The sequence below is a fragment of the Schistocerca americana genome, chromosome 6 (genome assembly GCF_021461395.2).
Source record: "Schistocerca americana isolate TAMUIC-IGC-003095 chromosome 6, iqSchAmer2.1, whole genome shotgun sequence".
Classification (NCBI taxonomy): Eukaryota; Metazoa; Arthropoda; class Insecta; order Orthoptera; family Acrididae; genus Schistocerca; species Schistocerca americana.
Window position 1 is genome coordinate 270099238 of NC_060124.1, and position 72089 is coordinate 270171326.

Below are 72089 nucleotides of genomic sequence, written 5' to 3' on the forward strand. Positions count from 1 at the left end.
TCATGTAATGACTAAATATCCTCCCATAGTCTGATGAGTCTGCTCTGTTCTTCCGTTTGACTCAGGACGAAATGGACTAGTTATTAATTTCTTCATTTTCAATAACCAGCATAATCCCTTCATCAGGTCTGGAACGAAGTACCTTACTTGATCAGTTGTTATTGACTCTGGCATGCCAAAGTTCAGTACCCATCCATCCACCAACACTTGCACGACTGCGATTGTCTTTTGGTCTGTCATCTCTACCCTCTCCATATAATCAGAAAAAAGGTCTGTGATTAGGACAAAACGATTTCCCGATGGAGTCTGGTTGAAAGTACTACCACATCCACCCTGATAAAACTATACGCTTCTATCGTTTGTAGCAGCCTCTGCCATATTACTTGCTTTCGACTAGAATCTCCACGCTGTGAACGCTGCACACAATTTCTGATGTCCCGGCTGACATCATTTTTCCTTCCCCTGCACCAGTACTTCTCCGCCAAACTCTCATTCGTGGTCCTGTATTCTCTGTGGCCAGATAAAACGGGATTATGCATTTCCTTTAATACCTCTTCCCTTAAATTCGCCGGTACAAACACTCGTACTTATAATCACAACATTCATCACACGTGCCAAACTGCTGCTGCCTACTGTACTGCTTACACTCTCGGTAAAGAGCGAGTTGGCGCAGGGGTCAGCACAATGGACTCACTTTCAGGAGGAGGACGGTCCAAACCTGCGTCCAAACATTCTGATTTAGGTTTCCGGTAATTTTCCTACATCGATTCAGACAAATGTTGCGTCTGTTCCTTTGAAAGGGCACAGCCGACTTCCTTCCCCATCCTTCTCTAATCCGATGAGTCTGATGACCTCGCTGTTTGGTCCCCTTCCCCAGTCAGCCAACCAACACTCTCCTACTGCACCAGGTCTTGGCCTTTTCTTGTCTCACCACTACTTTCCTGCTTAATGCATCTGCATTTTCTCCCTGATTTGTCATTGCTTCACATTCAAATTCACTGAGTTTTAGCGCCCATCTGGTCAGTCTACTGGACGGGTCCTTCAAACATAGCAACTATTTCAAAACACCATGATCAGTTACTGCTTTAAAGTTCCTTCCATACAGGTAACAGCGGAGGAGTGTTACTCCGTGCACCAGGCTAACAATGTCTCCCTCAGTGGTAGAATAATTCCTCCCAGTTACATTCGACTGTCTTGACGCAGAAGGAATAAGATGTCCCTCTACTTCAACTTTCTGTGTCAACATACATCTGAGAGCATGATTTGACACATCACATGATAATATAAATTCCTTCCGAAAATCTGGGGAAACCAGCAGTGCTCTCGATGTAAATATTTCTTTCAGCTCAACAAAAGCTTTCTGGCATTCCTCAGACCACACGAACTTGATGTCTTTCTTTAATAATTGTGTAAGTGATCATGCTGTGTCTACAAACCATTTCATAAATTTTCCACAATGTGAGACTGTAACGTTCCCTGGCAGCACACACACTGTTAATAAACTGAAATGACGTTTAGTTGTACTATGTACGCCGCTATGCAGCAATTCGTATGTACTGTAATTGTTTAACAAAAAATATTATTTAATTTTGTATAAAGGACGTTGGTTATTATTGTAATATTTTCTGTAATAATATTCTCGATGTATTTATGATTGTAATATTTTTGTACTCATAATGTAATTACGAAATATGTTAATATCTGCGATGAAAAAGTATAAAATATAGCCACAGAGGAAAATAATGTTGTAAGATTACAAAGAGATTTTAATAATCAGCAATAGTATAAATAGCACTACATAATGTGCATTCTTTGTCGTCTTCCTCGAGAGCTGAGAGAGAGAGGAACCTGTGAATGTTGCGTTATATGCGTGAGTAGACTTCTTTTGTCCGTATCTGTCTTTAGCCGCCATTAGAGGAGAAATTATAAAGGTGTGTAATTTTAATTATTGTTGTGGTCTAAATACATTATAATTTATCAAAATTGTGTATTACTAATGTAAATTAGCTTGCCCATGTCATCTATAATATTTCTTTAAAGAATTTTCAGCACTTTTAACGATTATCGTTGGTGTTGCTGGGCTGTGCCGCGACCGAACGATTTTCAGCGGCGGCACATTTAAAAAATTGTTCCGCTATAAAATTAACCAAACCCGTAAATCGGGAGCAAGTAAAATTAGCAGTGAATTACGAAATATTTTTCTTTTACAGCGATCCTGAGGCTGACTGAATTTATTACTGGTTTTACATTTCTGCATTCATAGGCGGATAATTAATGTTGAAGTTGTTAATCTGTTGGTTCTTTCAATTTCTAAAGCAAATAACTTAAAACTATAGTGAAATGTGTTTTGTCAATGATAATTAAACGTCTAGGTCGACTTGGCAATATTTAACCATTTTATGCTAACACAGACAGTCTTGTGTTCCATAGTTAACGCCGGGATAGAATTCAGTAAATATTTAAAAGCCCACAGCATTTATAAAATGTGTGCCAAGGCCGAAATACGTAAAAAATTTAATTTAAATAATTTTCAAAGTCATAAATGTTATTAATCAGTTAGTTTGAATTTATCAGCATGAGAGGGTTGTTAAAGTTCACGTAATTTTAAATATGCTTAATTCCGTCTCAATGAATTTTTATTACCACACGTAAAAAAAAGGGTTCTACAACAAAGTTCGTTCTGAAAGAGTAAATAACAAAAATATTTAAAGCCATTTCTTCCCCAATTTTATCCATTCATTTTACATAATATATATATATATATATATATATATATATATATATATATATTTCATTAAAAGACCTAGAAAAGACTTTAACATTTTACTTGTTCTTGGTAACGGAAAATCTGCACCGCTCGTTTCACTCTTGGATCAGTCCTCATGCCATCCTTAATAATAGCGTGACCCAAGTAATACCTCTTCTACGGCAAAGTGGCATTTTTCAGTACTCAGAAGTAAATGAGATGCCTGTAACCTCTTGAATACTACCCCAAATCTCTGCCTATGTTCCTGCGTATATTAGACATTGTCGAGACTTCATTCGTTTCAAAAAACGTTGGAATCTTGCTGGAGCGTTCTTTAAGCGAAACGGCATTCCTCTGTACTGATAATGTCACAAAGGCGCTGAAAACGCAGTCTTCTGTCTATCGTCTGGAGCCACTCTTAAGGTCCACTGTTCAGAAGAAACGGCACTGCCCGAAATTATCAATCGTTTCCTAGATGTTTGGAATCTTATAGGGATTTATCGTAGTCTTACTGTTCAATAGTGGTGGTAGCAACAGAATCGGTACTTCCACGAAACGTCCGTTGACTTCTTTATTATAATTCCCCTCCGTCCCAGGGGCTACTACTATCTTCTACGAGGGCTATGCAGACAGTAACAGTCGTTTTTGTCTATGGCGGCGGTGGGCGGGACTACGGCGGCCATCAATATGCCAAGACTCAGGACGCAATCAGTGGTCGTAGTGTGTGGTCTGTGTCTCTCCTACTTGCAGTAGAAAAACCCGCCACTTGTTAGGTGTGTTCTGTGATTAGGTTTTTGTTGACAATAAACTGCAAAGCAATCTAAATTTATAGCAAGGTTTGTAATGTGTACGGCAAAGGAATAATGAGTGAAAGCCGAGTGAGGCAATGGTGCATTAAAAATGTAAATGTCGTGTGAGTAGGGCCTCCCGTCGGGTAGACCTTTCGCCGGGTGCAAGTCTTTCGATTTGACGCCACTTCGGGGACTTGCGCGTCGATAGGGACGAAATGATGGCGATTAGGACAACACAACACACAGCCCCTGAGCGGAGAAAATCTCCGACCCACCCGGCCGGGGTGGCCGAGCGGTTCTAGGCGCTTCAGTTTGGAACCGTGCGACCGCTACAGTCGCAGGTTCGAATCCTGCCTCGGGCATGGATGTGTGTGTCGTCTTTAGGTTTCTTAGGTTTAAGTAGTTCTAAGCTCTAGGGGACTGATGTCCTCAGATGTTAAGTCCCATAGTGCTCAGAGCTATTTTTTTTTTCTCCGATCCATCCGGGTATCGAACCCGGGCCCTTAAGACTGATATTCTGTCGCGCTGACCAATCAGTTACCGGGGGCGGACAATGGTACATTGACGGCCGTATGATGAGGATTGCAGTGCTAGACCTAGCCTTGCGCCGGACGAACTGAAACAGCGACAACAATCGTGAAGATCGTCGTTTCACGATTACGAAACTTTCGCAACATTTTAACTGAGTTTGGTGCATGAAATTGTGGCGAATAAGCTTGGTTACAACAAATTTTGTGCTTGTTGTCTTCCCAAAACCCTAAAAGAAGAGCACAAAAAACGGAAACTGGCTGCAGCACTCACCTTCCTCGAAGATTACGAGAAAAATGGTAAGGGTTACCGAACGTATCCCAACTGGGGACAAGATATGGATGAAGCATGTGAGTTATGGAACAACCAAAGAAGTGTTTGCAACCACTGTCAGCAAGAAAGATCATGGCTACTGTGTTTTGGGACTCTACGGCAGTGTTTACCATTGATTTCCTTGAATACGACTCAAGAGGTAGTTGATAGAGATATTGCCAAACACTGACAAAGCTAAGGCGGGCGACACGAAACAAATGTCGGGGAAAAATTTGCACACACGGTCAGTTGTATCCGGGGGATCCTAAGGGGTTTCGGATGGGAGGTGTCTGACCATCCACCATACAGCCCGGATTTGGCGCAGAGCGACTACCACCTCTTCCCAGTAATGAAGACGTAGCTCGCTACACAACGTTTTGATACTCTCGCTGAACAGCATGCCCACATAAACCAGTGGTTGCAATTGCACGCGGCTGATTCTTGCATAGGTGGTATTGAGAAAGTTGTGCCACAGTGTGGGAAGTGCCTCAGTTTGAATGGCGATTACGTGGAAAAATAGCTTAAGAGTGTACCTTTAAAATGTATATTATAAAATTGCGTATTGTGAATTTTTTTATTTCAAAAGTCTGTTCCTTTTTCGATAGCCGTTATATTATACCGCGGGCAAACTGCTGATAAATCTTCTAAAATCGGCTGCAGGGACCGTGGTATTCTCTACTGTCTCTGGCACACCGGGGCTTCCTTCCCTGTCGGCATCCTGGTTTGATTTACAAGTATTGCAGGCAATCACCTTCGTGCAAAGAACAGGTCCTGAAATTCTAACAACAGTTCCTCCATCTGCCCTCTCTGTTCCCTTCAAATGCTTAACTTTGTCACATAACGCAGTCCCAACAGAACGCTGGTCCTTCCACAGTCCGGCCACTCTGTGGAGCAGTCTCTCTCTTCCGCAATTTCGAACGTTGCAAACAATGTTCCCTCTAACAACTTAAGCTTCTTGGCGCCAAAGTTATCCACTAGAAATCTACTCTGTAGGAGTCAGCATGGGTTTCGAAAAAGACGATCGTGTGAAAACCAGCTCGGGCTATTCGTCCACGAGATTCAGAGGGCCATAGACACGGGTTCCCAGGTAGATGCCGTGTTTCTTGACTTCAGCAAGGCGTTTGATACAGTTCCTCACAGTCGTTTAAGGAACAAAGTAAGAGCGTATGGACTATCAGACCAGTTGTGTGATTGGATTGAAGAGTTCCTAGACAACAGAACGCAGCATGTCATTCTCAATGGCGAGATGTCTTCCGAAGTAAGAGTGATTTCAGGTGTGCCGCAAGGTAGTGTCGTAGGACCGTTGCTATTCGAAATACACTCCTGGAAATTGAAATGAGAACACCGTGAATTCATTGTCCCAGGAAGGGGAAACTTTATTGACACATTCCTGGGGTCAGATACATCACATGATCACACTGACAGAACCACAGGCACATAGACACAGGCAACAGAGCATGCACAATGTCGGCACTAGTACAGTGTATATCCACCTTTCGCAGCAATGCAGGCTGCTATTCTCCCATGGAGACGATCGTAGAGATGCTGGATGTAGTCCTGTGGAACGGCTTGCCATGCCATTTCCACCTGGCGCCTCAGTTGGACCAGCGTTCGTGCTGGACGTGCAGACCGCGTGAGACGACGCTTCATCCAGTCCCAAACATGCTCAATGGGGGACAGATCCGGAGATCTTGCCGGCCAGGGTAGTTGACTTACACCTTCTAGAGCACGTTGGGTGGCACGGGATACATGCGGACGTGCATTGTCCTGTTGGAACAGCAAGTTCCCTTGCCGGTCTAGGAATGGTAGAACGATGGGTTCGATGACGGTTTGGATGTACCGTGCACTATTCAGTGTCCCCTCGACGATCACCAGTGGTGTACGGCCAGTGTAGGAGATCGCTCCCCACACCATGATGCCGGGTGTTGGCCCTGTGTGCCTCGGTCGTATGCAGTCCTGATTGTGGCGCTCACCTGCACGGCGCCAAACACGCATACGACCATCATTGGCACCAAGGCAGAAGCGACTCTCATCGCTGAAGACGACACGTCTCCATTCGTCCCTCCATTCACGCCTGTCGCGACACCACTGGAGGCGGGCTGCACGATGTTGGGGCGTGAGCGGAAGACGGCCTAACGGTGTGCGGGACCGTAGCCCAGCTTCATGGAGACGGTTGCGAATGGTCCTCGCCGATACCCCAGGAGCAACAGTGTCCCTAATTTGCTGGGAAGTGGCGGTGCGGTCCCCTACGGCACTGCGTAGGATCCTACGGTCTTGGCGTGCATCCGTGCGTCGCTGCGGTCCGGTCCCAGGTCGTCGGGCACGTGCACCTTCCGCCGACCACTGGCGACAACATCGATGTACTGTGGAGACCTCACGCCCCACGTGTTGAGCAATTCGGCTGTACGTCCACCCGGCCTCCCGCATGCCCACTATACGCCCTCGCTCAAAGTCCGTCAACTGCACATACGGTTCACGTCCACGCTGTCGCGGCATGCTACCAGTGTTAAAGACTGCGATGGAGCTCCGTATGCCACGGCAAACTGGCTGACACTGACGGCGGCGGTGCACAAATGCTGCGCAGCTAGCGCCATTCGACGGCCAACACCGCGGTTCCTGGTGTGTCCGCTGTGCCGTGCGTGTGATCATTGCTTGTACAGCCCTCTCGCAGTGTCCGGAGCAAGTATGGTGGGTCTGACACACCGGTGTCAATGTGTTCTTTTTTCCATTTCCAGGAGTGTATATATAAATGACCTTGTGGATAACATCGGAAGTTCATTGAGGCTTTTTGCGGATTATGCTGTAGTATATCGAGAGGTTGCAACAATGGAAAGTAGTACTGAAATGCAGGAGGATCTGCAACGAATTGACACATGGTGCAGGGAATGGGAATTGAATCTCAATGTAGACAAATGTAATATGCTGCGAATACATAGAAAGAAAGATCGTTTATCATTTAGCTACAATATAGGAGGTCATCAACTGGAAGCAGTTAATTTCGTAAATTATCTGGGAGTAGGCATTAGGAGTGATTTAAAATGGAATGACCATATAAAATTAATCGTCGGTAAAGCAGGTTCCTGACTGAGATTCATTGGAAGAATTCTAAGGAAATGCAATCTGAAGCCCGCATCTCGTGGTCGTGCGGTAGCGTTCTCGCTTCCCACGCCCGGGTTCCCGGGTTCGATTCCCGGCGGGGTCAGGGATTTTCTCTGCCTCGTGATGGCTGGGTGTTGTGTGCTGTCCTTAGGTTAGTTAGGTTTAAGTAGTTCTAAGTTCTAGGGGACTGATGACCATAGATGTTAAGTCCCATAGTGCTCAGAGCCATTTGAACCATTTTTTTGCAATCTGAAAACGAAGTAGGTAGGTTGCAGTACACTTGTTCGCCCACTGCTTGAATACTGCTCACCAGTGTGGGATCCGTACCAGATAGGGTTGATAGAAGAGATAGAGAAGATCCAACGGAGAGCAGCGCGCTTCGTTACAGGATCATTTAGTAATCGCGAAAGTGTTACGGAGATGATACACTCCTGGAAATGGAAAAAAGAACACATTGACACCGGTGTGTCAGACCCACCATACTTGCTCCGGACACTGCGAGAGGGCTGTACAAGCAATGATCACACGCACGCCACAGCGGACACACCAGGAACCGCGGTGTTGGCCGTCGAATGGCACTAGCTGCGCAGCATTTGTGCACCGCCGCCGTCCGTGTCAGCCAGTTTGCCGTGGCATACGGAGCTCCATCGCAGTCTTTAACACTGGTAGCATGCCGCGACAGCGTGGACGTGAACCGTATGTGCAGTTGACGGACTTTGAGCGAGGGCGTATAGTGGGCATGCGGGAGGCCGGGTGGACGTACAGCCGAATTGCTCAACACGTGGGGCGTGAGGTCTCCACAGTACATCGATGTTGTCGCCAGTGGTCGGCGGAAGGTGCACGTGCCCGTCGACCTGGGACCGGACCGCAGTGACGCACGGATGCACGCCAAGACCGTAGGATCCTACGCAGTGCCGTAGGGGACCGCACCGCCACTTCCCAGCAAATTAGGGACACTGTTGCTCCTGGGGTATCGGCGAGGACCATTCGCAACCGTCTCCATGAAGATGGGCTACGGACCCGCACACCGTTAGGCCGTCTTCCGCTCACGCCCCAACATCGTGCAGCCCGCCTCCAGTGGTGTCGCGACAGGCGTGAATGGAGGGACGAATGGAGACGTGTCGTCTTCAGCGATGAGAGTCGCTTCTGCCTTGGTGCCAATGATGGTCGTATGCGTGTTTGGCGCCGTGCAGGTGAGCGCCACAATCAGGACTGCATACGACCGAGGCACACAGGGCCAACACCCGGCATCATGGTGTGGGGAGCGATCTCCTACACTGGCCGTACACCACTGGTGATCGTCGAGGGGACACTGAATAGTGCACGGTACATCCAAACCGTCATCGAACCCATCGTTCTACCATTCCTAGACCGGCAAGGGAACTTGCTGTTCCAACAGGACAATGCACGTCCGCATGTATCCCGTGCCACCCAACGTGCTCTAGAAGGTGTAAGTCAACTACCCTGGCCAGCAAGATCTCCGGATCTGTCCCCCATTGAGCATGTTTGGGACTGGATGAAGCGTCATCCCACGCGGTCTGCACGTCCAGCACGAACGCTGGTCCAACTGAGGCGCCAGGTGGAAATGGCATGGCAAGCCGTTCCACAGGACTACATCCAGCATCTCTACGATCGTCTCCATGGGAGAATAGCAGCCTGCATTGCTGCGAAAGGTGGATATACACTGTACTAGTGCCGACATTGTGCATGCTCTGTTGCCTGTGTCTATGTGCCTGTGGTTCTGTCAGTGTGATCATGTGATGTATCTGACCCCAGGAATGTGTCAATAAAGTTTCCCCTTCCTGGGACAATGAATTCACGGTGTTCTTATTTCAATTTCCAGGAGTGTAGATAAACTCCAGTGGAAGACTCTGCAGGAGAGACGCTCAGTAGCTCGGTACGGGCTTTTGTTGAAGTTTCGAGAACATACCTTCACCGAGGAGTCAAGCAGTATGTTGCTCCGTCCTACGTATATCTCGCGAAGAGACCATGAGGATAAAATCAGAGAGATTAGAGCCCACACAGAGGCATACCGACAATCTTTCTTTCCACGAATAATACGAGACTGGAATAGAAGAGAGAACCGATAGAGGTACTCAAGGTATCCTCCGCCACACACCGTCAGGAGGCTTGCGTAGTATGGATGTAGATGTAGATTACCTTACATCTGTCGCTTTCATGTACGCAAACAATACTTTGTCCTAAAGGACACACAGCATAATTACTGTTGTTACGCTCCACATTTACCCACAGTAACTTCCCGGTGTCACTCGGCACACAAACCTTTGAATTAAGCGAAAATGTCATTGTTCGCGGTTTAACTGGATTGACTTGTACAACAGATGCTCCTCACGACATACCAACGTTGGCGACAACTTCCTCTAGCCAGAATATTCTCCCACTAATCACCACATGTCATCGATGGTCAGTTACAGAGTGATACTGACACAAAAGTCTAACGATAGGGTCATGCTGTACGCCTCACTTACAAGTCACCACCTCCACACATTGTCTAAATTTGGTTGCCACCAACTGAAAATTCATCGTTATCGATCCCAGTGGTCGTACATCATTAACTACGTCCCACGCAAATTGTAAAGTGGTGGGTCCTACTGCCTTTTACTCACTATATCTCTCAACGTCACCGACGCACGTGTCACTATGTCCAACAAAAACTTGTAGTCATTACCACCTACTACACCCACTGTGGCACATTCCACCTCTGCATTTGGTTTCACTACATTTAATTTTATTAAGAAATCATTCCTGTGGGTCTGGGTTTCGCTGTTAAATTTAACTGGTGCTTATTACGACTCAGACCACCCCTCCTCTTATTCCTACAAAACTGTTGCTGGTCCATAGCACCCCTACTGTTACTGCCGCCAAACCGCTGATAGTTCACTTCCCCCTGTTGTTGTGTGGTTGGCGGGACTGCCTCTGCTGATACCCTGTCATTCCACAACTAAACTCACCTCAAGTATCTCTTTCCCGTACCGCAACATTAATCTCCACGAATTACAACGCCAACCTAACCGTTACACAGAGATCCCTGGGTGTACAGTCCATCCCACTGCGTACCTGCCTAGACATTTCTGTTGCGAAACCTCTCAGGAAAGCTTTAAGTGCGATTTGCTCTGATTCCTGTAGCAACACGTTCTTTGCCTCCTCACTTTTAGTCAACAATTCTTAGCACATTAAGCACTTTCTCACTACAAACTGTTCTATGGTTTTATCGTGCCTTCTAAAAATACCATTCAAGTGTTCACGAAAAAACCCGAACTATTTTGCTTCCTGTATCTCTGTACCAATCCCTAGCCGAGCTGCTCAAAACTTTCAGCCTTGTCCGGTGCGTCTGTGCAACGCACAACTCACTTCGCTTCCCCCTGTTGTTGTGTGGTTGCTACTTGCAACATCTGCTAGGCCAACCAACCCCCTACGTCACCCAGTGACAAGAGATCCTCAAAAATGGCAACATCCTCAGACGACCTACCAAAAAAGGAAGTAACAAAGTTTGCTACAGCTGAATCCATCCCTAGACTGTGATTTCAACAACCCCACATCTCCATCTTTCTCCGCTAGCTTCTTACTCATGAACGTTTTCTCCACTGCACTACCTAATTAACCACTGATTGTACAGGTTCACCGCAAGTGACACTTTGTGTTCCTGATTTCGCCACGTCATCATCCTTATTCATTTTTATGCCCAAAGCCATAACAACTCAACATTAATACCCTTTAGCTACTCACATTACCACATTTGCCTCTTCTGTCTGATCATGAGCCACCTATACATTCTACACAACCTAGCCAAATAGCTAAAATGATAATACCCCGAATAAATAACTGCCACAGATTTGGTACAAGGGGCAATATTACATGCTCCGTATCAGACATTACGCTGCAGAGGGTAGTATATCCTCCGCTGTCCACTGGCAGCGAATTAAGGTCTCCTGATACCAGTCTATAGATTGCAAACTCTACTCCGTATATTATGTAAATTTAAGATGGAGGGGGAGAAAGGAAAGGGAAGGAGCTATTGATATCAGTTCCATCAGGACTTTATGCGGAATCAGCGGCGACGAGTGAAAATGTGTGCCAGGCCAAGATTTGAACCCGGGATCTCCCGCTTACTAGGCATTTGTGTTAACCACTTGCCACCCAGACACAGAGTGTATTGCAGTTGCGTGGACTGTCTCAGCACATCTCCCAGCCAACCCACATTCCCCTCTGGCACCATATATCTGAAGTCCCATTCATGTCCTCCATACTCGCTACTTCGAGATTCTCGCAGGAGGCCGAACATAATTGTGTATCTGCACTGAAGATGGTGCACTTATTGCACATTGAGGTCAATCAGTTGTAGGGATGCATGATGTCTGTTCTTTTTGCATTTCCACTGAAGGTGGTGGAATCATTGCCCACTGAGGCAAATCAGTGGTATGAATGCGTGATGTCTTTTCTTTCGGACGTGATTCGTCTCGACGGGAAATGAATTCACTACTTTCAGTGCGGAAGCACAATTCTTTTCGGCCTCCTGCGGGAATCTCAAAGTAGCAAGAACGGAGGACATGAAGGGGGAGTATGGATATGTGGCGCTAGATGGGAATGTGGTTTGGTTGGGAGGCAAGCTGCGATAGTCCGTGCACTTGCTATAAACATTGTGTCCAGGTGGCGCAGTCGGTAACGCAGCTGCCAAGTAAGCAGGAGATCCCGGTTTCTTATCCCGGTCTGGCACACATTTTACTTCTCGCCGCTGATTCCGCATAAAGTCCTGATGCAGCTGACATCAGTAGTCATGTTCAAAGGAACAGACACAATACGCGCACGTGAAATGTGCACAGTATGGTGAGTAGTGCTGGTTGCAGGCCTGTAAGGCCCTGTTACTGAGATGAGTATTTTATTAACTTCAGATACACATCACGTCATCAGCAACACGAGGCAGACATGCCCCAGTCTAGAGACCCTGGCTGGCAAAGGCTGGCAGGCGACTACTTCCGCCCTGGTCGGGAGCTGTTCGCGTATGCACCCTTGATGCTGACATACCCTCTGATGCTGACATCAAGCTGAGATACAGCTGACTCAACAGTGAGACACGGCTGTAACGTCAGCAGTGCACTCTGTGTTTCGCTGCAGCTGCGTTCTGCAATGCCAGGCACCCACAACTAGGTGGCTTGCGCCCACTGCAGTGCCGAGGGAAGACCGCCGTGCGTGGGACACAACTCACTGCACGTGCTGGTCAGGGAAGTGCAGACGACAGGTCAGCGGGCTGTGGCACCGAGTCCCACAAGGAGGCTCAGTGCAGGTAGTGGCTGGCCTGGTCCAGTGTCGGACACGTGGCTGCAGCTGGTGGTGCCCAGTAGTCCCGTCCTCTGGCGTGGACCTGCCATCGTGGTGGTGCTGCTGGACTCTGCCTTAAAATCCACAGCTGCTGTATGGCTGTGAGGCATATTTGTTGCGCTTAAACTCAGTCACGCAGCTCACAACAAGAGTTTTGCCCTGGTGTGGGGACCTCGCCCTGCCCTCTACGGCTGTTATCGCGGTGTGATGCAGTTTTCTGCCAAGTACAACTAGCCCTTCTCGCAATACTTTTGAGTACACATTATTCTGACACCCATGTTGCCACACTGCACTTACAGACCAGTTGTTCTTACTGCAATACTTCGTGGTGGCTTCTTATAAATTACTACAATTTCTACTAAACCTAGATGCTGACACTAAAGTACGTAGATGTATTCTGTCAAATGTGGTTAAGGGGGGTAGGACGTGAAACTGGCCGACTTGGAGCAGGAGAGGCACCACAAGACATTTTAATTTCCAGTGTCTATACTTTTACAAATAAATTCATAAAACTTTGTTAGCATGACCAGGAAAGGTTCAGGATTCACGCTCATAGCTGTGGAAGTTCAAAAATATAACAAAATATATTTTTTTGATGTGAAATGTCATCATTTTTCGCTTACTATTGGCTGAATTCGTTGCTATAGGTGGACTTTTCTTCACAAGTAAGAGAGATTCTTCGATGAATTTTGCACAGCATACAAACCACACTTACAGGTGTATGAAACTCTAGAATTTATTTAATTTATGAAAAAATGAATGAGCTGTTACATTTTAAATTTCATGTTTAGAAAAAACTCAAACTTTATGGTTTATTATCTCAATTTTTAGCACAGTTTTTAATAGATTCGGAAAATTCTAGAGTTTCATGGGGAGCATGGAGAGCTGCATCAAGCCAGTCTCAGGACTGAAGACCACAACAACAACAACTGTAACAATTATTCTAAGCAGCTGTGTTAAAGATGTTTACTTTACCAGTTTGGTCAGTTGTTTTTAAAGGGATTTTGTGCATTCTGCTGAGATTGCCCTGTATGTAACCATACTGTGCTTGTCTGGGTGGCATGAGGTTTTATTGATTGTGGCATCTGCCTATGTTGGCTTTCTGTATATTTGAAACATACACTGCCGGAACAAAATGGCAGCGTGTGCGACATGGATGATAGAAGATTTAGTGATAACGGTTTGAACTTCTTTTGCCTACAGATAGCACAATGGCATAACTACCAGAGCACCATCTGTGCCTGACCTTTAATAGGGAATGCTCACAGCCAGAAGGCTCAGTGTGGTGCAAACGTGTGAAGCGAGCAGGGAACCATGCCACGGAGACGCACTCATGCTTCCTACAGCCAACTGAGCGAGTTCTGAGTGGCTGAATGGTCCTTTCGAAGAAATGGCACCCAAGTTGGAAGTGCTGCTTCTGTTGTGCAACAGTGCTGGTATCACAGGTCACGTGAACATTTTCACACTTGTAGACGAGGTTTTGGACATCTGCGTAGCTCAGACGCCGGCTGGGATCGTTGTATTGGAAGGACAGCACTGGCAGATCGTACAGCTACCACAGCATAGATAAGAGGGCTGGTGAGACCAGACACGAACTGTTGCGAACCGATTATTATCAGTGGGACTATGGAAACGCACACATTTAGGCCATCCACCATTCACGCCACAACATTGACGTGCAAGGCTCGACTGGTGGCGTCAGAGCATCACCTGGAAGATGGAATGGCACGCCATGGTCTTCCACGATGAAAGATAATTATGCCTGTACGCAAGTGATAGTCGTTTGCGCGTCCAACGTGCATCTGGTAAACGCTTTCTCGTAGACTGCATTCGTCCGAGACATGCTAACCCAAGCCCAGACCTTATGGTCTGGGGCCTCTCGTTCACCTCTAGTGTTTTTGGAGGGAACTAACTAGAACTTGATTCGTACTGAATGTTAACACACCCGTTGTTTTGCCGTTCTTGCAACAAGAATGTGATGTTTCAACAGGATAATACTCGCCCATGCACTGGCCGTGAAACTCAACGTTCTCTGCAAGACATACAGCAACTTCCCTGGCCACCACTTGTCTCCAGTCGACCACATGTGGATGTGATGGGACGAGAAGTCGCTCATTCGACTCGTCAACCGGCAACTCTTGCAGAACTACGTACAGAGGTTGTGGGGCAGTGGGTAGAAAATAAATTTAGAATTTGCCGTTTCAACATAGGCTCTCTATCTACAATGTTGGCAACCAGGAAGTTATTAGCAAAAATGTAATGCCTGTAATTAGAGTTCGCTGTGCCCACTGTGTTGGAGAATAAAAGTTGTTGATTGTTGAAGTTCATTACACTGAGGATTTTGGACTATGTCTGGGATTCATAGAAAATGCAGTTTACTATAACAATTTTCACTATATTCTGAAAACGATAAAGCGTAAAATTCCAGACAAATGATTATCCATATCAGCAATTGCACTATCAGAGCTGTTCAGAATCTATTGCGCAGATCCTGTTATCCCTAGATAACGAAAAAAACGGTTTAAATGGCTCTGAGCACTATGGGACTCAACATCTATGGTCATAAGTCCGCTATTAACTCTTTACCCCAATGCGAACTCAATGTTAAGTGCCTGGTTACGTGCCGAGTTGCGTAATACGGCATCCAAGGCTGTTCCTTACAACTGCCCAAACGCGACACGCCCTTCCGACCCGGAGTGCGCGCTGATACGCAACTACACTCCTGGAAATGGAAAAAAGAACACATTGACCCCGGTGTGTCAGACCCAACATACTTGCTCCGGACACTGCGAGAGGGCTGTACAAGCAATGATCACACGCACGGCACAGCGGACACACCAGGAACCGCGGTGTTGGCCGTCGAATGGCGCTAGCTGCGCAGCATTTGTGCACCGCCGCCGTCAGTGTCAGCCAGTTTGCCGTGGCATACGGAGCTCCATCGCAGTCTTTAACACTGGTAGCATGCCGCGACAGCGTGGACGTGAACCGTATGTGCAGTTGACGGACTTTGAGCGAGGGCGTATAGTGGGCATGCGGGAGGCCGGGTGGACGTACCGCCGAATTGCTCAACACGTGGGGCGTGAGGTCTCCACAGTACATCGATGTTGTCGCCAGTGGTCGGCGGAAGGTGCACGTGCCCGTCGACCTGGGACCGGACCGCAGCGACGCACGGATGCACGCCAAGACCATAGGATCCTACGCAGTGCCGTAGGGGACCGCACCGCCACTTCCCAGCAAATTAGGGACACTGTTGCTCCTGGGGTATCGGCGAGGACCATTCGCAAACGTCTCCATGAAGCTGGGCTACGGTCACGCACACCGTTAGGCCGTCTTCCGCTCACGCCCCAACATCGTGCAGCCCGCCTCCAGTGGTGTCGCGACAGGCGTGAATGGAGGGACGAATGGAGACGTGTCGTCTCCAGCGATGAGAGTCGCTTCTGCCTTGGTGCCAATGATGGTCGTATGCGTGTTTGGTGCCGTGCAGGTGAGCGCCACAATCAAGACTGCATACGACCGAGGCACACAGGGCCAACACCCGGCATCATGGTGTGGGGAGCGATCTCCTACACTGGCCGTACACCACTGGTGATCGTCGAGGGGACACAGAATAGTGCACGGTACATCCAAACCGTCATCGAACCCATCGTTCTACCATTCCTAGACCGGCAAGGGAACTTGCTGTTCCAACAGGACAATGCACGTCTGCATGTATCCAGTGCCACCCAACGTGCTCTAGAAGATGTAAGTCAACTACCCTGGCCAGCAAGATCTCCGGATCTGTCCCCCATTGAGCATGTTTGGGACTGGATGAAGCGTCGTCTCACGCGGTCTGCACGTCCAGCACGAACGCTGGTCCAACTGAGGCGCCAGGTGGAAATGGCATGGCAAGCCGTTCCACAGAACTACATCCAGCATCTCTACGATCGTCTCCATGGGAGAATAGCAGCCTGCATTGCTGCGAAAGGTGGATATACACTGTACTAGTGCCGACATTGTGCATGCTCTGTTGCCTGTGTCTATGTGCCTGTGGTTCTGTCAGTGTGATCATGTGATGTATCTGACCCCAGGAATGTGTCAATAAAGTTTCCCCTTCCTGGGACAATGAATTCACGGTGTTCTTATTTCAATTTCCAGGAGTGTAGAAGAGAACTGGGGCCTTTCTCTAGCTCACACGCTATTATTCATACAGCCGCGGTGCGGACCGCCGAAGGCGCAGCCGACAACATTTGTCTTACTGACTAGCCGCTGGGGCTAGCAGAACACCACTTCTATTTGCTAAATAATTAATTGCTTCATTCGCTGAAGGCCAATGAAGCTCTCGATTAAATTGTGGAATCAGCACACAGGTAAGTATCTATAACAAAATTCTAATGTTGCTTTGTTAAATACTTTTGGCGAGAGAATTGTTTTAGTTGTACGGCACGCAGTAGATGATCTCTGAACTTGCCGTTTGGAGAGACGCTACAGCTGTAGTTTTTTAGCTACCTTTTAGAAACTTCTCACATCTTTGTTATTATAGCGTATCTCCATTCTACCTAAATCTACACATCCTAGCTTTATCTAATCACTTACGTAATCTATCTTGCTTCCGAACTTTTAGGACACAAAAACAGAAAATCATGAATTTTAACCAAAATATTACTTTCTGAGATCCAGTATGCTGTTTCCATTAAATTAAAATGAGAAAGGAATCTGAATATAAATTTTGAACTTTCTAGCTCCTTCCTGTTGCTCCGATGAGTTTTACGTAAAACGTCAATTTCGAAAACTGTCGAAGCTACTAAACTGAAACTTAACACATTATCATTTTAGCATCATTCCTGACATGCTGTCAGGTTTTCAGATTATTTACTTTACTTTTAAGGTATTGCGCAGATTAGGCTGGCACACAATGCAAAACAAATGACTTTTATATGGAGTGAGTAGGCTGCTTCCCTACAAGGTCTAGCAGGTGTACTGTCAAAAGAAGGGGTTAAACTTGGGTAAGAGGTGCGGTGACGATCTTCCCATTGTGTGATACGTCCACGGTGGTGTTGGACAGAATTATGGTGAAGTGTGGTACCAATGTGACATCACCAATCCACCAAACACGTGACGTGAGCTTTCGACCTGTGGCCTTTTTCCCCAACGTGCCAACTCTTTGCTGCTTGAAGATTTGTCGAGCCCGAGGATGACGTCGCAGGGCGCCACGATTTTGCACCACTTCAGAGGAGGGCTGTACGCACCTTTCAGCCAAATTTCAAACTTAAATGTCTCAAAGGGTGGGAATTAGGTGATTTTGAAAACGTGGTCCCTTAATTCTGCTATGCAGAGTAGAATACACCAAAACGTGGTCCCTTAATTCTGTTATGCAGAGTAGAATACACCGTAGGGATCGCGAAGTTTGTCCAAAGTAGAAAGCTGCTTCGCTGACGTCGCAGTCTACGCAACCGCCTCTCAGTAGTCCGCCAGAGCCATAAAATACTGTGCTATCACAGCGTTTCTGAGTGAATACAACGTCGTTTACCTGGTCGTGAGTGCTTATTGAAGACTGACTGTTAAGTGCAAAGTTATGCTACGATTGTGTTACTGATATTACGCTTTGAATTCTTTTCAGTTTGGATTGCTGTGCGATCGCTTGTTGTACAGCGGACAAAGATAAAAGTTAAGAATTTTCTTATATATTCTGGAACAAAGAGACGAGACAAAAATGGAGAAGTGCTTGTAAACGTGCCGATTCATTTTCAGTTACTAATGCTTGTGTGTGTCCAATACATTTTGCTGATTCGGATTGTGAACGGGATTTGAAAAGTAAACTGTTCTATCTTCCGCCGAAACACAAGTTGATGCGTGATGCCGTTCCAACTCAGATTCTCCCATCCTCCAGAACTGATTCGAGAGATAGCCATGAGTCCTATAACAAAAAATAATTCCACCACAAAAACTAAGACCGTAATCAGGTATAAGAGATTTTGCAGGTAAATATACAGTACCTGACAAAAGCAGATGAAACCTCCAGAAGGGAGGAACGAAATGGAGTGAAATTTCACGCGCTGTAAGTATATGTGATGTTATTGCAGTGATTACAATATTTACAATGAACTTGGCAGTATTTGCCCACTGGCCTGAATGGATGCACTGATTCGGTTCGTAATGGAGTCATTGTAAACTCTCCTGTGGCAATCTCGCACAGATATGTTGTAACTGATCCTTCACATCTTGGACAGAGTTAACGATCGACATGATCCTAGACACGTGTTGCTGGGGAGAGCTAAGGTAATTTTCCTGCCAATGAGAGTACCTCAACATTCTGCAGACAGGCAGACAGTTCATGGCGACTGCCATGTGTGGATGGGCACGGTGTACCACGATACCGTCGCTTGGAAGGTAACACATGACGGCGCAGGATGTCCGTCCCGTTCGGTTGTGCTTTGAGGGTTCACTCAATCACAACCAGCCGTGACCTGAACTCATACCCGATGGCTCCCTACAGTATGACACTAGGAATTGGACTTCTCCTCAAATCGCCCCAATACTCGCCAATGATGGTTATCTGGGGTAGTGCTTGATCAAGACGATGACGATGATGATGGTGGTTGGTGTTTTAGAGTGCTAAACAGAGAGATCTTCAGCGCCTTTCATTGCAACAAATACAGGCGAGAGTGATAAAGAAATGAAAGCATAATAAACAAAATGTAAATCAGTGTGACAGCCTCACACAGGTAGTGAGAACACAATTCTCATAGTGTGAGAGTTATACCAACCATAAGATGCAGACGAAAAGCTGCAGAAAAAGAGATATGAAAACAAGGATAAAATACCAGAACAGACACAATTAAAAGAGGACAGGTGATAGTGACTGGGTGAGTACTTAGAAATAGTGGGTGACGGAGCCACTCCGTGACACATTGAAATCTGACACCTAATAGTTTTGGAAGCACTCCAGATATCACACAAAAATTTAAAGCACAAACTGCACTCGCGTCATTGTCAGTCAAAATAGAGGGCAGATCCTGCGCGTGAGCCAGATATGCCCGCACGTCGTCATACAAAACACGACTCCAGACGCGGCCGTTTGTGTTAGCGGCAGTCTACACATGGGAGGTGATTCCCTAGTGCGGCTGGAGCTAGTCTCCGATACCTGGTCTTAGATGTCAGGCGCAGATGTGAAGAGGTTACACAGCGCTTGGTGCACAAAGTGCGATCCTCCCTTGTGGTCGCCAGACGTGATCGACGGGAACTTTGACGACGTCTATATCGGCCCCCACCGTTGCCATGCAGACGAACTTCGGGCCCTGTCACACCTGAATGCCCCACGAATCTGCACATTCGATCAGCCAGACAAATGCAGACAGCCCCATGAAACTCTGTCAGGTGCTGATAACGCTGTCTCACACGTGTAGGTGGCATCTCTACGTCGTTCGAAGTGATCACTCAACATCTGATGCTTTTCACGCCGCTTATATACTCAACCGTGCCTGGAAACAACACTAAACACGAAGAACACTAATAAACTCTGAGGTTGGGGTGGGGAGGGGACAGCACTATACCTGTCTCGCAGAACTGAAGCTCTTAATCTTTTACACATCAGTCGGCTGTGTGTATATGTATGAAATTACATTAACATTCGGTCACGTCTTCAGAGCTACACTTTTTTTGTAAGGCAGTGTACAGGGTGATTATAGTTAAAAGTTAAACCTTCCAAATGCTGTAGAAATACCACCACTGATCAGAATAACGGCAAATTGGAACGTAAAGGGCAAAACATATGGCAGAAGAAAAAAATAGTGTGGAAATTAATCAATAGATGACGCTGTATGTGTCAGAACACGTAAATGAAGTCACCTGCCATGCACACGACCCATTGAAGTTGGTATAAACACGACGGGTACATGGCTTTTCCTCCTTTAGCGTCTGCGACGTTCGCCAATTACTGTCTGAATGCAGGGTCGCGCTCTGCTTGTAAAGCTGTATTATAAGAATGATGACTGTGCACACGTCGCTCTGCAGAAGTTCCGGACACTGAAGGGTTTGAAAAAAGGCGTCAGTCCGATGACTGCCGTGGATCTGGAGAAAATGATTCGGAAATTCGAAAAGATGGGTTCTTTCGGTGTGCATCCTGGTCGGGGGAGGAAACGAATTGACTCGACGTCAGTGGAAGCAGTGGCCACAGCAATGCAGGAGCATACGAGTGATGGTGCGCAAATGTGTAGTGCATAGAGAATTGCCCGAACATTAGACATACCCGTGGACACGGTGGGTAAAATCCTACGAAACATCCTTCTTTGCTATCCACTCAAAATTACCCATGTGCACGAGTTGCTTCCTGTTGACCTGAGAGCAAGAGAGATCTTTGCTTTAGAATTTCTTGCACGCACAGAAGTGCACAATGATTGGCCGTGAAAGATTTTGTGGACAGACGAAGCCCACTTCCATCTGACAGGATACGTCGATACACAGAATTGTCGAATATGGGCTACGGAAAATCGACACGCAAATCGACCACTACCACTTCATCCTGAAAAGATCACTGTGTGGCGCGAGTTTACGGCATCATTTACCATAGAAAGCTGCTTCCGGTCCTGTTACCTGTACAGTCACTGGTAAACGGTATGAGTGTCTCTTGCGCAACCACGTCATTCCAGCTCTCCAACTCCCAAACAGCGTGATGTGTGGATGGGATCATTGTTATGCAAGATGGCGCATCTCCGCACATTGCAAAGCCAGTTAAGCAGCTGCTGAAGCGCCATTTCGGAAATGCTAGAATTATCAGCCGGCATTTCCCTGCAGCCTGGCCGCCCCGATCACCTGATCTTAATCTGATTCATGGCTGTGGGGCTAGCTGGAAGATATGTTCAGTGTTGCGATTGCAAACTTATCTTCTTTGAAGGCACAGATTTCGGAACACATTCTCAACGTGACGCCGGAAACACTTCGATCAGTTGTGGAACATGCTGTTTCTCGATTTCAACTTGTTGCAGAAAACGGTGGACAGTATATTGGACACGTTTTGCGCCAGTCAGACGGAAATTAATAATCCGATTTGATATTGATTAATGCTTTTTATGCGGTTTTTGGCCTCAGGACAGTTAAAAACCGATGTGATTGATGCTTTTTATGTGGTTTTTTTTGGCCTCAGGACAATTAAAAACCGATTTTTCCCATCCGATGTGACATGACCTTGCCGTGGTGGATGGGCTTACGTAACTAACAGTATCACACCTGTACACCCACGCACACTGAGTAGTATAGTCTGTTTAACGTCAAACGTACACCTTAGGCATTGTTTTATGATTCATTTGACATTTATAGTTAAACACTATTAAATTATGTTGACTACAGCGCCATCTGTTGCTACATTTTGTAACTATTTATTTTTCTTCTGCCACACGTTTTCCCCCTTCCCCGATAATATTCCTTTGCAATTTGATGTCATTCAGACTACTTGTGTTATTTCTACAGTGGTTTGAAAGTTTAACTTTAATTGTTGTCACCCTGCATGTTACTAACTAGTGAAGAAGCTAATAGTACACAAATCATTAACTAAGAAAACAAACACTGCTGTAAATACGACAAAGATTCTTTGTTCCCACAAATAGAAATAGAAATAAAAGAACATAGACAAAAGATACAGAGTTACAGAGTTCTTTTTCTGACAAAAACAAGTGGTTATGAAGGGGTGGTGTACTAGCTGGTCATCCGAGGATTTTGCAACACCTACAATGTTACGTTGTATACCTTATAAATGTTTTGTCAGCGTTGCATCGAAATACCCTCTAAGTAGTGCACTCCAAGCTACTAAGTTTGGAAAAGACATAATCTTAGATTTGTTGGAATGAAAGTTAACAATGACTTATCGCTCCTTAGCATATGATAAGTCACATTTTTTTCTATTTTTCGCTAATGATATTAAACGTTGCAGAAAAGTGTTCTGCATCTTCCTAGAACCACGAATAAAAAATTCTGAGACAAATTCTGTTTGCATGTGATACCTAACGAGTCACATTTTTACGTTTTGTGTTATTTGTATCAAAAACTGCTGAAAGATATCCGCGTTGTCCTAGTAATACCTCGTAAACCACGAATGAAAAATTCTGAGGTAAAACCATTTCAGAGCGGTGCCTCGTAAATCCATCGGCGTGGCAGGCCTGTCCCGTTTTTCCTGTCCCATGAAAAGTTGGGTTTTTTTGTACTTGCGAGGTATCACATGCTAAGGGGAGACTGTCAGAGAACCCTACTATAATGTTCATGATATGATCATCAAAAGTTTACTAGGAACATGGACACACTCAGTTTTTTACAACTATGACACTGCAGTTCGTAAGGATTTGTTGACTCAGACGATTTATTTACTGTAACAGAAAACGTTGAATTCAAAGACAGACCATTTATATGTGCAATAGGGCATTCCAAATCAAAAATTATGTGGAATCTAAAAGGTAAATTTCATGACACCGGATTCTAAAATCCTTCTAATCAAAACAGAAAGGTATGGTTTTTTCGAGGTATGCCTCTTGTGTTAAGGCTGTCGAGTAATCATCTGCTTTACGATGGATATCGACCGAATTCTGGTAGTTTGCTCACAAAAGAACAATTCATTAAGTTGATTTGCCGGCCGTGGTGGCCGAGCGGTTCTAGGCGCTTCAGTCCTGAACCGCGCGATTGCTACGGTCGCAGGTTCGAATCCTGCCTCGGGCATGGATGTGTGTGATGTCCTTAGGTTAGTTAGGTTTAAGTAGTTCTAAGTCTAAGGGACTGATGACTTCAGATGTTAAGTCCCATAGTGCTCAGAGCCATTTGAACCATTAAGTGGATTTGACTTCAGTGAATTTGCGTATACAGTATGTTCATACACTGACTATGAATAGTTTGCTCGATGCTGGTATAGAAAGGCAAAAAGAAGGAAAGCGGCAGAGCTGTGTTCTGTCACTGTCAGACAAGTCATCTCTCATAACCCTCCAGATCTCAGATATGTAGGTGAGGCTGTAAAAGCTATAAACAACGGAATTAATGTGCTGAATCCCAGAAGTATTGGACAAACGAAAGATTTTAAACAAAGATAAATTTATTTGTTTATTTAACTAATAAATTAATAACAATATACTAGAACACGAAAAATTGCGATTATATTCACAGCTGCTTATGAATTAAACGTGTGAATTTGCCTCTATAAGATTTTATGTGGTGTTGAAGGCCAGAACGTCAGCAGTGACCTCACCTCTCACGGCACACATGTACTTGGTACCTACTGTGTTTAGTTTAGTACGTAATCGTGGTTATCATGGTACTCCCTGCTTCTTACCTGTCTCCAAACTCATATCACTAACGGAAGCTCGTGCAGTGGTGACAGACTCGTAGGCAGCTGGTACTAGTGGGTCATTGTTGATTTATAGACAGATACATTCTCACCGAATTTCCTATGACATAATGCAATGTTGTCAGATTCCTCCTCCACTTCTCTGATGTGACAGTAGACATGAGCAAATTGCCGTATTTATGGAATGGTGGAAAATTAAGAAAGTGGCAGTAAATTCAAAAATTTGTTTGCCTTAGGTATGAAATCCAGGATCAGACACACATCACTTGTCACACTAGGTTTTCCCCAGCACTATGGCATCTTAAACCTAATCCATTCCCTTTCCTGTTCCAGGAAATAAGAAAGGAGTAAAATGGGATTGAAATTGACTCTACACAGAACGCAGGTATCATTTCAAACGTAAAACATACAATTCAGCGACATCTTCATTTTTGAACAGCAAACAGTCAAAGATATAAATTTAATCGATATCTCCGTATGTATCTAAAACAACAGACATATACTGCCTTGTAGAGGTTTCCGATGCACTCAAGATTTATTGTTGCAATAGTGCATATGGAGTGTATGAAATGATTACATTTACTGCTCAATAGCACAAGTTGTTCTTAGAAAACAGGTATCGACCCATGCTGAAACGCCCATATTGGTATGTGGTACAGCCTCCACGGGCGGCAATGTAGGCGCTAACTGGCATCCAGTCGATCGCACAGATGGGGGATATTGTCCTGGGATACGTTTTGCCACCGCTGCTCGACGTGTCCTTGTAGTTCTACATCTACATCTACACTCCGCAAACCACCCAACGGTGTGTGCCGGAGGGCACCTTACGTGCCACTGTCATTACCCCCCTTTTCTGTCCCAGTTCTGTAAGAGCTGCCAGTTGTCCATCATGAGCCCACTCGAACAGTAAACGGTTGTGAAAACACACGTGACCGCTTAGCAACAAATAATCTTGAGCTAACAACGAGCATCAAAACGGATGCAGGGACTGGTGAACACAGGATGTCTTACCGAGACTGAATATCGTAACTCCCAATTCCCCGAAAAATGAACAAAAAGTACACCTATTCAGAAAAGCAGATAAAAATTCGTTTGTCACCCTCATGAGAGATAATCTCCACTCCTTCCAAATTAACAGTGTAAGTGTAACCAGATGTGGCTTGAATTCAAAGAAGCAGTATCGGCAGCAGTTGAGAGATTTGTACCAAATAAATTAAAAAACGACGCAGCTGATCCCCCTTGGTACACAAAATGGGTTAGAACACTGTTGCAGAAACAACGAGAAAAGCATACAAAATGTAAACGAAGGCAAAATCCCGAAGATGGCGATCTTTCACCGAAGCTCGCAATTTAGCTCGGACTTCAATATGAAATGCTTATAATGGTTTCGACAACGAAACTTTGACTCGAAACCTGGAGAAAATCCAAAGAGATTCTGACGTATGTGAAGTATACTAGGGGCAAGACACAATCAATGCCTTCTCTGCGCGACAGCAATGGAAATAGTATCAATGACAGTGCTGCTAAAGTAGAGTTGCTAAATACAGCCTTCCGAAATTCGTTCACCAAAGAAGACGAACAAATATCCCAGATTTCGAATTATGAACAGCTGCCAACCTGAGTAACTTAGAAATAGATAGCCTCTAAGTAGGGAAGCAACTTAAATCGCGAAACAAAAAAAACAAGTCTTCCGGCCAGACTGTACGAATTAGGTTCCTTTCAGAATAAGCTGATGCAATAGCACCATACTTAACAATCATATACAACAGCTAGCTCGAGGAAAGATTCTCAAAAGCTGGAAAGTTACACAGGTCACACCAACATTCCAGAAAAGCAAAAGGAGTAATCAACTCAATAACCAACCCATATGGTTACCGTCGATATGCAGGAGGATTTTGGAACACATATTGTGTTCTAACATTATGAATTACCTCGAAGAGTATTGAGAAAAAGTCAACAAGGATTTAGAAAACACCGATCCTGTGAAACACAACTAGCTGTTTACTCACACGTAGTGCTGAGTGTTATTGACAAGGTTTCAGATTAATTCCGTACTTCTAGATTTCCAGAAGGCTTTTGACACTGTACGTCACAAGCGGATTGTGCTCAAATTACGTGCTTATAGGTTATCGCCTCAGTTATGCAACTGGATTCTTGATTTCGTGTCAAAAAGGTCACAGTTCGTAGTGATTAACGGAAATTCATCGATTAAAACATAAGTGATTTGTGGCGTTCCCCAAGGTAGTGTTACAGACCCTCTACTGTTCCTTATCTCTATAAATGATTTAGGGGACAGTCTGAGCAGTGGCCTTTGGTTGTCTGTAGATGGTGCTACCGTTTATCGTCTAGTCATGAGATCAAAACAAATTTGCGAAACCATCTGGGAAAGATATGGTGGGAAAATTGTCAACTGACCGTAAATAGTGAAAAGTGTGAGGCTGTTTACATGAGTGCTGAAAGGAATCCGTTGAATTTCGCATACACGATAAATGAATCAAATCTAAATGACATAAATTCAACCAAATACCTAGGAATTACAAAGAAGTTAAATTGGAAACAACGCATAGAAAATTTTGGAAAGTAAACCAAAGACTGCGATTTATTGGCAGAGCACTTAGAAGCTGCAACAGGTCTACTAAAGAAACTGCCTACACTACGCTTGTCCGTCCTCTTTTGGAGTGCTGCTGCTCGGTGTGGAATATTTACCACATAGGATTTACGGAGTACATCGAGAAAGTTCAAGGAAGAAAAAAATGGTTCAGATGGCTCTGAGCACTATGGGACTTAGCTTCTGAGGTCATTAGTCCCCTAGAACTTAGAACTAGTTAAACCTAACTAACTTAAGGACATCACACACATCCATGCCCGAGGTAGGATTCGAACCTGCGACCGTAGTGGTCTCGCGGTTCCAGGCTGCAGCGCCTAGAACCGCACGGCCACACCGGCCGGCTTTCAAGAAAGAGCAAAACGTTTTGTAGTATCGAGAAAGATGGGAGAGAGTGTGACGGACATGATAGAATTTGAGGTGGACATCATTAAAGCAAAGGCGTTTATCGTTCCGGCGGCATCTTCTCACGAAATATGAATCACCAACTTTCTCTTTCGAATGCGAAAATATTTTGTTGACGTCGACCTACACTGGGAGAAAGCATCATCACAATTTAGTAAGGAAAATCAGACCTCCCACGGAAAAATGTAGGTGTTCGTTTTTCTTCACGCTCTGTTCGAGAGTGGAATAATAGAGAATTGTTGTGAAGGTGTTGCGATGAACTCTAGCCAGTTACTTAACTGTAATTTGCAGAGTAACGATGTAGATGTTGGTGTAGATGTAGATGACGAGTCGCACGAGTCACTACTCGTCCCATCGTATCCCACACGTGCTCGAAGTCCGAAGATCGTGCTGGCCGGCGAAATTGCTGCACGTCTTGCAGGGCACGATGATTTTCACGGGCAGTGTGTGGTCGAGCATTATTATGTTGGAATAACAGATGCCCTGTCTGTTGCAAGAATGCCAAAAGAACGAGTCCAATAACATTCTGCATCTACCGAGCGCTGGTTAGCGACCCCTTCAGAAACACCAAAGGTGAACGACAGTTGCAGCTTGTCGCACGCACCCCAGACCATAACGCACGGTGTGTCTTGGACGGATGCACTCTGCGAGACAGCGCTCGCCAGGCCTACGTCTTACGAGCAAATGATCATCACGTGCATGCAGCCAGAATCTCCTTTCAGTGTCGAAGGCCACGCAGCGCCATTCCAAGTTCCAAGTGGTCCTCTGATGGCGCAGCGTGTCGAAGCTGTTGCGTGAGTGGAAGACGAGCTGGAGGGGTGCGTGGCTGTAGTCGCACTGCTAATAACCGTTTCGCAACTGTTCGTGTTGACACACCTCGGCTCACATGTCCTCTTACAGGGAGACAATTATTGAACTATATGAAAAAAACGTAAATACGTTACAAATTGAGGCGTGCACACACTTTATTCAACATGTTCAAATGGTTCAAATGGCTCTGAGCACTATGGGACAACATCTGAGGTCATCAGTCCCCTAGAACTTAGGTTTAACTAGAACCTAACTAAACTAAGGACATCACACACATCCATGCCCACGGCAGGAATCGAACCTGCGACCGTAGTCGTCTCGCAGTTCCAGACTGAAGCACCTAGAACCTCTCGGCCACAGCGGCTGGCGCTATTCAACATGTAAACGGTACCACACATATTCGGGTTTAGGTTATGACATGTTCGATGTCTGCTCTCATTGGTGATGATCTGGCGCAGACGAATAGCGAAATTCTGCACGACCCACTGAAGTGGCGGAACATCGATGGTGAATGGTTTTAGCTCAGCAATGGTTTTGGGGATATTGTTGTACACGTTATATAGCCCCACAAAAAGGAGTCGCATGTGTTCAGATCTGGAGAATATGGCGGCCAATCAAGGCTCATGCCAGTGGCTTCTGGGTACCTCAGAGCCAGAATGCTGTCCCCAAGTATATCAAACACTTTCCTGCTTCGACGGGTCGAGCTCCATCTTGCACGAACCACATCTTGTCGAAATCAGGGTCACTGTGGATAGTGGGGATGAAATCATCTTCCAAAACCTTCACATACCGTTCGGTAGCCACCGTGCCATCAAGAAATATCGCACTGATTATGCTGTGACTGGACATTGCAGACCACACAGTCAACCGTTGAGGGTGAAGAGACTTCTCTATCGCGAAATGCGAATTCAAAGTCCCCCAAATGCGCTGAACTGTGACATTTTCACGTGCAAATAGACGACAACAACAAGGCACATGTGCATGCACATACTAACTCCCATCATTCCCGGCAGACAACCGTGCAGTTTGAACGTACTAATGGAAACTGTTCAGAAGTTATGGCGATTTTGTTTCATTTGGTTCAATACCGGTAACGGCCTTGACGCAGTGTATACACCGGTTCCCGTGGGTGACCTTCCAGGCCGCCATGCGCTGTTGCCATTTTTCGGGGTGCACTCAGCCTCGTGATGCCAATTGAGGAGCTACTCGACCGAACAGTAGCGGCTTTGGTCAAGAATACCATCATAACGACCGGGAGAGCGGTGTGCTGACCCGATGCCCCTCATATCCGCATCCTCGTCTGAGGATGACACGGCGGTCGGATGGTCCCGGTAGGCCACTCGTGGCCTGAAGAGGGAGTGCTTTTTTTTTAGGTCAATAATAGTCACGCTGTATCTGTGCTGTGGTGTCTGCAGCATCTGCTGCTTCTGCCCTTACAATGCGATGGTCTTGTCGGGCACCTGTGCTGCGTGGACGTCCAAAAACTCGACTATAGGTATGAGACTGTTCACGTGACCAGTGATACCAGCATCGTTGCACAATTGACGCAGCGCGTCCAACGCGCGTGGCAGTTCTCCGAAAGGGACATACTGCCACTCGGAAGGTCACAATTTGACCCCTTTTAAACTCGCTCAGTTGGCTATAGGAAGCATGAGCGCTGGCTGTGAGTATTTCCTATTACAGGGTGGACACAGATGGCGTTCTGGTAGCTACACAACTACGCTATCTGTTGACAGATGACGCTGAAACCATTTTCAGCATATCTTGTGTCCCGCCTGTGGCATATGCCGTCATCGGATCTCAATGGACGTCGCCTTTTCAGGTGTACAATTTTTTCTGGCAGTGTGTATTACGGGCACACAGGAAACCACCAGGATCAATAAAACCTCATGCCATCCACATAAGCACAAAATGGCTTCATACAGGACAATCCCATTAGAAACAACTGGCCAAACGGACGAATTAAACACCACTAAAACAACTGCTTACGTTAATGGCAACAGTCCGTAGGTATTAGACTAACTAAATATTAAAATAAGTTCCCACGTAGTCAACAACAAAGACAAACTAACACTGAACAACATCACATCACAGCAGAATATGTGGGCATGTCGTTTTCAGGAAAACTGTCCTATAAAGTAGCAAACTTTTCCGAGGAACAAATACCAGAATCAACCTTTACACACTGGTGCGTCGCGTCTTATTGTCTGATTTTGCTACGTGCGTCTGGTTTCGCCATCCTGTGCACAACTTCACAAGCAAAAGGAAATAAATCTGCTGCCTCACTACTGACTGTAGGAGTGCTTAACAATGTCACAATATTGACCCACAAGACGGTAAATGCACAGAACTAATAACCAAAAGTGATAGAATGTATCTATGTACCCTAGTGTCAGTACCTAGTTTAGTAGAACTCTGATTAATCTAGAAGACGCCCCCACGAGATATTGCAGTAAGAGCCTCCGGTAGGTAAGTGCAGTGAGGAGAAATGTGAGTAAGAAAAATATATACACAAAAGAATTGCGAGCCAGTCTGGCTGTACTTGGCAGAAAACTGCATAATGCAGGGATAAAGGCGGCAGCGGCCAGGACGTGGTTACAACACTAAGGCAAGACTCTTTTTGTGAGCTTCAGTCTGGGCGCACGGTTTTAGTTCAACAAACGTGCTTGAAAGCCATATAAACGAATGCAGAGGTGGAATGTGCTACAGTGAGTGTAATAGTTGGTAAGGAATACGGTTTTGTTCGGCACAGGGGCACATGTGTTTGTGGCCTTGAGAGATATTGTGGATAAGAGGCAATGAGACCCACCAACTTGCGTGGGATCGGGGATAATGATATACGACTACTGGAATCGACAATAATGAATTTTCAATTGGACGCAATCAGGTTTAGGCAGTGTGTGGAAGTGGTGTCTCATATAACTGATGGCTGCAGCATGACCCTAGGGCTAGACTTTTTGCAACGGCATCATGCCACAACTGACCTTCGATGACGTATGGTGGAGCTTAGTGGGAGAATATTCTAGCGCGAGGAAGCTGTCGCCGATGTTGACATATCACAAGGAGCTCCTGTACTAAGCAATCGAGTCAAATCGCGCACAATGACTCTAAGGCTTAGTCCACAAGAAGGTGCGACAAGTGACACTGGGAAGTTACTGTGGGTGAATGTGGAGCCCAACAACAGTAGTTATGTCGTCTATAATCTGTATTGATAGGAAAGAGACTGGAAGGGTGCACTATGCTGCTAGGACTGCGTTGTGTAAGAAGGTGAAACATTTGAAGGTAACAGGGAGGGCACGTGGAGGAACTGTTGTTCCCTCCACAAGGGTAGTTTCCAGCAACACTTGTGATACAACACAGGATGCCGACAGGAAATGAGGCGCTGGTTTACCAGAGGCAGTACAGAATACCACGACAGTACAGCCAATTTTAGAAGAATTTGGCCGGTGGCATATTGCGAGGGCTACCCAGAAAGTAACAACGTTTAGAAATAAAAATTTTACATAATGGAAAAAACAAATTTTATTATAAAAATTTTATAAGTACACTCTTAAGTTATTTTTCTATATAATCGCCATTCAAACTGAGGCACTTATCATACCGTCGCATTAGTTTTTCAATACCGTCTTGTAGAAATCCGCCGCCTGCGACTGCAACGACTGGTTTATATCGGCATGCTCTTCGGTGTCACTATCAACGCGTTGTGTAGCGAGCCAAGTCTTCATTGCTGGGAAGAGGTGGTAGCCGCTCGGCGTCAAATCCGGGCCGTGTGGTGAGTGATCAGACACCTCCCATCCAAAACCTCGTAGGAGCTCTCGTGTACGACTGACTGTGTGATAATACGAAACTTTTTCGCTAAGTCTTCCGCGACTCATGTTTTTATTTCCTGCCTGAACTTTGTTAATGTTTGACTATATATTTCTGAGTTATTTATTGTGCCACATTCATGGAAATCGACGAGAATCACTGCCTTAGAGTCGCAAAAAGCAGCAGCCATGATCTTTCTTGCTGACAGTGTTTGCAAACACTTCCTTGGTTTCTCTGGAGAATTTGTGTATCCCCTTTCCATCGACTTCCTTTTTGTTTCACAACTGACATTCTTCATCCTGGTATCGTCCGCAATTACGATACGTCCGATAATCTTCGAGTAAGGTCAGTGCTGCAGCCAGTGTCGTTTCTTGTAGTCTTCTGGTAGGATTTTGGGGACCCACCGAGCACAAAATTTGTGGTAACCAAGCTTCCCTGCCACAATTTCATGCACCACACACCGTTAAATTTCTGAAAAAATGTTGTGAAAGTTTTGGAATCGTGAAACGATGATTTTTACGAATTTTCTCGTTGATTTCCATCACCAGTCCGTCAGTCACAAGTCACTGCAGCCCTCATCGTGAACACTGGCACGGCCATCTGTGACATCAGTGCACCATTGCCTCACTCGGCTTTCAGTCATTATCCCTTTTCCTTTTTTTATGCCAATAAGAACGTAATCACAGAACACACCTCACACATGGCGGGATTTTTTATTGCTGCGTACATTTTAACACTTCACAAAAAGCAACATAGCAGAGACACAGTCCACACGCTACCACCGCTCGGATGGGTACTGAGTGTACTAACGCAATGACATCAAGATGGCGGCTGTGGCCCCAGGCACCGCCGCCATAGACCAAAATGACTTACTTTCTGGGTAGCCCTCATAGAAGAGAGTAGCAGCCCCTGCGAGGGGGAGGGAATGGGCTGGCTGGATTGTACCTGTACCAAAGAAGTCAATGGACGTTTCGATTAATTATCGATTCTGATGCGTCTACCAGCATTTGAACAGTAAGATTATGATAGATGCCTGCCAGATTTGAAATACATATGAGTTACACCTAGGAGTTTACAAAACAAGTAACTAGGAGACGGTTGATGATCTTGGGCAGCGCCAGTGTTTCTAAGCAATGGACTTCAACAATGAGTACCATCAATTAGAAGGTGTTCCAGAGGATAGAAAGAAGACTGCGTCTTTAGCACCTTGGGGACATTAGCAGTACAGAGGAATGCCGTTTGCACTAACAACATTCCAGCGTTGTGGGAGGAAGTGTTGAAACGATCGAAGCCTCGACAACGTCTAATATGTCTGGATGATATAATTATTTTTCAAGGGATATGCACGGGCATAGGAAGAGACTGATGGAAGTATTCAAGAGGTTTCAGACAGCTCATTTAACAATGAGTACTGAAAAATGTCACTTTGCATATGAAGAGGTAAATTACTTGGGTCACGTTGTTAGTAAGAATGGCGTGAGGATTGATTCAAGGGTGAAAAGAGGGATGCAAGATTCTCCAGCACCAGGGACAAGCAAAATTTTAAAGTCTTTGGGCCTCACAAGTTGTTATAGAAAATTCGTGAAAGGATTTGCAGGTATAACACAACTGCTGACACAATTACTAAAGAAAGGTATGAAGTTCGTGTCGTCTGAGGAATGCCAGAAAGCTTTTTTTTTAATGAAAAGAAGTATTTATATCGAGCCCATTGTTCGTATTCCCAGATTTTCGGACGCAGTTTGTATTATCATGTGATGTATGCTCTTGAAGTGCATGTTGGGCCACATGGCTGATGTGAAGGAACATCCTATTGGTTTTGTATCAAGACAATTGAATGTAAATGGAAGGAATTATTCTACAACTGAGAGAGAGATACTTAGCCTGGTGTACGGAGTCACACAGTTCCATTGTAACTTTAAAGTAGTAACTGAGCGTGGTGTTTTTAAGTGGTTGCTGGGTTTGAAGGACCCGTCCAGTAGACTGACCAGATGGGCATTAAAAGTCAGTGAATTTGAGTGTGAAGTAATGCACAAAGCTGGTGGGAAACACGGAAAAGCGGATGCATTAAGCAGGAAAGTAATGGTGGTACAAGTAGAAGGTCAAGACGTGGTGGAGTGGGAGACAGCACAGAGCAATGACGGAGAGAGTTGATTGGCTGGTTGGCTGATTTGGGGAAGGGAACGAAACAGTGAGGTCAACGGTCCCATCGGATTACGACAGGATGGGGAAGGATGTCGGCCATTCCATGTGAAAGTAACAATCCCAGCATTTGTCTGAAGCGATTTAGCGAAATCACAGAAAACCTAAATCAGGATTTTTGGACAACATGGTTGTGGAGAGAAGTATGATTAATCAATAATTCAAGAACAGTCTTAATCGCATTTATTATTGTTATAATACCGCCAGCCGGTTTCAACCAGACGTAGTGGTCATCTTCTGGGCGTTTACACCATTGGTCGACTGCTGGTGGTGTCACTCCTGTCTACATAACGGCACGGAACTATCTAATCGCATTTATTATTATTATAATGCCGCCAGCCGGTTTCAACCAGACGTAGGGGTCATCTTCTGGGCGTTTACACCATTGGTCGACTGCTGGTGGTGTCACTCCTGTCTACATAACGGCACGGAACTATCTACAGGAGTGACACCACCAGCAGTCTACCAATGGTGTAAACGCCCAGAAGATGACCCCTACGTCTGGTTGAAACCGGCTGGCGGCATTATAACAATAATAAATGCGATTAAGACTGTTCTTGAATTATTGCTAAATCAGGATGGCTAGACACAGGTTTGAACCGTCGTCCTCTTGAATGTGAGTCCAGTGTTCTAACCACTGCGCCACCTTGCTCTGTGCGGAGAGTGGAATCAGTGCAGTATAAGCAGTGCAGTAAGCAGTAGTTTAACCTGCGTGATGAATGTTGTGTAGGGAGATGAAATTAAAACTATGAGTGCTTCTACCAGCGAATTTCAGGCAAAAGGTACTACGGGAAATGCACGGATCCCGTTTAATCTGGCCACAGAGGATACAGAGCGACGAATCAGAGGTTGGTGGAGAAGTTACTGATGTAGACGAAGGAAAAACGATGTCAGTCAGTACATCAGAAACTGTGTGCAGCGTTCACAGCCTGCAGATTAGAATCGGAAAGAAGTAGTATTGCAGAGGTTGCCACAAGCGTCAGAAGCGTTTAGTTTTATTAAGCTGGATGTGGTAGGACCTTTCAACCGGACTCCAGTAAGAAATCGTTTTGTGCTAATCATCATAGATCTTCTTTCTCGTTATGTCGAGATGGTGCAAATGCCAGACCAAAATAGAGTCATAATCATGAAGCGTTGGTGAATAGGTAGCTATTGAAGTTTGGAGTGCCAGAGTCAATAATAACAGACCAAGGAATGTACTTCGTGTCAGATCTGATGAAGGAACTGTGTTGCTTGTTGAAAACGAAGAAATTACAGCGGATCCAATTCAATCTCAGTCAAACGGAAGGAGGGAGCTGATTCATCAGACCACGGGAGGATATTTAGTTATTACATGAAGTCCCACCAAATGGACTGGACACGTAATTATCTTTTGTGGTGAGAGTGAACAATTCAAATGTACAGACTAGCATAGGTTTGTCGCCCTTGAAGATGCTATATGATAGCAAGATTCCATTACCATTTGATATGACGTGGCAGAAAGGAGGTATGAATGGAGAGTCTGTGCAAGAATTTGCGAGAACGATGAGAAAGGAGTAGAAGAAGATCCAACAAGCCAACACCAAGGCACTAGAAAGGCAAGAGGAGTCAGTGAGAAATAAGATGATTTTACTGTAGAAGGTGGGCCACTGGGTGAGGTTGTGGAGTCCATAAAGCACTAAGCACTCCGTCTGCGGGCCACAAGCGGCTCGTCGGGACCATCCAACCGCCGTGTCATCCTCAGTTGAGGATGCGGAGAGGAGGGGGGGTGTGGTCAGCACACCACTCTCCCGGTCGTTATGATGGTTTTCTGTGACCGGAGCCGCTACTATTCGGTCGAGTAGCTCCTCAATTGGCATCACGAGGCTGAGTGCACCTCGAAAAATGGGAACAGTCCATGGCGACCCGGATGGTCTCCCATCCAAGTGCCGGCCACGCCCGATAGTGCTTAACTTCGGTGATCTCACTGGAACCGGTGTATCCACTGCGGCAACGTCGTTGCCGGAGTCAAGGAAGGGTGCACATTAATAAAACCGACAAAATGGAACGACGGATTTCTGATTGTAGACGGAGGAAAAAAGGTCTTATGAACATGCATCCAGAAATGGACGTTGTGCGTGAAACGGCAACATTTTTCCTGGAACACAGTACGGAACTGCATCGCATCCACATCACAAGTTGCTTCTATGGGATTGCAAGAGATTGGGACAGTAACGGTTGTACACATAATCGTACTTTGGCGTACACCATGTTGACGAGCCAATTGCCTGGGATTTATGCTAGAGTTCGTCTCAAGGTGACTGGGTGCAGGGTTTCAGTGCAAAAAATATACCTCAGAGGCAGACAAACAGCGGTGGGCGCCCCCAGCTCCAGCGGTGGGTTTGAGACCGGGTCAGGCGAGCCGCCGCCCTGAACTGAGTCACCTTGTGGGTCTTGACGGCACACCTCCGCTGACCTGCCATCTTCGCTGCCGCCATCCGACTCCTGCCAGAGTGCAGCGTGTCGTGCACTGTGCACGGCAGTCTAGCCTCAGCACCATGGTGGATGCAAGCCAGGCCTGAGCTGCTTTAGTGCAGGCGTCCGCCACCACACAATGCAGTCGCAGCAAATCGCAAAGTGCGGCTCTGACGTCAAGGCGGTGCCTCAGTGTCGGGCCGGCTGCCGGTCAGTCTGGAGACAGCGTTACAGACAGCGCACCATCGCGGGCGGCTCCTCGCCAGGGCGGAAGCAGCCGCCTGCGAGCCTCTGTCGGCCTGGGTAGCGGGAGCGGGACATCTCGTCTCGCACTGCAAGTGACGCGACGTGACGTGACGTCGAGTAAATAAAATATTTCGCTGATTCACCCTACCGAGTGCAGTCTGCACTCCACAGTATGTAAGTGTACTACCATATCGCTGGCTTGGTTACGGAGTATCTTTGCGAGCGGTCGCGCTTTGCAGAGTCGAGCACGGGACACGGAATTGTTGTGTTGTGGGTAGCTCTGCATGTGAGAGGCGTTGTTATTATGGAAGTTCAAGTGATACTACAAGAGATATTACAGTGAAATGATGAAATACGGAAGTGATTCAGAGGGAAGGACGTAATGATGTAATTAAAAATGAGTAGTGCCGCCGGTAACGTATTTGTGTATCCTCTCGTTGCGTGTCGCACTGTACATCAATCATCCGCGCCGTGTTCCGCCTCTCAGAATGAACTGATGTCGATCGGCAATATAGTTTACGACGAAAGAGAGCATTCAAGTTCCAGTGTCTTGTAGTGAACGTGAGAACGTGCGTTCGGTCATCGCGTTTCCGCATCATCAACGATCAACCACGCCACGGCGGTTATGCGCAAGCTCGAACAAGTGAGAACTGAGGACTGAAAAATTAACTTTATGAACAGTGTTATAGCATTACTAGTGTCAAGGAGGACTGGTGCCAGATATCTGTCTATGCGTGACGAGTCTAAGAAGTTTCCTTCGATCATTCGCCTTCGCATCATCAACAATCACTCGCGTCGTGTCGGTTACGCGTACGCTCGTCTGAGTGATGTTGTGGACAGACAATCATGAATGAGTTAATTGGCATAGTCACTTATGACTTATAGAGTGTAAACAGTGCAACCTGTGATTTTCATATCGTCTCAGAATATAGATGTTCATACCAGACGTAGGACAGTGTTGTGTTTTAACGTTGAGTGGCTCCCCTAAACCCACCTGTATATTCAGATTCATAATTTCAGACAAGCCAACAGCAGTGTGGAGCAGAACAATACGACCACCGCGGGATTATCAGGTACGTGGTGTGGACGGGGCAGACGGTCGAAACGAGAATCGAGTTAAAAGGGTTCTCCCACCATTTGTACCCTGGGACGTGTTACGAGTACACAGCAATTCGCACTAAGCCTTATTACTAATACAGATGCTGCTGGATCCACGAGTATCTTCAGCACCCTCTCTCTCCATAGCCTGCTAAACACAATACACATTTCAATACTTGTGGGTTAGCAGTAGAACGATAGGTTAAAATCCTTTTGTGCTCCTTGACTCTAAACTCAAAGAAAACTTCTTTAAAGTACCTCATTTTAACGAGTAAACTTCTGCGTGTTTGATTAAAATGTTTCTGATCTCTTCTCCTCTCTCTTGTGGGACATCTTTCATGTTACAGAGAATTTGACCATACTCTGCAAATTCTGGTTCACGCTTTTCCATTCTTTATAGATGGCAGAAAATGCAGTATCCTTTGTGGCAACGACGAAATTCGGCGGATGTTTAGGAAGCAGAGGTTGTTGCACTCTCGGTTCAAAACCCGGTAGACAAATGACGACAAGCGAAGGTTAACAGAGACTGGTGCGTCCTAGGAAAGATCTATGCTCGAAGCACACAACAACTATCATCGCCACACCTCGGCAAAAGGTTTGGCAGAGAACCGGAGAAAATTCTGTTCCTACGTAAAATCGTTAAACGGGTCTAAGGCTTGTTGACCAGTCTGGAGTGGCGGTTGGCGATAGAAAAACGAAAGCCGAAGTCTTAAATTTCACGTTCAAGGAATCATTCGCACAGGACAACCGTACAAAGGTAGCGTCATTTGACCGTCGGGCATACTCCAGTATGGACGATATAGATATAAGCATACCTGGCGTAGAGAAAGAACTGAGAGACTTGAAAGCCAATGGGTCACCAGGTCTGGATGGAATCCCAGTTCGGGTTTACAAACAGCACTCTACGGCATTGGCCCATTGTCTAGCTCGCATTTACCGCCAATGTCTCGCCCAGCACGAAATCCTAAGCGACTGGAAAAAGCGCAGGTGGCTCCTCTATATAAGAAAGGTAAAAGAACGGACCAGTATCCCTAACTTCTGTTTGCTGCCGAAACCTGTAACATATTCTCAGTTTGAATTTGATAAGCATGACAATGAAATGAATACCCCTAGCTGCATACAGGCGTTGATATAAGTCAACGGGGACGGGGACAGTTGATTCGAACCCAGCATCTCCTGGTTACATGGCAGATGCTCTATCTATCTGGGCCACCGAATACACAGAGGATAGTGCGACTGCAGGGACTTATCTCTGGCATACCTACCGTGAGACCCACATTCCCAACTTATTGTCCCGCACTATATTCATAGTGCCCCTGCCCTTATACTCATTACTCGCGGCTTTTTGCCGATTCCCTTTAGAGTTCGGGCACTGTTTGTGCATCCGCACAGAAGAAGATGGTCAAATGAGCGTTAACTATGTACATTTACGAAGATCGTATATGTTGTTTTAGACATGTCCGAAAGAAAAGATACCATCTTCATATATAATAATAAACATTCTTGAGGCTAAGAAGCTGATGTCCAGGAATCAGCATGGTTTTAGAAAGCATCGCTCTTGCGAAACGCAGCTTGCCCTGTTCTCACATGATTTACTGAGAACCACAACAGGCAACAGGCAAATTCCATATTTCTAGATCTCCGGAAAGCATTTTACGCGGTGCCGCATTGCAGGCTATTAACGAAGGTACTAGCATAAGGAATAAGTTGAAAGATACGTGAATGGCTCGGAGAACTCTTAAATAATACAATCCACTATGTTGTCCTCGACGACGAGTGTTCATCAGAGACAAGGGTACCGTCAGGAGTGCCCCAGGGAAGTGTGATAAGACCGAAGTTGTTTTCTGTATACGTAAATGATTTGGCGGACAGGGTGGGCAGCAATATCTGTTGTTTGCTGATGATGCCGTGGGTACGGTAAGGTGTCGAAGTTGAGTGACAGTAGGAAGATACAAGGCGACTTAGACAAAATTTCTAGTTGGTGTGACGAATGGCAGCTAACCCCCCAAGGTAGAAAAACGAAAGTTAATGCGGATGAGTAGGAAGAACGAACCTGAGACCTAGTGGTCAAGGGAAGGCAGGATTCGGTTACGATTGATGACGGGGCCGTAATCAGTTACTGTTGGTTGCCTTTTACTGTTACAATTTATTTTAAATCAATAATTCCAGACTCAACAATAAATTTAAAAAAAACACACGTTATTAATGAAGGAATAAACAAGTGTAACTAATAGTGTTTTCAGTGAGTTACAATTTACCAAATCACCATTACATTCACATACAACAGATGGTGTTTTAAAAGCAAACCACTGTAATCTGGGCAAAAGGCCTTACACGGAAGGAATGGCAATAAATTAAGAACTGTTTAAAACTCGCTGCAACTTACAAATTACAGGTATTGAAATATTAAAGGCAAGTCGCCACAAACACCGCAGAATGCATCAGACGGCAGGAATGGCAGTAAATAAGGTTATAAGGCTTACTACTAAAATACAATTACCAAATACGGATTTAAAGCAAATGACCACAATCACGGCTGAAGGGCTTACACGCCAGGAACGGCAATAATACAAAAAAAAAATTTGAAACCTGCTGTAAAAGAGGAAATACAATATCAAAAGTTAATTAAAAAACAAACAACTGATCCAGACGGTGCTCCAGGAATCGACCTCTGAGGAGGTCTGGCAACAAACACTTTCGCGAGCGATAAGATAGGCAGCCAAGAGTTGCGTTTACTTCACAACATGTTGACTCAGACTAGTGGCAGTCTAATGAATAACTAATGATAATCTTGCTGAAGCTACCTGAATTCCGATAAACCAAATGCAACGATGGAACAATACGCCAAAGCAGGAACCGGTGGTCTGCACTACGTCCCCAGAATACAGTGTTTAGAGCGCCCGGAACGAGAAAGAAACCATTACCATATTTCCGTCCGATTCCACAACCCGAAAATCAGAACAGTCACAGTACAGAACACCAGACAAACTAACAGTAACTAAAACCCCACTCGATTTGTGTGCGAGGTAAAACCAAAATATAACAAACCAGAATCAGCAACCACACGTCATTGCGGAAACAATCGCAAAGCGAGCCAAAACCCAGTACCAAATGAGTGACATCAAATTCATTAGGCACACAAACGGACACTGAACTCACTGTGACAACTCTGACATCGGTTAGCAGAATGAAACAAATCTCTTCACTGCTTTATTAATAAACAGTTGAGTAAGCACACCATCTAATCACTGAGCCAAGTGCTTTTAACACATCAGGATCTTCAAGTACTAAGCGGTATGCAGATCCACCAAACTGGATATGACGACGCGATGATAATCTGTCAGAACATCAGATACGTACTACGGGGCCCACACGGGTGACTGACTCCGCTCTACTTGGATTGAAATGCACTCATCTTAAAGCTTGCTGGATCAGGTTTACGACGAGTTCGTGCACCCTCGTGACCACAGCCCTTCCATCCGGCAGATCATGCGTGCTGCCTGCGGTCCCGGCGTGTTCTGGCACTGCGTGGACCTGGCTCCTCCTGACTCCCCAACGAAACTGGTCACTCACACGACCAGGAAAAACAACGATGTCGCCCCAAAGATAGGGCAACAGTTACTACATATCGATAACCGCCGCTGCTGCCACTAGCGGAGAGGCAACGCTTACGAAACCGAGTGGCCCCAGTCAACACGAGAAGAAGACAAACAGCCGCAACCATGTCAACTAAACGATACCGTATGGCCTCCAACAGAGGGCGGAAACCTACAAACAGCACCAACTCGAGCCGCAGCACGGCTCAAAACCTTTAATGTTCGGATACTATATTACTCGTGTCCTGCTTGACACAGTCTTTTAAATATCTGGCCGTAGCGTTGCAAAGTGATATGAGTTGGAACGAGCATTTGAGAACTGTGGTAGGGAAGGAGAAGCGTCAACTTCGGTCTGTTGGGAGCATTTTAGGAAAGAGTTGACTACCTGTTATGTGTCAGAGCAGCCAAAGAAGGTCACATCACCGACACTACGTCACGAAAGAAAAGCTAACACGAAAGCAAAAAACAGTACCTGCAGCGTTTACGAACTAGTTCTGTACTCTGATTAAGAAAACAAAAGGGTAACCGCTGACAACTTGTTAATAGGAAGCCCTGTACGGTCATGACGAATGATGATGATGATAGTGGATTTGTGGCGAGCTCAACTGCGCGGCTATCAGCGCCCGTACAAAGTCCCAATCTTTACACAGACCATAGTCGTCACTTTCATGAATGATGATGAAATGATGCGGACAACACAAAAACCCAGTCCCCGAGCGGAGAAAATCCCCAGCACGGCCGGGTATCGAACTCGAGACCCCTGATCTAGAGACAACGACGCTAGCCGCGAGACCACGAGCTACGGACTTATGACAAATGACGTCTTGTAAACATTAGCCACCACTTCCCTCCTGAAATACCACAGCAGTTTAGGTAGTAAGGGAGTCGGTGAAACGGGTTAACGGCGTACATGACGTTCGCACTCGATTTCCTGATTGCAGTGAAGTCACAAGTCTGACTACTTATTTCCTTTATTTGCAAATAATTATCAGTCATAGTTTAGTTGAAAACCTCAGATTACTCCTTTGTGATGTTTCCTTGACAGGATCCTTTTCCTAGTGCTACAGTATAACTGAGTGCTCTGTTTAATTGAACTGCAGAGTTATTCTTGTTTTAATTGAGCACATTAACTTTGGGGAGTTGTGAAATACTCCACATAAATTTTAAAAGTGAAGAGCTAAAGTTTTGCGTAAGTGTAGATGCAAAGAAAATAACTACTTATTTTACTGAAAACTGATTCTTACTAAACTCTATATTCAGTTTTAAAAATATCTGAATAGAACTGTGATCGTATTAAGTAGTTATTGGCCATTGCAGTTTAAGAGTCAACTTAGTGAATACCTGCTTCACAGGTTTACGTAAAGTACGAGGGTCGGTCAATAAGTAATGCCCAACATTTTTTTGAAAAGCCATTAATATACATAGACAGACGACCTTTTTGGTGCTTCACCTTTGATGTTTGTTCTGTGCGGCTGTGAAGTTTCGAACTGTTCTGGGTGATGCCAGAGCTGAAGTACAGCGTCAAGATGACGTCTACATACAACTGACGTTACAAGCAGCGTGCTCTTATTGAATTCTTCTGTGCACGAAAAGAAACGTTTGTGTGCAGTGTATGGCGATGCCGCAGTTGATAGGAGTACAGTTGGGCGATGCGTAAAGAAAATTACTGCCTCAGGAAATGCAGAAACAGAGCTCCCACGCTCGGGACGTCCTGTCACAGCCACTGTTCCAGACATGCTGAATCGTGCGGATGCCGTTATTCGTGCCGACTGGCGCATCACAACTGCCTCTACAGTTGTCGGTCAGCAGTGGAAGTGCGTCGGCAATGATCGAGGCTCTCGGATATTCAAAGAGGTGCTCACGATGGGTTCCTCGAATGCTCACAGCGGACCACAAGATTCAAAGGAAGGCCATTTCATATGAATTGTTGGAGCGTTCTGAGACCGACGGAGAGGTCTTTCTGTCACGGATCGTTACGGGCGACGAAAGCTGGGTGCACCACTTTGCGCCCGAAACAAAAAGGCAGTCCACGGAGTGGCATCATCCTCATTCACCACAGAAGAAGACATTCAAGACAACCCCCCTCTTCCGGAAAAGTCATGGTAATGTCTTCTGGGATTCTGATGTCGTCATTCTCATGGCTGTGATGCCAAGAGGGTCAACCATAAATTCAGAGGCATACGAGGAGTGGCTAGAAAAAAACCGGACTAGTACTGGTGAAACAATAAAACGAATGCAATAAGGCTGAAAGTCGCGTGGCCTGTCACGTGACTCTTGCTCCGCCTACTGCTCGAGTTTCATCTGCCTCCTGCACTCAGTCTGCCCGTGGCGTCTGTTTTAAGTAGTTGACGTTTTGTCTGTGCGTCGGAAAATGTTGAGTGTACAGAAAGAACAGCGTGTTAACATCAAATTTTGTTTCAAACTAGGAAAATCTGCAAGTGAAACGTTTGTAATGTTACAACAAGTGTACGGCGATGATTGTTTATCGCGAACACAAGTGTTTGAGTGGCTTAAACGATTTAAAGATGGCCACGAAGACACCAGTGATAACACTCGCACTGGCAGACCATTATCAGCAAAAACTGATGCAAACATTGAAAAAATCGGTAAACTTGTTCCTTGTCAACTCCTGTTAACTCAAACACAGCTCTGATTGTTAAACGGCGATCTTGTCGAACAAGTTTACCGATTTTTTCAATGTTTGCAAAAACTGATGCAAACATTGAAAAAATCGGTAAACTTGTTCCTTGTCAACTCCTGTTAACTCAGACACAGCTCTGATTGTTAAACGGCGATCTTGTCGAACAAGTTTACCGATTTTTTCAATGTTTGCATCACTTTTTGCTGACAATGGTCTTCCAGTGCGAGTGTCATCACTGGTGTCTTCGCGACCATCTTTAAATCGTTTAAACCACTCAGACACTTGTGTTCGCAATAAACAATCATCGCCGTACACTTGTTGTAACATTACAAACGTTTCACTTGCAGATTTTCCTAGTTTGAAACAAAATTTGATGTTAACACGCTGTTCTTTCTGTACACTCAACATTTTCCGACACACAGACAAAACGTCAACTACTTAAAACAGACGCCACGGGCAGACTGAGTGCAGGAGGCAGATGAAACTCGAGCAGTAGGCGGAGCGAGAGTCACGTGACAGGCCACGCGACTTTCAGCCTTATTGCATTCGTTTTATTGTTTCACCAGTACTAGTCCGGTTTTTTTCTAGCCACACCTCGTACGTGAAGACTCTGAATAAACTCAAGAACCGTTCCCGAAGCGTTCAATCAAACAAGAATCCAGCAGAAATCTTGCTTCAACGCGATAATTCACGCCCATACAAAAGACTGAGAACCCGGGAACAGATCGCCAAATTGGGTTGGACATCATAGCCTCATCCCACCTTACAGTCCAGAGGTGGCACCCTCGGACTTCCATCTCTTTAGGCCGCCTAAAGATTCTCTACAGGGAAGACACTTTGAAGATGATGAGAGTGTCAGTCATGCAGTGAAAACATGGCTACACCTGCAGGACAAGACCTTTTACCAGCAGGGAATACACGCTCTTCCACAACGTTGGCGTACGGCCATAGAACATGATGGAGACTATGTAGAGAAATAGGACATGGACAAAACATTTTCATGTATATAGTCACCAAATTCTGAATCTTAACAATAAATATGTTCGGATAAAAAAATGTGAGGCATTACTTATTGAACGACTCTCGTATTCATATTCATGGACTTGGGTCTAAAGTGTTTCTTGCCAGAAGCGTTTTGTTACGATTTCAGTCAATTTATAGAATAGTTTCTGGGTCCCCACGCTACATGTTGAGTCAGTATTACAATCATTACTGCAGTAAAATTACTTTCAAATTGTAGCGGTTATTTTTATAGCTTTTGTGTTCTTGAAAGATTAACTGGCTGCAACTGTTTAGATCATAAACCCATGTTTCATTTACGAACTACTTAACACAAGGAAGTAAACGCCGCCTACAATAACATATAGCAATCAATTCAATTATTATATCCGCTTAAAGATGTATTGTATGGTAGCACTTTTCACTAGTGAAATGGTAAAAGTTCGTCACGTCAAAATTATCTGCACTCCCACCTTGCATAGTTATACGAATAATGAATGTTAGCTTTCTTGTGTTGAATACAGAAAATATATGGCAGTAAGAGTCAGTTTGGTGCCAAAACAATTTTTAAATTCCATCTGTTCAGCTCATAACAAACTGATGTTCTAACACTTGTTGCACCGTGCCACTGTTTCGTGTCCTAGTTGCAAGACAGAATTTGCTACCAGATTCTGTTTTTTAACACGCCGTTACCTCACCCCTCTTCACCCTCCGCTGATGTAATTCCCCTCCACGGCGGGGTACGACTCCAAACCTGCAGAGTAGCGACGATCAACGCTAACGCCAGTGGCTCTCCTGTGAAACGTCAACTTCTGCAAGACATGATATGGGCATCGGACGTCGACATCACACTACTACAGGAAGTATACTGGGCCACATTTCCACACGTCAGCCACGTAGGATTAGCCGAGCGGTCTGAGGCGCTGCAGCCATGGACTGTGCGGCCGGTCCCGGCGGAGGTTCGAGTCCTCCCTCGGGCATGGGTGTGTGTGTTTCCCCTTAGGATAATTTAGGTTAAGTAGTGTGTAAGCCTAGGGACTGATGACCTTAGCAGTTACGTCCCATAAGATTTCACACACATTTTTTCCACACGTCGGGGGCTATAACAATTACCCTTCTCCTGGTGACCACCTGGAACGCGGCGTAGCCATCTGCGCCCGAGAAGGCACTCCGGTGGCTGATATCACATACCTTCCATCCGCCATAGGCATGGCCGTCACCGTCATGGGGACGCATATTGTCAACATTTTGAAACGTCCCCTTTGAAATAGATGACTGTGCTTAAACTGACATACAATATTTTTTTTTTTTTTTAGTGCAACGCAATCTGACTTTCAGTAATCCCTACAAGAGAATGGCCCTGACTAAATTAATCTACACGTTTCACAAATCACTTGCCTCACAAAAATCTTCGTTACTCGAACTACTGCAATACAGCGTGCGCCACTACTGCCAGCTAAATAAAAGATTCAAACTACAGAAGGCACTAACTACTGATAGGCATAGTTAGCAAATGAAAGATTTTAATAGAGAACAAACAATGTATTTTGCTTAATAGTCATGATATATATAACAGTTCATGCCATCGAGTCTTACAAATTTACTGTCTCTGATGGACACACATCCAGATCATCTGCTCTCAAAACTCCGCCATTTCTCTCCCCACATCCACCACTGCTGGCGGGTCACCTCCAACTGCGCAACGCTACTCGCTGTTCACATCCAGCTGCCCAACACTACAACGGCAGACAACAATGCAAACCAACCACAGACTGCACACAGTACAGCCAGTGATTTTCATACAGAGCGCTACGAGGCGTTACCACTATAAAAACCTAAACAGCCTACTTACATAGCCCCCATGCTCCCCACAAAAAATTTTACAAATTGTTTTGGGCAGTGGCCAATAATGATATGATAAAATTTTTCATAATTACAATAACAAAGATATCAAATGCACACACTTATTGATACAGTGTTGGTCAAAAGCTAAAATTTTCTCACAGTCCATAAAGACAGTCCTGATCATTCATCACAGTAAAATTGCAGTGTTTTTCTCAAAGTCTGAGCAGTAAGAGAAAATGCACACGGAAGTAGTGGATTTCCATGCAGTCTTGAAGAAGTAGTGATGTCCTTCCAACGGAAAGACAGTGCTGACTCTCGACATGTAGAGAGATAATGGGCCACAACAGAGCAAACCCACAGCAGAGTCATTCGAAGTTTTGAAGAATATTGGCAGGTAGGTCATCACAGAGTAGACCCACTGTAGTCCTGGTAGAGATTACGGTATTGGTGGGCCACCAGAGGTGCAGACCCACTGCAGTCCTTGTAGAAATAATGGTACTGGTGAGTCAGCAAAGGTGTTGTTGAGTGGTACTTAAGTAAATAAATTAGTGAAATCAAAGTGAACTAGAAATTAGACTATAAATGGAAAACTTGGTTTAGTTTGGAGAGTTACATACTGGCACACAGCGGGCACAACAGCAGAGCAGAAGAGACAATGACCGTGAAGTCAGCAAGTTCCACATACAGGTAAGCGGGCGCTGTCGATTCAGCCGTCAGGGCATCGCCCGACCGACTCATGTGTTTCTCAGTTGTCGCATGTGAGCAAAGGCCCTCGCCTACATTCCAAGAGCCAATGACCGACGTTAAGAAGATTCTTCGAGAAGCTTTTCAACGTGACGGAAGAGGCAATGACAAGCTCACGTGTTTCTCAGTCGTCACATGCGATCAGAGGCCCCCACCTACATTCCAAGAGCCAATGACCAAGGTCAAGAAGATTCTTCGAGAAGCTTTTCAACGTGACAGAAGAGGCAATGGCCGTGAAGTCGTTCACCTCCAGTGAACTGAAGTGAATAAATACGCGAGACGTGGTGGGCCCGACAGATGAAGACGGGGACGAAGACGAAGACGGAGACGAAGACGAGAGACGAAGGAAGAAAAGAAGAGTAGCAGTAGTTTTCAGTCAGTTTCGGTACTGAAGACCGTCATGCAAGAAGAGACTGCATCATGCACAGACGCACCAAGTCCGCCGCTGTAATGGAATAACAAGCAGCAGCCGCGGCGCCAGAAGACAGAAGTTAAAAGGTATTTGAAGTCTGATTTTTATGTACCCGGGTGACTCGTGAGGACGGGAAGGAGATGGCCTCACCTCAGCAGTCACCTTTGAGCTGGGATGAAGACCTGACAGCCGAAGACTGGCAAGCGGGAGTCCGTGGTTCGAGTTCGGGACACTGGCCTTGCCCCGCCGCGCCGCTCCGCTGGTCGATGCACAACACACGCGGCCGCTTAGAGAAGAGAAACACTTGGACGCCACATCCAAGGTATCACCATCCGATGCACGACTTCGCTCGCAATAATTAAACGGGCCGCCTCGCGCTGCGCGTCTCCAGTCAACTGGGCGAGACGGCGACACGAGATACACACCACTACGCGTAATCAGACGCCACCGCCGCCGCCGCCGCTGCCGCAGCAGAAGACTTCACAAACGACACAGCTGCCGCTCTCCAAACCAGAACATCCCGTAAGATACAGTTGTACAAATCTTCAATTAAAGTTATCTTATGTAAAAATGATGTTTCATTCGACCTCATACCCGAGCCAAGGAAGAACCCACCCTGCCCACATGTTGTTAAGAGAGAAAAGTTAATTTATTTAATATTTTCACCCTGACAGAATGCTTTGGAATGCTCATCCTGACAATTGACAGCATCAAAAGAGAAAACCCAGTTACATTGAGTGACAGAAGTGTCACATTTAGTAACCCAACTGTTACAGTGTAGACCCACTGCAGTCCTTGTAGAAATAATGGTATTGGTGGGTCATCAAAGATGCAGACCCACTGTAGTCCTTGTAGAGATGGCCAGCAGCCATCTGTTGTGACTGTGCAGGTGCACAATCACCATTGAAGAGTCTTGCGGATAATATAGCAAGTCCATAACCACCACTTGTGCACTCACAAAGTTTTTGGAATTGTCCTTAGAACCAGCAATGCTGTTATCCAGTCCCTTGCTGAATTATTAACACACATGCAAACACTAACAGTCCCTACTTCTCACATATTGTCCATATACTATGACCAACAGAAACGTGTGCAGTGAAATGTAACTTACAAGTTAATAATATGATGAACTGATATCAATTACCATTTTATAACATAAGAATACAATAACAACGGTACAAAATACATCATTAAAAACATAACAATACAGATAACATTTGTAGTAATAGGGGCTTTACAAAAGAATAGAAATAAACATATACATCAGTGTTACAGGAATTATGACATAAGTAAATACATAAAAGATCAGAATAATTATTGAAACATCAACTTCACACATGAGGATTAAAAGAGAACAGAATTAATAATGTCCAACATCTTTACAAAGTAAATAACATATTATTAATCCAAATTATATTTGAGTATCACAGTATTCCTCATCATAGTTCATGTAGCTTGAGTATTAGAAAAATTCTACAACATAAGTCTTATCAGATAATCATATAAAGACAGGAAGAACATAAATACACAAGGGTACACAAACACATAGTGGGATAACACAAGGAAAGGACAGGGTTTGTTTTACTGCAGTATTTTGCAAACAAAACTTTCTTTTCTTCTCGGAGATCTCTCTTCGTTCTTCATTATTTCCAAAAAGTCCTGTCTATACCTGCTTTCTGTACTTTTCTCGTATAGCCTCTCAGTGCATTTCTTCAAATTCATCACAACTAATTCTCTTATAGGCTACCCCCTCTTAAGCTAATTTAAATCTACTGAGCTCAGATGCTAAACTAAGGGATGAGGCAATGCAGCAGCACAAAACAATTAACACAAACAGCAATGACAAAAAAAAATGGAAAATTGCAAAGCAAGCTACAGTAAATCTAAATTACCAAGCAATGCAACATTACAACTAATATGAGCCAATGTGCAGCAACAAGAAAAATAAATCAGTAGTAAAACTAGCTTAACAGAGTAATACAAAGTGAAATTTAGTAGCACTATGCCTGGCAAACAGCCGCAGCAAATGCAGTAACTTATATCTAAACATGAGAAAGCTCAATCAAAAAAAATATTACAGTAAAAATGGCCATGTGTAATACCTATGTCACATCTTAACACTAGAGTGATGCATCACTGTAACTTGCTCTAGCAGACAAGTTACCAAGTCACTGACAAATATTTTCCTGTGAAGTGGAAATGTCTTTTTGTGCTCCCTCATTTTTTTTGGAGTACATCCATCATAAAGTTATTTTTTACTGGAGCTGTAGTCATAAAATATTTATACTAGTACATCTATAAAATTTTATTTTAACCAATGCTGCAGTGCAGCTAGGAACTATATATTAAACAAAATAGGCAAAGCAAGGCGTGAAACGTCATTCACTAGCCATATGGCATTTCATAATGCAGTAAACAATCTTTCAACTAGCAAGACAATAGACATGAAATGTTTCTCATCATTTCATTTCAGTAAATATCATAAATTAAGAACTCTACAGTGTAACCATGTTTTCAAGTTTGAGGGTGTCGTATTTACAATGTTTTCTACAAAGGAATGTTAATATCGAGGATAATGGCCTCTTTTTTTTTTCCTCCACCTGCGCCTCTCAAAGGCACACACTAATGGCTTTTTTCCAGTCGTCTGTCGCGCAGCTGGGTGCCCACGACGCATTACGTAAAGGTGGTCACTTAACTTTCTCACCGAAATATTTACGACAACAGTTTCCGCTACAGTGACAGTCTCATATAAAAATATTTCACAGGTGAAGAATTTGCGTTACAAATCTGTAGAAATAAAATCCTATTGATATAACAGAGTCCAAAAATTTTTGTCGGCACTGTAATACATTCATGCATTTACATACATTTCATAACTCTTAAAGTACGATTCTTGGTTTCCAACAACCTTTTTCACAAACCAGAGTCCCTAACCACTACTCATTATTCCTTACCTTATTCATCGATACTTCTTCAATATTTCTTGATAACAGATACGTAGCATAATCAAATAACTCATATACCATCAGCTTATTGATCATAAACATACCGCAACAGCATAATACACGTAGTCATCGTAATAATAACATCATAACACCTCAGTCAACTCTCAAAATCGTCGTAGCTTCCTCCAATAATTTCAAAACCTAAAAAAAAAATTCTCTGCTCATGTCTAAAGTGTCATCTGCCTCAAACGTACTTTAAAAATCGTGATCCCATACCAGATACATCATTCAAAGCTCTCATAATATCACAATGGGTCCGAAAAAACATGAACAGTTCACAAAGTACAGACAAAATACAATTTCGTAAGTGTGAAGTCATCCAACGGTGTAATTACGTAAACATCTGTCACTGATGTAGTAAAAAAATGTTTGTTTCTCCGTTAAATAATCAAGTAGCTGTGTAATTCTGTGTTGGAGAAATATGGTACCGATGTTTAAAGTTGTATAAGCAAATGCCATATTAGCTAGGGCTCCTTGTGCTTGCCACACACATGGTACACAAAGTAAGTGTGTACCCCCCTGAGGATTAATGTAATTATAACCTCAGGTGTTACAGATTGCAGCAATGGAATGAAATGTATCACGGAAAACTTTCTTTGCAATTCAAAAATCTTTAAAAATAAATGTTTTAAGTATAAAATTAATCACTCAAATATGTGTACTGTAGCGCTAAACTTTGCGTCTTGTTGCAACATAATCTCTGTGGAAGTGTCGTAGTTATCGTCCTCCGAAAGCTAAGTTCTGCAGAAGTTAATGTACTTATCTCATGATAAACAAAAGTGAAATGCTTTGCGTATAGATATCGTAGTTATTATGTTTATTGGCGTGATGAAGAAAGTACTGTACAGTAACGTATTGTTGTGCCACGAAAAAGGATGTCTCATTGTTGCTATACCACAAAAGTTACTACTAATCATGTTTTACTTTCCAGAATAATGCAGAAAAAAGTGCAGATATGAAACAGAAACACCGCAAAAGCAACATTGTAAATTGTCACTCATTAGTAGCGTCATGATAAAACCGTGTAGTTGTCACATAAACTAGCCACTGTGTCGTCTGGTATCTCACAGAAAGTACTTTAAATCCACAGAAAGTATTTTCAAGTAAACCAAAATGTTGCATTAAAATCTCATTACCAGTACCAGTATGTGTTCTAAGTATGTAAGCCTTATAGTCGTTACGTAATCGTGCAACTAACAAGCAAGAATGTACACACACAATAACACTGTGTCCTCTGTTCACTATCACAATGCAGTGGTAATTTCTGTTTAAATAAGTTCTCTTGGTTCTTGACTGGATATTTAACTTCAGACATTATTGCATGTTAACAGATTCTAAGCCTGACAAAGCATACTAGTAATGTAAAGTGAAAAATTTTATAGCAAAGACTAAGTTAAAAAGCAGATTATCTCTCAATAAATGATTTTACATGTGAAATGTGGTGTAGACCTTTATTCTTCCTAGTATGCAGTGTTTCAACTTCGACGGAATTATCGTGTGGTATACGTCGGTAAAGAATACTGGAATTTTTCTCAATGTTAGCGTCTATGTTATTTTTCTCTGAGCCGGCCGGCGCATGTGGCTGCCTGCAGTGCGAGTCATTGTCCGTTTCTTTGTTGGCGCGCGTCGTTATTGGGATTTGGAGGTCTAACTTCTACAAATTCACCTTGCCCAGAGGGCCCAGCCCTGTTTAAATCCCGCCAGTTCTGATGAAATTCAGGTCTGTCGTTATGATTATATCGTCTGTCGTCATGTCGGTAGTTCCTGTAGTTTCTTTCTTGTCGGTTAAGTGGTGGAAAATTTCTCCCTGAATTATCACTGCATGGTGGACCGTTGCATCTGAAGTTATTCTGTCTCCCGTGATAATAATAGTTCTGATTGCCAAATTGTCTGTTTCTATGATTGTCTCTGTCATATTCATTACTACGGAAATGCGATCTTTCTCTGTAACTATTACTCTGCCAGTGGTTGTCATACAGGTGGTGTCTGTTTTGGTCACGATTTACGTTGTAAGAATAGACTTGTCGTGTCCAGTTATTGTTTCTGTCGTCACGGAATTGCGACGGGTGTGACCTGTAATTATTGTGTTCCTGTCTTCGCGTTCCGCGATTGTCAGTGTCAATTTCTTATTCTTGTAACCGTCGCTGCAGAGCTTCAATGTTGTCTTTGCAACGTCCTGCCAAAATAATATGTCGTAAATGTTCAGGTAATTTGATTAAGCAAATGCGGATGAGTTCTGAGGGGCTGTATGGGTTTGACAGGTACTGATTCTTGTGCAATATGTCTTCAAAATATTTCACAAGACTGGAAAATTCAGATTGTTCGAAATGTTCCTCATTATGATGCTATGTTTTACTCGGTCTTGTGTAGCTTGAGGCCAATACGCTGAGAGGAAGGCATGGTAAAATTCTCCTCCACTGTGACAATCGTGAACGACCGATCGCATTCTTACAGCTGGTTTATTCTCTAAATAGCCACACATAAATTCTAATCTGTGCTCTAATGACCAGTTGGGAGGAAAACAATGAGAGAATTGATGGAGCCAAGCTTGTGGATGAATGTCGTTGCCAGAATTCTTAAATGTTTTAAATTTACGTGTAGTAATGAACAGCTTATAGTCAAAATCATCACGTCGGCGAGTCGCATATCGGTCATTGTTATGTCGTTTCGGCGGTTCCATTTCAAAATTCGGTGAACCTTGCCAATTTCTTTCATAATTTCCGAAATGTCCTGTGTTATTATTTTGTGGTTGTTCCGTATTTCTATGTCCCTCTTCCCGTACTGGAGCGCGAGTGTCCTCTGAAATATGAAATTTTTGTATTAATTGTGCCAACTGATCTTGTACTTCCCGGATTTCTCTTTTGTGTTGTGTATTAATTTGATTCTAATTCTGTTTGAATTTCTTAATTTGTTCATACTCTTCTGTGTCGGTGATGGCTACAGGTCTTGTGTCATTCAGATCATCATCTACCTTTGTAGATAAGTTAGTGAACTGATCCGAAAGTTCGGCTACTTTCTCCGATAGTGTACTTATTTCCTCAGTGTGTTTTTCTGAACCAAGTTTCAGAGTATCTACTGTGTCCTTTAAGTTTTCCTGAGTTTTTGCAAGTTGCGTAACCAAATCGGTAGATGCAACTGAGTCAATTTTAGCTTGCAAGGTGTCGTGATTTTTATGAACAATGGTTTGCAGTCTTTTATGGCTGCTTCGTGATTCTGTAATGCATTTTCATGCCGCGAAAAAAATAGGTTGAAAATGCTCACAAATTTGTGTTTTTACATCATTACAGACTTTTTGACATTTCGATTCAATGTTATGTAACTCAGTAGTTAAATCTTCACGTGTTTGTTCACGTGTGGTGTCTAACTTTTGAAGCTTTTGCTGTGTTTGTCTCTGATTTTGTCCCATTGTGTCTAACTGTTGCTGTGTTTGTCTCTGGTGTTGTTCCATTGTGTCTAACTTTTGAAGATTTGGTCCCATTTGTTTCTGATTTTGTTCGAGCGTTGTGTCTAACTTTTGTAGCCTTTGTCCCATTTGTTGCATTAACTGTAATAACAATGCATTAGTGTCTGGAATCTGTTCCTCTACGCTTTTCGGCAGTGCATTTGCACTGACAACATTCACATTTTGACAAGCAGAAAATGTGTCTTGAGTTACATGAGAAAACGGTGAGGACGCAAAACCTGAATCTACAGTATTTGCAAAATGGTGTCCTGTCATTTCGGATTCCTGAGGCGAGCTGTTGCCGAGCGATCGATCGATAATGCTTCCCTGTTCACTAATTGTTTCACTGCCTACACCATTGTTTGCTGCCCACTTTATTTCCCTATGCACAATTATTACCAAATTACTATGTTGAACATTAGTTAATTCATTACACGGTGGCATTAACACACTGCTTTCGTCTTCACTGTCATTTCTCAGTTTACTTTGAGGCCTAGTATTACGTTTTTCACACACCATTATTGTCACAATATTTCACACAACAACACAGAAAACTACAATTTGAAGAGCAAAATAAGAAAACACATTAACATAGCATTGAAAATAATATCTCATTAATTGTAAGCGCAGCTGCGAAATACTTGGTGCAAATCTACATACATGCCACAACTGTTTTACTGTACAACTGCAACTACAAAGGAGGTTCTCTCTACAAAGTCAGAAGATCCCAGTGAGGTATCCTGGCAGGGTCGCCATATGAAACATCCCCTTTGAAAAATTATAGATGACTGTGCTTAAACTGACACACAATAATTTTTTTTTTTTTTTAGCGCAACGCAATCTGACTTTCAGTAATCCCTACAAGAGAATGGCCCTGACTAAATTAATCTACACGTTTCACAAATCACTTACCTCACAAAAATCTTTGTTACTTGAACTACTGCAATACAGCGAGCGCCACTACTGCCAGCTAAATAAAAGATTCAAACTACAGAAGGCACTAACTACTGATAGGCATAGTTAGCAAATGAAAGATTTTAATAGAGAACAAACAATGTATTTACCTTAATAGTCATGATATATATAGCAGTTCATGCCATCCAGTCTTACAAATTTACTGTCTCTGATGGACACACATCCAGATCATCCGCTCTCAAAACTCCGCCATTTCTCTCCCCACATCCACCACCGCTGGTGGGTCACCTCCAACTGTGCAACGCTACTCGCTGTTCACATCCAGCTGCCCAACACTACAACGCAGACAACAATGCAAACCAACCACAGACTGCACACAGCACAGCCAGTGATTTTCATACAGAGCACTACGAGGCGTTACCAATATAAAAACCTAAACAGGCTACTTACAATTTACACTCTGTCAGGGTCCACCCACAGATGCGGCAGGACAGACTTCTATTCAGAAGAAATTGCCCCTTTTTTTTGGACGCTGTAACCGTTACTTGCTTGGGGATGACTTTAATTGAGTCCTGCGCCCTAAGGATCAAATGGCCCACTACAACACCTGTCAAGAACTGCGCCATGTCGCCTGTGATCTGTTGCTCCGCGACTCTTGGGAAATTCGGCACGGCGACGCGCCTGGACATACTTACCAGGCGAATCATTCCGCGAGCCGCCTTGATAGGATTTACGTCTCTCGGGAACTCACACCTGCTGTCCAAGGTGCAGAACTTTGGCCCCTGGCCTTTTCGGACCACTGTGCCTACATCTGCAACATTTTCCTCCCTCAACTTGTAGTGTGGCACAGTCGTGCACCGTGGAAGCTAAGCACTTCCCATCTTCATGATCTTCATGATCCCGAATGTGTTACCGAGACATGGGCTACCTGTGAATGTCGCTTACCTAAGTACTGCACGACCATGACCTGGTGGCAAGAATGTGCCAAACCTGCCATTCGACGTACTTTGATTCAGTATGGAAAGGAAGTTGCTACGTGGCGCCGGCACTCTACCGACTATTCCTACGCCGTTCTCCGTGGCCTGGACGCCCAGCCCCTCACCCCTGAAACCCAGAGGATTAAGACACAAATAGTAACGTTGACACGCCATAACTCCAGGGGGCGATGGCGCTGGCCCGACGTCAAGATTCGGTGGAACAAGAACACCCTCTCATGCATCATATCACATCCGACAGCAAACTCTGACGACAACGACTCATCACCGAGATCTACACCTGTCGCGCCCAGCAAGTCACTTGCCAGGCCGAAATCGTCAGTGCCTTTGTAGACCACTACCGCACAATTCACCAGGAGGAGACTGCCAATAACCACGCTGAGTAGTCTGTGTTACCACACGTAACTCGCGCCCTCGCCAGCGACGAAGCTGACGAGCTGATGGAGCCAGTTACGCGCGACGAAGTCCCGATGAAATCGACAAAGGTGCTCTGAATAAGTCACCTGGTGTCAACGGATTGCCGATAGAATTGTATCGCTCTTTCCTCGCACTAGTGGCGTCACGGTGGACGGCGATGTTTCGTGAACTGCTGACTGTAGGGAATTATTATACCCATCCACAAACCGACACCGGGTCTGACAACAGCACATTATCGACCCCTGACTCTGCTTAACGCAGACAATACAATTTTTACACGATTCCTGGCGATGCGATGCCGCAAGATCCTACCTAGCATTCTGTCCCCGAAACAGACAACTCCGGGCGGCTCAGTTTATATACAAACGGCGACAGGAGACTATCGTGATTTAATTGCACTGGCAGCGTCGTGCAGACTCCGCGTCGCGGTGGCTGCCATTGATTTTGATATCGCATTCGATAAGGTGCGGCATCGTTTCCTGTTCTCAGTAATGAGCCAAATGAGTTTTCCAACCCTCTTTATCGATGTCATCTGGCGCCTGTACGGCACCGCCGAATCGCTGATTCAGGTTAATGGTCGTCTGGCGGGACCAGCGACGATCCGGCGTTCCGTAAGGCGAGGTTGCCCACTTTCGACTCCACTCTATACCATAAACCTAGAGCCACTCATTGGGAATCTGACGATCCACCTTTCTGGTCGCACTTTGCGATAGCACGGTTTTCGGTGTCGTCCGTATGCGGACGACCTCCTTCTCTTGGTCCGCTTGTAAGTGTACTGTCATATCACTGGTTTAGTTGTGGAGTATCTTTGCGGGCAGCCGCGTCTGGAGAGTCGAGCGCGGGACACTGAACTGTTATGTTGTGTAGTGTGTAGCTCTGCATGTGAGAGGCATTGTTAGTATGGAAGTTGAAGTGTTGCTACAAGTGCTATTACAGTAAAGTGAAGATATATGGAAATGGTTCAGAGGAAAGTGCGTCAAGAAGTAATTGAAAATGAGCAGTGCCGTCAATAACGTATTTATGTATCCTCTCGTTGCGTATCGCGCAGCATCAATCATCCGCGCCGTATTCGGTCTCCTGGAATGAACTGATGTGAATCAGTAGAAATTAGTTACCGTAAAAGAGTGCAGTCAAGTGCTAGTGTCTTGTAGCGAGCTTCAGGACGTGCGTTTGGTCATCACGTTCCGCATTTATCAACAATCAGCCGCGCCGCGACGGTTACGCGCACGCTCGTACAAGTGAGAACTGAGAACTGAAAAATTAACTTTACGAACAGTGTTATATCATTACTAGCGTCAAGGAGGACTATTGCCAGATATCTGTATGTGTGACGAGCGTAAGAACTTTCGTTCGATCATTCGGCTTCCGCATCATCAACAATCACCCGCGCCGTGTTCGGTTACGCATACGCTCGTCCAAATGATATTGTGGACAGATAATGATCAAGATTGTTAATTGGGATAAACATTTACGACTTAGAATGTAAGCAGTGCAAAATGCCATTTTTTTAAATCGTCTCAGACTATAGATGTTTATACCAGACGTAGGACAGTGTTATGCTTGACGTTGAGTGCCTCCCCTAAACCCGCTTGCATATTTCGATAGATAATTTCAGGCAAGCCAGCAGCAGTGTGGAGAAGAACAATACGACCGCCACGGGATTATCGGGTACGTGGTGTGGACAGGGCGCACGGTCAGTAAACGGTCCAAAAGTGAAAACATTTTTAAGGTACCACACCCACCCATTTGTACTCCCGGGCGTGTTACACGCTCACGGAATGAAACACAAACGGTGCTTGATTTGATATCAACGTACGAAACTGCAACGGGCAGTAACATGAATGCTGCTAAATCCACAGCGATGCCCATTGGACGCGGCCTCTCACACGACGACTTATGTACAGAAACTACGATACCTTGGTATCATTTTCACCTCCACCGTGCACCCCTCTGCTGCCATCAATTTTCGGCGTGCACTCCAAATTATCCGCATGGCGGTGCGATAAAACCTCCTCCGCCGACTTGATTCTTTACAACATGTCCAATACCTCAATCAACATGTGGCGTCCAGAGTGGTCCACATCGCACAGGTCCTCCCACTGCCTTCAACTACTGGACGCAGCCTCCAGGCTGCTTTCGAATACTTTTTTTACGGCCGGTACGCTCTTTAAGGTCCATTAGGAACACCCGCCGAGCGGGAGGCCTCGGCCTTGTCAATGTGCGACTACGAGCGGCGTCCTTGTACATGTCCACCATGCACAAGCAGTGGAACGAAGACCCATCCCTTACGCGCAGATTGATAGAAATTCTTATGCCCGCGACCATAAGGCCACCAGTACCAGTCGGACACATCAAGCACCATCTGACACAGATTTCTGATTTCATCGTCGACTTCAGTTATGCTCACCCTCACTTACCGAACACGCGTTCTCCTCGACCTAAATATTTTTACACTACACTGCTTCGGTACACATCCGGCAACACCCAACTCTGACATCCATCGACGCAGTGGCGTCATATCCACCAGCTTTTCCTTCCCACCAACGTCCGTGCAACATGGTACCACGTCGCATATGGAAAATTCGCCACAAATCAACGTCTTCACGCCATCCAACTAACGGACTCTCCGCTTTGTTCAATTTGTAGCCTCATGGATGACGATGTTCACCAAGTGACTTATGCTGTCACCAGTGACGTCTGGAAACTTGGTCTACAGTTCGTTACATGTTACCTCCGCTTTCCACCAGATTCGATTGACCCCCCCCCCCTCCCCCCCTCCCGGCTGACATTTGAGGCTCTCCGCGCTACTTTCTACATTTTAACCCACAGTGGAGTAGGCGCATGGACACGCGCCTCCTTTCTTTTATGCACTATCCCAGAGCACGCTGGTCATCCCCCCAACTCTATCATCCCCTACTCTTCGGCTTCTGCCCTCCTTTCGGCCGCTTCTTCCTGGTAGTGGTGCCAGGGACACAGTGGCCAGGCCTCGCATGTTGACCCCTGCCCACTCTGCCTCCACGCTCCATCTGCCGGGAAGTTTGCCTACAAGTCTTATCATACCCCCGCACACTCTTCTCCTTTTGTGTGTTGCCTCACACCTCTTAGCTCACTTCAGTATTACTGTTATTATTTTTTTCTAACGCCTTGTTAATAAAGACTTATGCTCACCTTGTTCGAGTGTAATGTCTCGCGTTGATTCCGCTAGAAGGATGGCATTTCTGCTGTACTTATTCTTGCACAAGTAAAGATACTTCGTTTAACTATCCTGTTCCTGGTAAAAAAAAAAAGGCTGGCACAGTATTTGCCTCCGAAAGGCAAGGGTGGACAGAAGAGAACAAAAAAAGGTAGCAACTTGAAAAAAAATTTTAAAAGATAAGAAAAAGAGGAGTTGAAGCAGCTGCTTATCAGAAGCGGTAAATCCGGGTTCGAGTCGCAGTCCGCCACAAATTTTCAGTTTTCGCCATTGCATTACCACAGTGCCCTGTGCGCATGCAAGTCACGGATTCTCACCCATCTCTTCCCTATCCTTTCGGGTCTCTATTTCACGTAAGCACTAAAGGAGAACAAAAGTTCGCTGAATTGTACCTGACTACGAAATGTTAGAAAAGAAAATGAATAACAACTTTCAGTAAAACGGAAGATATTATTACTAAAATGGTTCAAATGGCTCTGAGCACTATGGGACTTAACTTCTGAGTTCATCAGTCGCCTAGAACTTAGAACTACTTAAATCTAACTAACCTAAGGACATCACACACATCCATGCCCGAGGCAAGTTTCGAACCTCCGACCGTAGAGGTCGCGCGGTTCCAGACCATAGCGCCTAGAACCGCTCGGCCACCCTGGCCGGCTATTATTACTAAATTTAAAAGATGTACTGTTATGTAAGGGCATGCTTATGTTTAAAATTTTCATGAAAAGCAGTTTTCACTAATTTTCAATATTATTTCTTAAGAAGTGAGGCCTGTTGTCCCCGCTCCCTGTCTCTCGAGACTAATATGACCTCCTTCCCCCTCCCCTCTCCCATTAGCACAGATCCGACGTACGTTCTTGTCAACTTTACAGGAATGCCTCTTTCCCCAGCTGATAGAATGTTTGTTACATTATATTTATTACAATATACATTAATTAGGTATTCTGATGATGAACGCAACGTATTGCTATACTTGTGCTTTTTCCGATGTGTTCAGTAAATTTCTACAAAACACCCTGAAACTCTTTTGATTTCGGTGATTTTCCCTTTCAACGGCTACGCATAGTACCATGAAAGGTATTATCTGGTGTCTCAACAAACGTCCTCTAGTCCGATCCCTTCCTCCATTTGATGTTACCCGCATATTCCTTTCCTCACTGACTCTAAACAGGATTTACTTATTTCTATTGGTCCGCCGATTATAAGAGACATCTCCAATACTTTATGTCTCACGATAGCAGTTAAATGTTTAAAAGAGGTCGCTGCGGTGTACTCCAGCCCGGCGGTTAACCTGCTGTTCTTGTCGTGAAGTGACAACGCTCGCACGGTAGAAGCCTGAAATGAACTTTCGAGTGATGTTAACATATCGAACCCTAAACACCCGTCGCGATGTTCACTTCACGAATGCCGGCACGAGTTGCTGAACTAAACCTCACTGGCAAATGTTTACTTTCATCTCCAGCACACAGCTGAGAGCATATAGTAAGTGCTTAAAAGGGTGTTGAAAAACACATTTACTTTCAAAAAAAGAAATGAATAAAAACATAAAATATACAAATCATGAGGGCAGTGCGAAACCTTTTTTCAGCATAAAATATTGGTCACTGCCACGAACACTAAATATGTACATCATCCCACTTATCGCCCACAGAAGACCTAACTCCAGTCCCTCGAGGGATATTAACCGGACATTAAACTATAACGTTCCTTCAAATTCCACAAGACGGCTAAACGCTACAAAGAAAAATACAGTCCAAATGTTGCATGTATCATTAGTTTACAATAACGATGTGTCGTAATTACATTCAGAAGATACTGTAACTCACAACAGTATAACTATATACAACGTCGTCTTTTGTCTCCTTTTTTTCTTTCCAAAAATCGCGGTAAAGTGTGTCTTAGAGATAGTACAGAAACTACAAAGCTGATATGCTTTCATATAATGTAACTCCCTATAACAATTAACTGCTCTCAACTAAATATATAAACCGTATTTCAAAGAAGAAACCAGTCATCACATTATGGGAAACTGTCTTTTCCCAAGATATGGAGACCATTAGCAGACAGCTCAAGTGTGGCGAGAAGATAAGCAGCATATAAAACTTCGGACTGTGAGACCCGTTCGTGGCACTAGACCGTCCAGCGTCTTGTTACAAACATCCGTCTTCCCCACATCACTTTAAAAGAAGCCGAATGGTATTACAGTTTGGCGTTATTCCGTATGACATATTTTTTCAGCTCTCTTTCTAATAGTTAGTCAGTTGCGTGTTCCATTGATCAATCGCACCGTACAGTAGCCGTTATGATGTGGAACGTGTCAAGTACACAAGAAATGCACATATGAAACAAGATTTTTTAATACAGAGTTAATATTTCTATTATTTACCTCATCACAAAATGCATATGATATATTTATAGATTTATTTATTCCTATTCATCTATGGTATAGAAGGAGTTGTTAAGGAGATATGATTTCAATTAATTTTTGAAACTATTACTGCTGTCTGTCAGACACCTTATTTCATCAGGTAATTTGTCGAGAATTTTTATAGCAGCATATTTTACCCCTTTCTGTGCCAAAGATAGGTTGAGTGAAAGATAGTGTAAGTCCTTCTTTTTCTGGTATTATAATCGAGAATGTCACTGTTGTTTTTAAACTGGTCCATATTGTTGAGAACAAATTTCATTAGTGAGTAGATGTATTGCGAGGCTGTTGTAAGAATTCCCAATCTTTTAAAAAGATGCCTACAAGATGTGCGACTATGAACCCCACACATTATTCTAACCACTTTCTTTTGAGCAGTGAATACTTTTTGTCTAAATGTTGAGTTACCCCAAAATTTTATTCCGTATGACATCAGAGAGTGAAAGTATGCAAAGTATGTTAGCTTACTAATTTCTATATCCTCAAAATTGGCAATTATTCCGACCGCAAAAGTTGCTGGACCTAGTCGCTTTAGGAAATCCAAAATGTGAATTTTCCAATTAAGATTCTCATCTATATGTACATCCAATACAATACAATAATACAATATCATCATCCCGTATGCAAACATTGACACTGACCTACAGTCCTAGAGACTACTGCGAAACTCAATACGCTCGCGTGAGCTGTTTGATTATCCACCCGTTGCCACTTTCTAGTTTGGTAAAATTAAAGATGGTAGACTTCCAGTGCTGCATGTATGTTTCATTCCATTGTAAGGTCAAGATCACTGTGAATGTACAGCATCAGTAATGGACACCGGCTAGCGATTTATGAACTCACTTGGGGCAGCAATAAAACGTAATTGTGCCGTACTCATAACCGCTCATATTGTGGGAGAGAAACGAGAGGTACGTTGAAAGCATTAATGTCACCATATGGTCTAAGTGCGACAGTGGAATGTTCTCTAGTGATTATTCTTTTCCGTTGCAGTTCCGTTAAGACAATTCATAACTGTACGAGGAAGGACCAGAAACAATGCTACCAGAAATTATCAAATCCTAAAACTTCGCGAGTACGCGGAACCGATATCTTTCGAGGTGCTGGAATTAGGTGTTTCGTGGTCAATACGTGAGTGATGTACATACTTAGTGTACGTGGCTTCCAGGTAACAATTGCTGCTCAAAGAAGGCTTCGCTTCTCTCATGACATGTATATTTTACTTTTTCTTTTTTAAACTGGAAACCAGTTTCTTAACACTTTTTGAATCACTTACTGCGCAGTGCCAGTTGTGTAATGGAGGTAAAAGTAAACCTCTACCAGTGAGGTTTAGTTCAGCAACCTGTACCTGCACTCGTAAAGTGGGTAATATGGTTGGTGTATAGTGTTTGATCTGTTAATATCCCTCGAAAGTTCATTTCAGGCCTAGATGGTGCGGGAGTTTTCGCTTAACGACAATAACAGTTGTCAGCACAGGATGACTGACAAACTGGTGTACACAACAGCGGCGTCATTTAAAAATTTAGCTATTATTGTGAGACACAAATTAGTGGAGATCTGCTTCTCCTTAGCCTCGGTGAGGATAGGGACATGCAGGTAACATTAACTGGATGGAGGGACCGGATGAGAGGATGTCTGTTGAGACATCAAACATTATCTTTTATGGAACTATGAGGATTTGTTGAGAGGGAAAATCATACAAATCAGCTAAATTTCATGCTGTTTCATAGAAATTTAGTGAAGGTACCGAAAAGACAAAGCACAAATAAAGTTAGTCTCTTGTTTGATCCTTTAAAATCTTGGAAAATATAGCTATACGTCGATTTCACCACCGGAATACTTAATTATTGTATGCTGTAATAAATACCAGGTAACAGCCACTGTCTCAGTTGGCTATTGGCAAGAAACTGCGCAGAATCTGTGAGCTAGGGGAGGGGGGTGGGGGCGAGGGAGACAGGTCAAATCAGCCTCGACAGCAGGACAAGTGGCATAATTCCTTAAAATGATGGCTTTTGTTTTCAGTTCCTGTCATCAAAGAGATGAAAATCTGAGTGGGTCAAGTCGGGCTGTGATCGAACGCCTCCTACTGAAAACACTACAGCAGCATCCTTGTTGCAGCTGCTGTGGGTGGTCGAGCGGTCTCACCATGTCGTTTTGAAGTTGGATGTCCACAGGTGCATGTTCAGGGGAAGATTTTGCTGCAATGGACACTGTTGAGTGAAGCTGGGCTTCCGACAGTCTTCACACATATTCTTGAAATTTGTGAATGGCCTAATGATGAACGACCCCAGAATGCGTCTAACAGTGCCGGTGACAGGAGGGAACAAAACACACTACTTGCATAGAGCAGCTTTTGGTAGCTTAGAATATATTAGCTAGGGTGCATGTTGATCTAATCAAGTGTGATTAAATTTTCTTTGCGAATGACTTGCATCGCTTTCAAAATCATAATACGTCGCGTCTTTCACTGATAACCAAAACGTCCTGGGTCCCGCAGTAGAACCTAGCCACTGCTTAAATTTTGAATGAAAATCATCAGCAGTAGCGGCCGAAGACTGCCGGCGTAAGACCCTCAGGGAGCTCACAACTCTTCTACATCTACATCTACATCTATACTCCGCGAGCCACCTTACGGTGTGTGGCGGAGGGTACTTATTGTACCACTATCTGATCCCCCCTTCCCTGTTCCATTCACGAATTGTGCGTGGGAAGAACGACTGCTTGTAAGTCTCCGTATTTGCTCTAATTTCTCGGATATTTTCGTTGTGATCATTACGCGAGATGTATGTGGGCGGTAGTAATATGTTGCCCATCTCTTCCCGGAATGTGCTCTCTCGTAATTTCGATAATAAACCTCTCCGTATTGCGTAACGCCTTTCTTGAAGTGTCCGCCACTGGAGCTTGTTCAGCATCTCCGTAACGCTCTCGCGCTGACTAAATGTCCCCATGACGAATCGCGCTGCTTTTCGCTGGATCATGTCTATCTCTTCTATTAATCCAACCTGGTAAGGGTCCCATACTGATGAGCAATACTCAAGAATCGGACGAACAAGCGTTTTGTAAGCTACTTCTTTCGTCGATGAGTCACATTTTCTTAGAATTCTTCCTATGAATCTCAACCTGGCGCCTGCTTTTCCCACTATTTGTTTTATGTGGTCATTCCACTTCAGATCGCTCCGGATAGTAACTCCTAAGTATTTTACGGTCGTTACCGCTTCCAATGATTTACCACCTATGGCATAATCGTACTGGAATGGATTTCTGCCCCTATGTATGCGCATTATATTACATTTATCTACGTTTAGGGAAAGCTGCCAGCTGTCGCACCATGCATTAATCCTCTGCAGGTCCTCCTGGAGTACGTACGAGTCTTCTGATGTTGCTACTTTCTTGTAGACAACCGTGTCATCTGCAAATAGCCTCACGGAGCTACCGATGTTGTCAACTAAGTCATTTATGTATATTGTAAACAATAAAGGTCCTATCACGCTTCCCTGCGGTACTCCCGAAATTACCTCTACATCTGCAGATTTTGAACCGTTAAGAATGACATGTTGTGTTCTTTCTTCTAGGAAATCCTGAATCCAATCACAAACCTGGTCCGATATTCCGTAAGCTCGTATTTTTTTCACTAAACGTAAGTGCGGAACCGTATCAAATGCCTTCCTGAAGTCCAGGAATACGGCATCAATCTGCTCGCCAGTGTCTACGGCACTGTGAATTTCTTGGGCAAATAGGGCGAGCTGAGTTTCACATGATCTCTGTTTGCGGAATCCATGTTGGTTATGATGAAGGAGATTTGTATTATCTAAGAACGTCATAATACGAGAACACAAAACATGTTCCATTATTCTACAACAGATTGACGTAAGCGAAATAGGCCTATAATTATTCGCATCTGATTTATGACCCTTCTTGAAAATGGGAACGACCTGCGCTTTCTTCCAGTCGCTAGGTACTTTACGTTCTTCCATGCTGATAGAAAGGGGGCAAGTTCTTTAGCATAATCACTGTAGAATCTTAAGGGTATCTCGTCTGGTCCGGATGCTTTTCCGCTACTAAGTGATAGCAGTTGTTTTTCAGTTCCGATATCGTTTATTTCAATATTTTCCATTTTGGCGTCCGTGCGACGGCTGAAGTCAGGGACCGTGTTACGATTTTCCGCAGTGAAACAGTTTCGGAACACTGAATTCAGTATTTCTGCCTTTCTTCGGTCGTCCTCTGTTTCGGTGCCATTGTGGTCAACGAGTGACTGAATAGGGGATTTAGATCCGCTTACCGATTTTACATATGACCAAAACTTTTTAGGGTTCTTGTTTAGATTGTTTGCCAATGTTTTATGTTCGAATTCGTTGAATGCTTCTCTCATTGTGAGCAGGTGCTTGCCAGCTTTTGCAAAACTACTTCCTTTCTGTGCTGCAAGCTTATACTTCTACTATCCCTTTCACCCTCTGCCTCTCCATCGGATGGTTTTCTTGGTGCAGACCCTGCTTGGACCTCGTTTATGATTTGGGATTCGAGTTTCCACTTCTAGTTATAACACTACTGTCTGCTACTGCTGTACCATAACCTTAAAGTTGGAGGCAGGTTGTGAAATAAAAGCAGTTATGGTATAACGCAACAGAGCAGTGTTACCCTCTGAGAGGAATTTTATTACGTTGACCGTGTTGTACCTAACGGAGGTGGCTTATCGGAAGTGAAAGTCAGAACTGCGTAAAATTTTTAAACAGTAACAAACAATAATTTACCTGTCTACACTGTTCAAAGAATAAGGAAAACGGTCGCCAGCCTAATTAGGCAAGAGAATGATTGACATTCTTGTTCAAGAAAATAAGTATGAGTAACTTAAACGGGCAAACACAACCTATATTTTGCCATACGCGAGTGCAATGAACTCTGACACCTGCATATGTTCACGGTTAAGATTGGAAGCTGACAGAGCAGGACAGACTATTTGCATAAATATAACAGATAATGAAACACACTATTACTTTCAGGGCTTATTCAAACTGAATGGTCTTTATAACATTACTATTAATATTCACTGCAGAATCATTAATTGGACATAGGCTCAGTATTATTGTTCAAACATTTTCTTAACTGACATAAAATTATAAATGTAGTTCACTGTAAAATTATGAACTGGTCACAGGTTAAGTGTCTCTCAACTAAATACTATTCTATTTAGAATGAAAGTTAAATGGAACTCACTAACAGGTTACTTCTCACTGTCTTTTGAATAAACAAATTATTGTTTCCATAAATAGTGGTAAAGGATGACCTGTGGATCTTATTACACTATTAATATGGACTTTCAATACCCAAAAGAAACAAGTGCCTAGCAAGTATGAGTATATAACTTTCCACAACTGCAACTCACGACTTTTACTGCAGTGAGACACAATGTTGACAAATTTGCAAGAAACTGACTCACCTTTTAAATTTTACTACAGGCAGCACTATGATCATTAACTAAGCAAAACTTTATAAGCCTCTTTAAAACAAACAGCAAATTGTCTTTATTACCACAGTCTTCTACTTTCAAGTAAATGATTGAATAGGTGACTTTGAAACTCCACAAAACTTTAAATTGGGCTGTCTCCATCACTGGGAGACTTTCACAAAACTACATTTACTACCGCCCACAATTTCACTAAATCCACAGTAAATCTGAATACTCCCTTCTTACCAAAGATCAAACAACGTTATTTAATTAACTATTTGGCTTTGAGGCTTTCATTTTTTTTCCACAAACTAGGACACTCGGTAATCATAGTTCAAATGGAGAGGAACCTGAGAGGTGTTGTGATGGGGAAAAAATCAAGGTAGGTACATGAATTCAATTACAAGTTACCTTATATTTGTGCACACTAACACATCCAATAAGCTGATCCTTCGCTATACATTATTATAGTATTCCGTTACAGTGATTGCGCAATGTGGTGGCAATTGCATGCTGGTAGGTGGATTTGCAGGCAGAATTGCTGGACTCTGTCCCTTCTTGGTGGCGATGATAGAGACCAATTCCAGAATAGTTCTAGCTATTTATCCATCCATCCGAGTCATTGGTAAGCGGCAGGAAAAGCCTCTCTTGAAACCAGCACAATATACAACTTTTACATGGGCAGTGCACAGTTTGGTAGCTCGTCCCCGACTGACTCTTGTTCCATCTTTTCTACCTAGGCCAACCACAATTTGCGCGCGCTGCTAAGTTCCGTTCCCGAGGGGAACCACACTACCTCTTATACACAGAATAACTAAGAATCCTAAGTGAAGGTCAGCAGTTTACGTAACAGCAAACAAACATTTTAAATAAAACAGAACATTTGCATATATTGGTAGTTCTACAGAAAATTATTTAAACAAATTCCAAATATATACAGCAAGTTTTGTCTCCCTCCAATTGAGACAAAGAATTTAAATGACAGATACACAACATTGCATAGAATCAAACCATGGCATCAAAATTTTTTACACAGAAAAGAATAAACACTCTCATGATATCGATTCAACCCAACAACCTTTTACAGATACTCAATGTATTAACATTACACCAAAACAAAAGCAAAATAAATCAATAGAGCATTAGAGCTATGGTGTTACATAGTGTTTTCTAACTCTTCTTTCCAGAAGCGCGGATAGTGCAGGGGATGTCGCCCAAAGCGGTGTATACTCCACCTTTGTGACTTTCCATATTTGCACACTTCACCTTTAATGCGGTAGTGCACTAAAAAACCCAGCAAGATAGCCTTCCCATTGTGGGGTGGGGGTCTTCAAGTGCCTGCCTGCACAATCGTAGGCCCTGACCGTGCAGGGATCACATTGGTGGTGACCAAACTGAAAACTCCCCATGTATGCCAAGGAGTATATGCCCATGCTGACTGGGGCAGGGGGACTCTGAGCAGCAGATTACAGGCCAAGTGGCCATTGTTGAGGCTGGGTGGCGCCCTTGGGGGAGCCCCCATTTGGAGTGGGTGGCACCATAGTGGATGAGCCGAAAATGAAGCGGATGAAGTTATCTCCCACTGGCGTTCATACAGCCCTAGCGCTCTTAATGGAAGGGAGATGTCTAACGCAGAGAGATACGGCGCTAAAACGTTCCCATCCCTGACTGCGCCATGGAAGGAACGTAGTGCTAAGTGGCAAGCAGAGAAATACTCTCACAAATGCTTGGTCTGCATTTGGACTGATGGTGATACCTTCTTGACCATGAAGTGCTTACTCTTTGTGGACAACATAGAAGTTTGGGAAAGTGGCAGCCATCTTTAAAAAGAAAAGTGGGTCAGTTTCAATTAAAATACTATCCCCTGGCCAGTCATGGGAGCTGTTCACTTGTAACATGTGTGTTGACATGCCGGTGAGTGTCATTCCTCGTAATAGTCTAAATATTGTTCACACCATCATTTTTCACCCAGATCTGCTGTTGTTATCTGATGATGAGCTAGGCGCCAACTTGGGGCAACAGGGTGTATGCTTTGTCTGCTGTGTCCATAGGAGACCAAGGGACAATAGGTTTGCTACCAGTACTTTCATCTTAGTCTTTGAAGGCGGTTTATTGCCTGAAATGATCAAGGTGTTGGTAAAAAAAATGTGATGTGGAACCATAGAACCATATATTTCTCCCCCACCTCCTCGCCCCCTCTGCTGCAGTACTTCAGGTGTTGGAAATTCAGGCGCATGTCTTCGTGTTGTGAGATTGTGGATGACTGCTGCACGTGAACTCTCTTTGCGCCCCTGCTCGCCATTTTTCAGAGAACAGAGAAAATACAAGAATATAAGGCTCTGGACAAACTAACTTATCAAGAGGCTGTGAAGAATTATGGGCAGTTACGTCCACCACGTATAACAGTATCATATACGGCTACAACAACGTTGCCCCCTTTGGTGATGGTACTCCCGCCAAAAACATCTCCTACACATGGCCATTCGACCATGCGTGCTCCCCTAATGGCTGGGAGTTCTTCTCTTGCTGCTTCTTCCATCCCTATGTTGGGATCATTGGCTTCCCACTCACTTGATACATCAATCCCTACCTCCCAACTGGAGACAAATCACTTTCCTCCAGCTTCTCTAGCCACAAATGGGTCCCTAGGCACACCTCCTTACAAGGCTTCTGCTGGTCTATCACTGGACACCAGCCAATGGCTGAAGGAGCCACAGGTTGCTGCTCATGGGCTTCACTGTTTCAGAGAACCCTTCACGATCGTCCAAATCCTCTAAGGAGAGGAAAGATAAGATGAATCTCCTTGAAAAAGGAGGAGTCCCGCCAGTTCCACTCCTGTGGCCAAGGTGCAGATTCTGTGGCCCCTGAGGCCCTGGGTCACACTGCGCAACAGGACCCAGAACTTATGTGTGCTGATGCCATAACCCCTTACTCAGTGGCAGCAAGTGACCCTAGGACATTTTTTTGTTCCCTTCACGGTCTCACAGTACATCGACAACATTATTCTCCACTGGAATTGTAGCGGTTTTTTTCCAACACTTGGCTGAGCTTTGACATCTTTTAAGCACTTCTCCTGGCTTCTGCATTGCCCTCCAGGAGATTTGGTTTCCAATAATATGAACCCCAAGCCCTTGTGGATACCAGGGATATTATAAGAATCATATGTTCTGCACATTCTATGTACGAACTTCTGCCTCTTTATACACCTTTGGGCCGCGCGGGGTAGCCGTGCGGTCTGGGGCGTCTTGTCACGGTTCGCGCGGATCCCCCCCCCCATCCCCCCCGTCAGAGGTTCGAGTCCCCCTTGGGCATGGGTGGGTGTGTTGACCTTAGCGTCAGTTAGATTAAGTAGTGCGTAAGCCTAGGGACCGATGACCTCTGCAGTTTGGTCCCATAGTCCTTACCACAAATTTCCAGTACACCTTTGGAGGCTGTGACTGTTCACGTAAGGGCGTTTCAGGACGTTGCCATCTACGATGTTTGCCATTCCCCCGATGGTGACGTTTTGTTTGCATCGGTTTCTTAGCTCCCCTACCTTTCCTAATCTTAGGTGATTTCAATAGCCTTAACTCTTTGTGGGGCGCAATAATGATCACTGGCCATAGTATTGACCTCGAAAACCTACTGGCACAATTTGAGCTTTGCCCCCAAACACTTCAGTGAAGCACACGAAATTTTCTCGGCCATTGACCTTTCCAACAGCAACGCTTGTTTTTCCCAGCCATCCACTGGACAGTCCACAATGACCTGTATGGTAGTGACCACTTCCCGATCTTCTTCTCTCCCCCTCAGCTTCACTACCCTGGACGTATGCCCAGGCGGGCTCTTAACAGTGATTGGGGCACTTTCTCCTGTGTTGTCGCCCTTGGTTCCCCGCCACATGAAGATATCGATGAGGGAGTCCAGAACACAACTACAGCCATTCTTTCACAAGCTGATTTAGTGATCCCCGTTCCTCAGGACCGCCCCAACGAAGACAGTACCTTGCTGGTCGCCATAAACTGGAGAGGTCACTAGAGATTGTAGGCAGGCTCTTCGATGCCTTAAGCAGTATTCGTCAGAGGAGCACATCATATCCTTTAAGCAGCTCTGTGCTCGGAACTGCCGCCTAATAAAACGATAGAACTGAAAATACTGGCAATGGTACATTTCAACCATTGGACCACGTACCTCCCCCCACAGGTTTGGGCAAAGATCAGATATTTCTACAGACACCACACACTTGCAGGTGTACCTGGTATTATCTTGAATGGCGCTGTCTACACTGACCGAGACGCCGTCACTGATATTGCTCTCCATTATGCA